Source organism: Myxine glutinosa, chromosome 7 (genome assembly GCF_964187855.1).
Source record: "Myxine glutinosa chromosome 7, kmMyxGlut1.1, whole genome shotgun sequence".
In the NCBI taxonomy this organism is placed as follows: domain Eukaryota; kingdom Metazoa; phylum Chordata; class Myxini; order Myxiniformes; family Myxinidae; genus Myxine; species Myxine glutinosa.
The window spans coordinates 113,589,193-113,653,076 of record NC_136267.1 but is presented as its reverse complement, the minus strand read 5'-3'; the positions used below and the strand labels follow the sequence as shown (position 1 = coordinate 113,653,076).

The following is a 63,884-nucleotide window of genomic DNA, read 5'->3' as shown; positions in this document are numbered from 1 at the left end:
TGAAAAACCGCGTTTGGGTTTTGCCCCGTCTACAAGGACGCGTACGGGTCGCACGTCGAACCTCGCACGCGGTGAAAAACCGCATTTGGGTTTTGCCCCGTCTACAAGGACGCGTACGGGTCGCACTTCGGGGCCTCGCGCGCGTTGGAAGCCGCGCTGGGTTTTGCCCCGTTGCTTGGCAAGGAGGTGCGCTGCAACAGCTGTCCCCGGTACGAGACGGCACGTTTGGAGCACGTCCGCCCGGGGTTCGTTCAACCGCCCGTGTGCGGAGACGAGAGACATTGTGGGAGACATTGACCACGGAGGGAGTCAGGAGTGGGGCTCACGTGAGGAATATATAAGATGGCCATCTTAGAGTTTGTATAGATGAGTTTACATCTTTGTAATATTGATTGTGCATTGTTGATTGCTCAGAGAATATATTATTGATTATTCCGGATCCTTGGTGTGGGGTTTCTTCTTGACCGGGATTCATCTTGATTGCGTTACGAAAGCGTATAAACCATATATCTTTCTGGCGGGGTCCTTCCCACGGTCCGGGGGTCACCAAGACCAGGTAGTTACCGGGAGGACCACGTAACAATATATATATATATATATGTATATATATGTATGTATATATATGTATGTATATATATATATATATATATATGTATATATGTATATATATGTATGTATATGTATATATGTATATATATGTATGTATATATATGTATGTATATATATATATATATATATGTATGTATATATATATATATGTATATATGTATATATATGTATGTATATATATGTATATATGTATATATATGTATGTATATATATGTATGTATATATATATATATGTATGTATATATATGTATGTATATATATATATATATATATATATATATATATATATATATATATATATATATATATATATATATATGTATATATATGTATGTATATATATGTATATATATGTGTCGGATTGGGACTTAGGACTTGGGACTCAGAAGACTCAGAAGAAAGGAGCAACGGATATATTTATTAGAACTCGAGTACACAAGCTTGAGGACAGCAAAAGTTGTATTGAAACTCACAAGGAGTGACCAACAGCACAACAAGATGCTCTGAAATAATTCAATTAACATTGCTTTATATAAGGAAAATCAGGGGTGGAGTTAGCTCACAAGACACAGAGACAGAATGGGCTCATTGGTTCCCCCACCATAGTCCCATCCTGTTGTTCAGTTAATTAAAGGAAGTTCATCCAAGGCCAGTCATGGGTTAGCTCAGATAAGGAGATGGTCAGCATTATGTGGCAACATGTTTACAACTTTCTGTATAGAAAGCTTGCTTGGGAAAGTACAAAGGGAGTGTACACTCATAAAACTGTCAACTTGCAAGATATTGGCAAAGTCAGGAGAAAGGCAAAGAGAGATAACAGTTGCCTCCAAGGCCTGGGAAGGGGAACTAGAGATTGTGCCCACGCAGGCCAGAGCTCATAGGCAGAGAACTCCTTATTAGGATATTACACATCCTCAATGCACAAGAAAGAACTCAGTATCATAAAAGAGTACAGTAGTAAGTCAAAACAAAACATATATTGGTTATACTTGGTAATTGGTAAAGCAGCAAGGATATACAAAGGGGGAGGGGCATTACAGCTCCCTACATATGTATGTATATATATGTATATATATGTATGTATATATATATATATATATATATATGTATGTATATATATGTATGTATATATATGTATGTATATATATGTATGTATGTATATATATGTATGTATATATATGTATGTATATATATATATATATATATATATATATATATATATATATATATATATATATATATATATATATATATGTATGTATATGTATGTATATGTATGTATATATATGTATATATATATGTATGTATGTATATATATATATATATATATATATATATATATATATATATATATATATATAGATATATGTATGTAGATATATGTATGTATATATATGTATGTATATATATGTATGTATATATATGTATGTATATATATGTATGTATATATATATATATATATATATATATATATATATATACTGTATATATACATTATGTGTAACACATATATACACAAATAATTAAGTTAAGCACCCCCTAATCCTGTCCTGAACCCCCTCGAGCACGTTTGGGACATGTTGGGACGACAAATTGCGAAGATGGTCCCTCCAATAGCCAATCTGGATGAATTGGAACGTGCATTACATCGGGAATGGAACAACCTGCCACAGCAACGCATACGACGGCTTACAGGGTCTATGAGACGTAGGGTTGAGTCAGTGATCCGATCACGTGGGTCCTACACACGTTATTGACGCAAAGATCGCTAGAGGTCTTCTCAGAACAATGACTGTACGTTAGAAAACATAAACGTCATCCACACTGTCTGTGATGGACCTATAGCTCCATACTTAAATTGAGGTGAAAATATGCCTAAAATTCCCAAAAAATTTCACCTTAAATTATTCAGAATAAAATATTGAAAACGGCATGATTGTTATGTTTTTATGTGACCATAATATCACTTCTCCAGAAAATATAGCAATATCATGGGTATATTACACTGTTTTGACGACAACAAACTTGTAATGTGCGAGGTTGTAAAAAAACGGGGGGGGTGCTTAACTTAATTCTTTGTTTATATGTGTATAATCATATCAATATGTGTGTATATAATATTTATAATATGTCACATATAATATGACAAATGAGGAAGCAAGAGCAGTGAGAAAGTATTGGGTTGTAACTGCTGCATGCATGTATTCGTTGTAAATGGTGTTCCTATTGTATTGACCCTGAGCTCAGCAATGCAATCACAAGCATTGTGTGCTGGATCTAGGCTCATGATGCTAAAAGGAACACTGCAAGTACATGACCATGCAAAGGTCAATACTCCTTTCACTAGCTACTGAGGGAGACTGAGTGAAGGATGATTATAAAGAAAGGACTGAGGGCACGATAGAGCAAAGCAGAGGGAGAAAAGGAGAAATAAGGTGTTAGAATGAAGAAAGAAAATTTTTTTTGGGTGATTTGGTTACAAAAAATAGCTCCGACGCATATCTCATGAGATTCTCATGAACTATCTTCATATCCCATGATAAATGCTTCACATATTTTTCTAAGGGTTATAATTAGTTGTTTAGAGGTTTAAGTTTTAGAAGACTCTACAACTAACAAGTCCTACTCATAATAATGTGCATATGATATTGCTTCCTCGTCATGTGCCCTTTGCTCTTCATGCAGGCCCCAGGTACAGCAGAAGTTGTCTGGTGATGAGGTTGAGGCATTGCTTCGAATGCTTACCATCAAGCAGGAGAACCTCGACTCTGAGTGGAAAGCCCATCATATCCCTGGCCTTCATCTTCAACACTTTAACCTTATGCTTCCTACTCGCCCTACCAGGTCTCGGGATGGCAGGTGAGGACCTCGCTCCATTTTATACTGTGACAGTCCCGTTCTATTTTGACCTTGTCGACCATGGATTACAGCTCGAGTGATTGGCTATGAGTTGGTCTACTTTACAGTGTTCTAAGACAGGAGGAACTTGTACAAGGACATGATGAGATATCATTGTACTTTTACATTAATTACAATGCCATTGGTAGTTAATGGACAAATCATTACAGGATATGGGATTTGAACCTGGGATCCAAGCTTTGCTGGAAATGTCATACAGGCCAACCCAAAATTATACAGTGTGAACACGGCATTTATTCAAGTAGGTTTTGTCGTGAAATATAAGAGTCGGTGAAGGATAAAGTTTATTCCAGACTCAGTTTTCATGGTAGTTAAAACGGCTAATGATCGTTCACTCTTGTTTAGGTATCCACTATATACTGTTGTGAACAATAAACAGAAATCGTGAAATCATTATTTATAAATGTTGATACGTGGAAAGTAAACACGTGGAAAAGATTGTTTCGTTGATAATCATCTGTGAAGTATTCACCTTCTTTTTTATTTAACTTGGCCGTCTTGTTTTAATATTTAATTGAATGTGACAAACCAGACTTGACAGCGTAATGGTTAGTGTCTGCTTTGAGTTTGGGTGGTCAGCAGTTCGAACCCGACCCCAGCAGAGTCATACCAAAGACTTTAAAATGGGACGTGCTGCTTCCTTGCTTGATGTTCAGCATTTAAAAATCATAGTGCACAGACAACCATAGGTTGACAACCATTGCACAGGCCTAGGCCTAGTGGCCTCATCCTGCATTTAAATTCCTTGGAAGGGAACTCATAAAGGTGTTTTCACTAGGGTACCTCACCTAAGGTCAACTGTTTTGAAAAATATGCAATCTGTGTTCACATTAGTACAGAAAATACCTTTGCTTCATGATTAAGGAAACAGGCTCCATGATGCAGCATTTACTACTTGCACCATGCTTACCATCTTGGGTTAAATTCCAGTTGAATTACACTCCATGAAAAAGTGAATGAAACCAGTCAATTTGAAGTGAACACATTGCTGTCTGAAATATCCTCCCACCAAATTGGCATTATGAGGTGCGGGCGAGGCAGGATAGCTCAGTTATTAGTGTGCTCACCATTGAACTGCCTAGTTTTGGTTTGATCCAGTGAGACTGGTAGGGCACTAATAAATTGACACTATAAAATGTATTGCTGCTTTTCCCACTACCTTACAGGAGTCCATTAAAGAGTCGATTTCGAAACCTTCTGAACAGCCGGCGGCAAGTGGACAAAAAGGTTGTGAAGGGATCATTAAGATCTCGTTCTGCACTGAAAGGCTTCATTGACTCGACCATGTTGTCCACAAATTCACTTTTGGAACCAAGCAAACATGGGCAAACTCGACGCTGGTCCCACGGTGTAGTTACATCCAGCCAAGGTACATCTTGAGCTTTGAAGTTGGTTCCTATAAAGAATGCCAAAAACGTTCTTCTGAAGATCCTTATTCTTCTCTTGCAGCTCTTGTGGAGTCCCAAGTTGTTCCAGAGGCAACCAAACCTCTTGATACAGTACAACCAACCGGGATATCTCGTAAGAGAAGCATACGGATCAGCCGCGAGGCGTCAGCATCTGCACAGTGGGAACATTCTACAGGAAAGCGCACAGTCTCTTCTAGTGACCTGCATCATCTCAATGACTTTTTGCTGCAAAAGGTGTGTTCCTCTCATTATTTTGTCTTTGGAACGAAAAAGTTACAACTAAAACCAATGTAGTCATTGGATGGATTTTCTTGCGAAGTCACTGTAATGACTCTATATGGTGTATATCTTCTGAACTGTACTCTTTACTTAGTCTTTTTTTTTTCATTTTAATCTAATCATTTGTTTAATCTAAGGAATATTGTCGTGTGGACTGCTCTCAGTTAAGACCGAGAGTAAGCCACGGATGGAAATGAGCGTTGATGAAGGCGTTCGGTTCAATTGATGGCGGATGATACGCGAGGAGGAGGAAGAATACCAACTCACCTGGACGGCCGGCGCAGGCGTCTTCACCCTGCAAATTAACTCAACCCGAGGCGGAATTAAAGTGTACAAAAATAAGATTTATTAAACGGAACCCGAGAACAATGAAAGGTGCGAGTAACTAAAACCCCCTTATGAGCGCTCCTACACACAGACGTATCAAACGAACAAAGGAATATATATGAAAAGAAACGCGCCAGGTGTGTTTGTGCTGGCTTAGCTCTATTCGCTGGAGTGTTCTCGTAAAAGTCGCCAAACTCGAGCAGGCAGTCCAGACGCGGCTCTGGTGTTGGTGGGAAGAAGGCCTCGACGCACCCTTGTTCGCATGCTGTTAGCCCAGCGTACGCTGCTGCGGCAGGCCTCGCATCCCCGCGCGATCGCTCGCGAGGTCCAGTGCATGAACGCAGGGAAGGAGGATCGTCAGTGCTCCAACCTCTCTCCACCGTCCGTCGTCGCCCAACAAGCAAGGGTCCCATGTCAGAGAGCAATGGCGGAGGGCAAGAAGAGAAGAGAGTCCAGGGCAAGCCGAAGGTCCAAGCGCAAGAGGACAGTCCAAATGAGAGCACAAAGGGAGAGAGAGAGAATATGTCCTTCCATGACCATCGCCATGGCATCCAAAACGAGAAAAAGAAAATTCCGGCTCGCGAGCCGTTTTGTCGCTCGTCGTCTGACGTCACTGGCCCTCCCTACCAATCAGTCCGTCACCTCTCGACCACTCGAATGTTCTTCCTTAGTCTGCCAATCGGGCAGCCTTCATCCCGCCTCGTCTCTTCCTTCAGTGACCAGCTTCTTGCCCCTACCTTGACCAATCACGAGTCCTTCTGGGTGTGGCTCTCGGCCTGCCTGACCGATGAGTGTTGCTATGCCAGTTCGTGATGTAGCTGGCTGCAGTTCTATAGGCAGTGCCTCGAACTGGCTTCCCGTGAGTTTTGTTGTGAGAGGGGAATTTAAGTAGTGTGTGTGGTGTAACTAATGGGCCTAACTAATGTCTATGGTGCGTTGCCATACGAGACAAAGGAATGATCACAGAGGGAACGACGTACAAGGGAATTAACATAATCCCTGAACTAAATAACATGCCCCGCCCCTTTGTGGCGGGGACAAATATCCAACTTATCCGACATCCGGAATACACAGGTCCCTGACTTACTGTACATCGAAGTAGTTCTTGCTACCCACGATCATCGGAGCACCTACCTATGCAGATCTACCTAAATCTATATATATATATATATATATCACTACCCCAAAATTCATAACAATATCTTTTAGTTATTTTAATCTAAGGAACATCTTTTTTATATACATATAGGATCGCAGGCTCATGAAAGAGCTGTCACACATAAATTCCCCACGTACATGCAAACGGAGACACCAGACAATGCAGAACTTGATTTTTCACATGAGACAAACACATCCGTTGACCCTAGGGGAAGTAACTGCCTGGAATACTCTGGGTGCTGTCAACGCCATCCAGTGGCATCACTTTTCTCTCTATAGTTGGAAGGTTAAAAAAGGACACTCAGGCATTGGTCAAAGGCATCGCCATAGGCCTCCTTGCAGGGTGAAAGGTGGGGACCAAGGGCGTAGTTGAGTATTTAAATAGGCTAAGAGGTTTTAATTGTGTATTTAAAGGTGTCCAAGATGGCTTCTAGAGCATGTCAAAGTCGCACTGTCTGAACAAGCCAAGCACATCATGGTAAATTGCATCATGACTGAAATAAGCCAAAATACTGAGATTACGGGACAAATATCATCACAGGAAGGTATGAAAAGTTACTAGGGACACTTTGGTATAAAATTGGACAATCTCGTAAAATACAGGATAGGTGGTAGAGAGTTAGCAAGGCATTTTAATGTGAAATCCTTCCACACATGGGATACGAACCCACTGGTTTAGTCTTTTGTCTATCCTCTAAATACGAGTGTTAAGCGAGGAAGGAGCACGTACCATTTTAAAAGTCGTTTATATGACTCGACTAGGGTCAGAATCGAACCACTGACGTACCAGACACGCAATGAATGCTTTAGCCACAACAAAAGTGAGTTATCAGAGGAGACTTCGTATTTCAATGAGTGTTTTATTAACATTTTGATGGAAAGCTACGAACTTGCACAGCCAACAGTTGAATGGTTGAGTGAAGGTTCAAAGCCATTCCTGAGGCTTATTTTCAAAGTGATGTTGCATAATGTGTTTGAGCTGCTCTTGTATTTCTTTCTCGGCTTGTTTCTAACATCCCACCTTCTTGCTGCTCCCTCCATTTGTCCATATTGCAGATAAACGGCTTGCTTTCATCAAAAATACAATCTTCAAATATTGTGGATCAACTCTTCAAGAAAGCACTGCAGAGGTTTCAAGAGAACATTCATACAATGTGTTTGCCTCTGCCGGTAGGTTGATTTGGGCTGTGTACGCTATTTTTCTGCTTCCACAGGAAGAGGGTTTCTGTGATTGATACACGAGTTATGATTTGGTGCAATATGGTAACTAAGCTGTAAGCACATTCCAAAACAAGTTAGGTCATGCGATGAAGAATGGGTTATTTTGACCTCAATAAAGCATGAAGAAGATTCTTGTTAGCTAAAATCAAGTCATAGATAAGCAGTCATAAAAACATGAACACAGCGGAAAGGAGGGAAACAAAAGAGGGACACTTGGAAGAAGAATGGTTAAGGTAAACACTCGGTGAAAACCATCTAAGCCCAGAAATGGACATTTTACACCGAAGGAATAATGAGTGCAACACGGCAATAATGGGCCAAATGCCCTCCTTATTTCCTTGTTTATAGTTGCATAGAATAATGTGATTAGTTAGACTCGGTGTAGTCCTACATAGACTGTTGAAGCCTTTGTATATTCGTTTTCATTCTGCGTAATGAAAATAAATATTTAAATGCAATACGTTTCATTCCTGACAACACATCGATCTTCAAAGGCACAGATGTGATAAGCATACAATGCCTCAAGAATGTCGGGTTTCCTCCCTTTCAGTTTAGTGTTAAACAGCAGTAGCGACTGTTTAAAAAGGTAATAATACATGTTTGTGGTTTATTTTATTTTTTTACCTCTGGTAGGGGTGCCCCACAAGAAAACCACACAATAATTGTGCTATTATCATTTATGCACGTAAACACAACATTTGTCCAAGGAGTAAACCCGCTTGGGGAGGAGGGCTCATATATTATTAGTATTAATATTGTTTTGTAATAACATTGAAATTGTGCTATTATTATTATTGATATAATTACCCTCACCAGAGGAGAGGGTATTGCATTTGGGTCCGTTTGTTTGTTTGTCCGCAAACCCTAACTGAGCAACCCAGCAAGAAGGACCTTGGTTAGGGAGGTGACCAAGAACCTAATGACCACTGACAGAACCACAGGGTTCCTTGACTGAGGTGGGAGAACCTGCTGGAAGGACAACAGTCTCTGCAGCACTTAACAAATCTATGCTTTATTGGAGAGTGGCCAGATGAAAGCTACTCCTGAATAAAAGGCACATGACAGCATGACTGGAGTTTGCCAAAAGGCACGGAAAGACTCGAGGACCATGAGGCAAAAGATTCTGTGGTCTGATGAGACGAAAATTGAACTCTTTGACCTGAATGCAAATCGCTATGTCTGGCGGAAACCAAGCACAGCTCATCACCCATCTACCACCATCCCTACCGTGAAGCATGGTGGTGACAGCATCATGCTATAGGGATGCTTTTCAGCGGCATGGACTGGGAGACTTGTAAGGATAGAGGGAACAATGAATGGAGCCAAATACAGGCAAATTCTTGAATATAACCTGCTTCAGAGAGCAAAGGACCTGAGATAGTGGCAAAGATTTACGTTCCAATAGCACAATGACCCCAAGCATACAGCCAAAGCAACACTGAACTGACTTCAGAACAAGAACGTGAAAGTCCTTGAGTGGCCTAGCCAAAGCCCAGACTTTAATCCCATTGAGAATCTGTGGAAAGAGTTGAAGATTGTTGTTCATCGACACTCCCCATCCAACTTGACTGTGCTTTAGCAAATTTGCAAGGAAGAATGGAAGAACCCTGGTGTTGGGCTGGCGGCTGGGGTGCCGGCTTAGGATCCTAGGATCCTGGGTTCGAATCCCAGTCGATCGCTGAATTAACGCCAGGGGGGTTGACTCGGCCTGCTCATCCTTCCGAGGTCGCCGGTCGGCTAATTGAGTACCAGTTCACTGGTAATTCCCTGTTTGTCGTAAAAGGCAACAAAAAGGGTTGGCGGCAGGAAGGGCATCCGGCCGTAAAACATTGCTTCAAAAAGGGGACCGAAAAACAACAACAACCACGGTCCCCGAAAAAGGCCAACCCCCGCTTTGCGGGGAAAAATGGCCTCTAAAGGTGTTTTTTTTTTTTTTTTTTTAAATGGGAGAAACTTCCCAAATCCAAATGTGAAAAGTCGATACAGACATACCCAAGAAGCCTGAAAGCTGTAATCCCTGCCAAATGCATTTTTATAATAGGGAAAGGCCTGCCCTTAGCAGTGGCTTTGTGATCGCAGATATCTAGTTGTGTTTTCTCCTCTCTCCCTACATCTCTCACTTCCGGGTTCGGTTGCGAGAGTACGCTGGCGTTGCATATTCGCCGCTTCTCCGACTGGATGGATGTACAGGGTCTGCTTCTACTTTTCTGACCTGACATCTCACACCTGTCCTGCCTTTTCACACCCGCACGTGCTGCGTGTTCTCCGGCTGGATAACGGAATCTGCTTTTGATGGTACGGAATACGGAATCGAAAGGCCCGCTCCCGTTGTTTGTGGCCGTGGCCGTGGTCTTGTTTGCCGGTGGCCTTGTGGTCTTGGTGGCCTTGTGGCCTTGTTTGCCGCTGTGGTCTTGATTAGCGGCTGCAGTCGTTTGCCGCTGCGTTTGCCGCTTTGCCTCCTCGACCTGGGCCTTGTACTCGTCCCTTCGCTCCTGCCTGGCATGGCTCTGAAGTACTCCGCCGCAAGGCTTCTTCTGCTCAATACCCGCTCCACCCCATCATGCATCTCTGCCATCAAATCAAATGGACTCCTCCGACGACCCAGGTACATTCACCGTGGCTCCGGTCGCAAGTTTGTTTATTTGCAATCAGGTCACTCCATCCCCGTCCTCTGGTCGGCTCAGCGCACTCTCACTCTTCGTCCCAGCGCACCTGGTCACAGCAACCCACACGATCGCACCTCCTACCTACGAACCCTGGCTAAATCACCTGAATTCATCCCTGCTGTTCAAAACAACATCAAGCTCACCCTGTTCAACACCCGGTCCCTCAACAATAAATGCCTCATCCTGAACGAATACATCCTGGATAACAAACTGGACTTTCTCTGTCTCACCGAAACCTGGCAACAACCTCTGGACTACTACACACTCAACCTCACCACACCCAATGGATATTCCTACGTCAATAAACCACGCTCGGAGGGCCGAGGTGGTGGAATTGCCGTTATCCACCGTCAAGACATCAAGACCAACCTCATCTCCATCTCATCTGCTCCATCATTTGAACACCTGGCTTTAAAACTCTCTGGTCACACGCAGTCAGTCATGGCTGTCGTCTACCGCCCTCCCAAACCACACCCATCATTCCTGTCTGACTTCTCCTACTTTCTGACCCAGCTATGTTCCCTCTCCCCCTCAATCCTCCTCCTTGGTGATTTCAATATCCACATGGACTCCACTGACTCCACAATAACCACTGACTTCACTGATTTACTCACCTGCTTTAACCTCACTCAACATGTCGACTTTCCTACCCATATCCGTGGTCACATTTTGGACCTTGTCTGCTCCACTGGATTAAATTTGCACCATCTCTATGGCTCCGACCTCACCCTCTCTGACCACTTAGCCATCACTCTGACCATCAACATCCCCGCCCCAACACCAAGGCATTATCGCACAATCAACTTCCGTAAGCTAAACGCTCTTTCACCTACCTCATTCTCATCCACCCTCTCTGAAAAAATGTCCACTTCTCCCTTCATTGACCTCCACACCCCTTCCGACCTCACTGACTACTACAACCACACTCTCTCCTCCTGCCTTGACCAGCTTGCGCCTGTAAAAACCAAAACAGTTTCTTTCACCCATTCTGCTCCCTGGTTTACCCCTGAACTCCACCTGATGAAAACTCGTGCTCGCCAACTTGAAAGACTCCGCAATAAAACGGGTCTCACAGTTCACTCCCAAGCCTACAAGGACCACATACAACACTACAAAGATGCCCTCTCCCGCGCCCGCTCTGCCTACTACTCTCAAATTATCCACTCTGGCTCCGGAAACCCAAAAGCACTCTTCTCGACAATAAACAAACTCCTCCGCCCCCTGAACACCACCACCCAGTCATTCACAGTAGACAACTGCATCTCCTTCCTCTCTTTCTTCCAACGCAAAATTGACAACATCTACAACAGCTTGACCACCGCCGCACCCGCTCCCCCTCCAACCACCTGCCCCCCCTTGTCCTGCCATCCCCTGTCTCGGTTCTCCCCAATCTCTCCTACTGACCTCTCTGAACTCCTCATAGGAATGAAAACTGCCACCTGCACTCTTGACCCCATCCCCTCCAGCTTTGTCAAAGCCTCCCTCCCTGCTCTCTCTCCACTTATCATTGCAACAATAAACTCCTCCCTGTCTACAGGCATCGTCCCACCTTCCCTCAAAATTGCTGCTGTTACCCCCATTCTAAAAAAACCTGGTCTAAACCCTGACACCCTAAACAACTTCAGACCCATCTCCAACCTACCCTTTCTGTCAAAAGTTTTGGAACGCGCTGTAGCCACTCAACTCAAACATCATCTCTCTGCCAATAACCTGTATGAAACATTCCAATCCGGATTCCGCTCCAACCACAGTACTGAAACTGCTCTCCTCAAAATCACCAACGACCTTCTCCTCTCCTCTGACGCTGGCAACCTCAACATTCTCGTCCTCCTCGACCTCAGCGCTGCCTTTGACACCATCGATCACACTATCCTCCTCACCCGACTTGAATCCACCTTTAACGTCACCGGCACTGCCCTCTCTTGGATTAAATCATACCTCTCTGACAGATGCCAGTTCATCTCCATCAATAACTGCAAATCCCCCACTGCTCCCCTCCCCCAAGGTGTCCCCCAAGGTTCAGTTCTTGGCCCCCTCCTCTTCATCCTTTACCTGTCCCCGCTCGGTCACTTAATCCGCCGTCATGGTCTCCAATTCCACTGCTTCGCCGATGACATCCAGCTTTTCATCTCCACCAAGTCCGTCTCCACCGACACCCACTCTATCCTGACAAACTGCATCACTGAAATAAAATCCTGGCTTCAAATCAACTTCCTCAAGCTTAACTGTGATAAATCTGAAATAATCATCATTGGCCCAAAAACGCTCACAAAATCCACCCATAACTTTGCCCTCAACATCGACGGTATCCCAGTATCCACCTCCCCTCACATCCGGAATCTTGGCGTCATCTTTGACCAAACCCTTTCCTTCGACAAATACACTAAACAGATCACAAAGTCAGCCTTCTTTCACCTGAAAAACATTGCCCGTCTCCGCTCATCCCTCTCCTCCACGGCTGCAGAAACCCTCATCCACGCCTTCATCACCTCCCGTCTGGACTACTGCAATAGCCTCCTCTATGGTTCACCCTCAAAAATCACCAATAAACTCCAATACATTCAGAACTCCGCTGCCCGTCTACTCACTCATTCCCGGACCCGTGACCACATCACCCCCGTCCTTTACAAGCTTCACTGGCTCCCCATCCCCCAGAGAATCCAGTACAAAATCCTCCTCTTGACATACAAAGCCCTCCATAACCTGGCCCCATCCTACCTGGCTGACCTCCTCTCCAGACACACTCCCACCCGCAACCTCCGCTCTGCTGGTACCAACCTCCTGACCCCCTCCATCCGGACCAAATTCAGATCCTGGGGGGACAGGGCCTTCTCCATCGCTGCTCCCACCCTCTGGAACTCACTACCTCACACCATCAGAGACTCCTCCTCACTCACCACATTCAAAACATCACTAAAGACCCACCTGTTCAACGCTGCATTCAACATTCAACCCACAGCATTTAACCCCTGACTATCTCTTCTCCTTCTCCCTCCTTTTGCTTTAAATATTTCCCTATTGATTCTTGTCTTTTTGCAATTGTTGTTTTCATGTATTGTTATGCATTATGTTTTCCACTCTGTCAAAGCGCCTTTGGGCTTCTGGAAAAGCGCTATACAAAATAAATGAATTATTATTATTATTATTACATCCACCTTTCATTCATTTATTGAATTGCTCTTTAATCCTGATTTTACCTCTGCCACCAAAGGTGGATGGAGGTTATGTTTTCACCCCTGTCTGTTTGTTTGTTTGTGAACAAAATATCTCAATAAGTTGTGGATGGATTCGGGCGAAATTTGGCAGAGATGTAGCGTATGTCACAAGAACGAAATGATTAGATTTTGGTGAAGATCCGGATTCGGATCCGGCTACTAGAATCTTTTAAGTGATTCTTCACCATTGGGCAATGAGGCCAAAAACGATACATAGCAGGATATCTCAAAAAATTATGGATGGATTTGGACGAATCTTGTTGGACAGGTTGGGTGCGTGACAAGGAAGAATCGATTCGATTTTGGTGAAGATATGACTATGGATTCGGATATGAGATTTTTTTTTTTTTAAAGTGATTCTTCACCATTGAGTGATATGGCCAACCAGGTGGAGGTATGCTCTCTACTGAGTGCCGTTCTAGTTTTCTTCATGTTCTTTCAGCCCCTTGTGCATAAGCTTATGTGCAGCCTTTGTCATCCTTCTATTCCCTCCCCCTTCCATTGGCAATAGATGTTTTTTTTCATTGGCTTTAGATGTACACACTTGTCTTTATTTGTACCATTGCTTTTTAATGTGATCGATGACTTCATGCCATTATCATTTGGTAGAATATTTGCCTTCTTCCTCCCAGGGGGGTGCATTGCAAACCCTGCAGTATAAAGACCTGCTGGAGAACTTCGAGAGTGTGTTGACACAAGTCATTCGACAGGAGGCCAATGGAGGTTCCTTGCCTCCATTTCCTATTCCCTTTGGTCTCAATACCATCAAAGTTTTCTTGGATGAATTTGTAAGAGGAAGCCGTTCAGAAGACAGTTGCCCATCCAAGGTGCAGTTTATCAATTTATAACGACCGATGTATGTTGTATCTAAATTTCAGAACATACAGTGGCCAATTTATTTTGTGTAAAAGTAGACCAAAGGCCCGGATGGTCAGTCACCTGGGTCTGGAAATTTTTGATTCATCTTCGGTGTGGTTCAGAAAGAAAATTATCACCAAAGATGTATCAAAATCCTTTGCTTAGTGCCCAAGTAGTGGCCAAACAACTTGTTTTTGTTATTTATGACCCATTAGTGAACTCTTCAAAATTATATTTTGGTGACAGACTTATACATATTCAATATGATTCGGATTGAAGCTGATCACCATTGTTGATTGTCATCCATTATTGTTATATTGTTAAGTAATATTGTTAAGTAATATTGTTAAGTAATATTAAGTAGTTATGTAATATTGTTAAGTCATGTTGGCAGACCGTGAACACATAAACGCAGTATGCGGGAGTTGAACCTGAGATCCCAGCATCATGAGACAGTTACTCAGATCGAAATGTCAACCAAATCATCCAAGTCCTAAGATATTAAAACTAATTATAGGGAAAGATCAACAAGAGGGACAAATAATGCTCCACGAGAACGTTTTCAACAGAGGATCCACAGACCCAGGAGGGTCCCCATGGCCACGTTATTTGGAGTCCTTTTAAGCAAGTACAACACATTTTTATGCAAAGTAGAGTATCATGGAAGAGCTATAACACAGAACATAACCCAGCGGAACACGTGAACATATACTGTGAGAATGAATGAAGAAGGGAAAGGGGTGGAAATGGAAGGAAGACATAGGCTGGATACAAGCTTATGCACAAGTAAGGAGCTAAAAGAACAGGAAGGAAGAACCAGGATTAAAGAGCAATGGAATAAATAAATGCAAGGTGGATGCAGGGAGAGGAGCAAAAACACAATAGCTACCGCTCTGTAAGATGCCGATGTGTGGAGGTGAATCTGGCTCAAGTTTGCTAAATTTCCTCATTGTTACCATTATTAATTTGATTTACCTGCCAAAATGTTGGCAGGCTAAAGCTTATTGCTTCCGAAAATAATTTATTATACCACAGGCAACATCTTTCATCCAAGGCATTCAAATGATGAAAGAATATGCAGATGTAATTTGCAAGGAAAACAGGTTGGCAACACAATAAAGGCCATACAGTGGGCTAGTGCCGGTCTATTGTGCAGGCTCCCTCCAGCCCATACACGCACCCGCTGGGCTTGATCTGGGTTGATGGCGTAAAACAATACACCGTTCATGAATACCTGGACAGGACCATGTGTCCGTGGAGCAAGTTGAGGGTATATGCGCAGGCCAGGAGAAGAGAAGAGGTGAGGAGATGATCTGGTCCAGAGAAGCAGGATGGTTGCTGAGAGCGAGACAATAGACGAGTAAACAGAGAGCCCTGAGAGCAATCACACTCACGATTTTAATGGATCTGGCATGGGACATCACACTGGTTGTTCATTGGTGTTGACTGCTGTTCTGCCACAGCAGTGGTCTCCCAAGCTCAATCGGGATCCAGCTGTCGGGCTCCATGACCGCCTGCACCAGAACCTTTTTTTCTTCTTTTCTTTTTAACCATTGAGGCCTTCTTCACTAACACATGTGGCCTCGCTTAATTAAAGAGGGGCAATTAGAGGAAAAGGATATATACATAATTGGTGAAAATATGAAGGGAGAGATGAGGAACTATACCAGACAGGAAATCCTGGCAGTGACAATTGGGGTAATTATGAGACAACTGATCTGAACAAAATTTAGGATATAAGAGACCACCTTTAGAGGCCATTTTTCCCCGCAGAGTGGGGGTTGGCCTTTTTCGGGCACCGTGTTCCCCTTTTTGAAGCAATGTTTTATGGCCGGATGCCCTCCCTGCCGCCAACCCTGTTAGTCACCTCTTGCGACACACAGGGAATTACCAGTGAACTGGTACTCAATTTGCCGACCTCGGAAGCTGAGTCAACCCCCTTGGCGTTAATTCAGCGATTAACCGGGATTCTAACCCAGGATCCTAGGATCCCAAGCCGGCACCCTAACCGCTAAGTCAACACCAGGCTAATTTAGGATATAACTGCCTAATTAATTAACTCCTACCCCAAAGGCATTTTCATTACAACATCATTATTTTAAATAAATATGGTTTTACCACATTGGAAAAACTAAAATAAGATTTCAAACATTGCATTCCTGCTCTCACACTTCATGGTTTTGTAAAGCATTAGTGGCCACTTCGTGGTTACATCCTCTGGCAAATAGTTTTTGGATTTTTTTTTCCTCTTACTGTACAGAAGTGCCAAACAGGAGAGTGCAATGGTAGTGCACTTGCCTTTGAGTCTAGGTTCAATTCCCGACCCAACTATGAACAGGCAGTCAGGGTGTTGCATCACAAAATGCACCGTCCGTTGGATGTTCCCTAAGCTGGGTATCCTATCTGCTTGCCTTATCAGTGAACATGAAAGATTTCATGGCGTATTTTGCAAAGGGTCAGGAAGCTATCCCCTGCACCTTGAACAAATGACAAATTCCTGACCAAATTAGATCTATTCAAATATCAGGCCTTGCCAGTCGGCTTATGAAAGCTTGGGCCATGAACTTTCCCTGGCCAACCCCATAAAAAGATGGGTAAATAATTGGGGCAGTTAAAATAAGTCGTACTAGATACTGTGACGGTCTTTATTTTAACACATGGTGAATCAACTTCTGTGACATTAGAACACTTTGGAAGGTTTCCCAGTTGGATTTTTTTTTTTTTGGTTGAACCAAAAAATCTTGGGAAATTTGAGCATCCGTCGTTATTGAACTTTTCATGCGTCATCTTTTGATGATCGTCAGCAGAGATTTGTAATATAAATTGGTCAGTTATTCAAATAAGCATGCAGCTATTGGGTGACCGGTTGTATTTTTCGGGTTGTGGAATCGGGGGGATGATTGTGTTTTATGCTGAAAGGATAGCAGAGTGGTTTTTGTATTTCAGGTTCCCAAACTGGATCGGAAAAAGATGAGGAATAAGAAGGAAGCAGAATACGTGAGTTTAACCCTGGTTTTTTGGGGGTTTTTTTGTATATAAGATCGAGGCTCATGTAAGAGCTAACATCAATCACATGAAAAAACAATCGGACAAACAAAACATACAATAAAGGGAGCGGGAGACAAGATGGGGAGAGAGGAAAGCACACAAGTACAACACCAGAGCACAGGGACATTGGAATATCTGTGGGAAGGAGAGGGCTTGGGGGGAGGAGGCATGGGAAGGTGGGGGTGGGACAGGTATAAAACACATGGACACTGCTAGAACTTCCAGGAAAGGGGTCGGTATTTCAAAAAAAGTGGATCTGGGGTGAATTAACGGGGATCGATCGATCGATAACGGGGAAGAAAGATCAAGGTTTCAAGATCAAGATAAGAGGTGGTGGTGAACAGCAGTTTTAAAGACCTGGAGGGACGCGAGGGATTGTAGAGAGTAAGGGAGTTTGTTTCAGAGGTGGGAATAAAGAGGAATGAAGGAGTGGTTGTCACTTGCATTGCAACAAAATTGCAATGCAACACAATATCAATGCATCACATGTGTTCCTGACAATTATAGGCATCAAACAAAATCGTTTCAGCAGAAATTTCAAACAATGACAATTGCTCCTCCAGCTCACCCAAGTAGTTGAGATTTATGCCAATTACACCGAGGCTATGTTATCAATGCTAGGTGGTATTGTTACATCATTTGATGCAAATCGTGCAATATCCTTGTCTTAAAGATCTGGTGGTGGGAATCCCGATGAATCCGAGTGGGAGAAAATGCTTACTCCAAGTTGGCACCTTTGGTGATTTTCTAGTTGTGAGAAAGATCAGCATGAAGTAACGGTTCATATTTTTAAGACTTGGCACATCCATCCAACAAGTGTTTTGATGACCTTTGAACTCGGGTGGAAAGAGGTTATCTACATATTACCTAGGGGAAACAGTAAGGGGGATTGGGTGTCATTTGAAAAGATAGTAAAATTGAGGAAGCATGTGGAAAGGAAGTGGAAGGGAGTTGGGGGTGCAGCTGGAGAAGAGAATAGTTTGTAAGCTTGAAATGGCAAAGACAAACGAAAGCTGGTTAGAATAGAAGAAAAGAGAGAAAGGGGAGGCAAATCAACAGGAATGATATGTATGTCACATGTAGGGGAGGGGGTGGGGAGGAATGGGTCAAAATGTTGTTGGTGTATGTGTGTGTGTGTGTGGTGTGTGTGTGTGTGTGTGTGTGTGTGTGTGTGTGTGTGTGTGTGTGTGTGTGTGTGTGTGTGTGTGTGTGTGTGTGTGTGTCGCTAGTTGCCTCTCCACACGCAAGCCTCAGAAGGTAGTAATCAAACCAAAACAGACCCTTTGGTGTTTCATGCCTTGCTGCCTTTATCGGGTCGGAAGGACCTGTGTTGGTTTTATTAATATTACCCCTGACTGCTATCCCATCTCCTGGCTGATGTGCAGCAAGGTGGAGACGATGTGCTCATGTGGCAGATGGTCATTGTTGCTCACAGTTCGCACAGCTTCGGCAGTTATGTTATCTGTGCCTTGCTGCTCCATCAAGCTAAGGGATTTAACACATTGTATATCTATGTATTATTATATATATAATAGAAAGTTTTTGTTTGTTTGTTTGTTTGTTTGTTTGTCTGCACGCACTAATCTCCTGAACGGTGAAAGATAGGAAACCTCTGAAACACAAAATGTCAGGGCGGGCCCTGGAAAGGTTATAGGCTAGGTGGCGAGACCGGTCAAGGCCGCTTCGACCAGGCCAGGCCCATTTCGCAATTGTAAGCTGAGCTGAATTATAGTAGTCAATCTTCTACAGCCACGAGTAAAAGCTGAGTTATAGTAGTAAATTCATTCAAAAAGAACTAAAAATGTCGGGACGAGCCCCGGGAAGGTTATAGGCTATGTGGCGAGGATGGTCGGGGCCGCTTCGACCAGGCTGGGCCCATTTCGCAATTAAAAGCTGAGCTGAATTGTAGTAGTCAATCTTCTACAGCCACGAGTAAAAGCTGAGTTATAGTAGTAAATTCATTCAAAAAGAACTAAAAATGTCGGGACGAGCCCCGGGAAGGTTATAGGCTAGGTGGCGAGGCCGGTCGAGGCCGCCTCGGCCGGGCTGGGCCCATTTCGCAATTAAAAGCTGAGCTGAATTGTAGTAGTCAATCTTCTACGGCCGCGAGTAAAAGCTGAATTATAGTAGTAACTGAACGAAGGCCGCGTTTAATTCCTTTTTTTGTACAGAAGATTAAATTCATTCAAAAAGAAGCCGAGCAACGCCGGGTGCATTCAGCTAGTATGTATATATATTTTCACTTGACTAAAATGTTTATTTCTTAAGACCTTTTATTTTTGAATAAAACATATTGTGGTATACCCTACTGCACTGTAACCTCCCTGTTCTATGTTTTTTTTTTTAACTGAATGTACCAATAGGTGGTAAAGCATCGTGGACACCTTTTTCGAAGCATGCAGTTCAACATCCCTACGTCATGTGAACATTGTAAAGCCTTCATGTGGATGATGGACAGAGGTTACGTTTGCAAGTGTAAGTCACATAGTAGATTGTAATAATTGTATGATTTGTAGGGCAATTTGAAATCTTAGCTGGTTTTACAATGAGTAAATCTTTATGTTGCTGAAGTGTATGAACTCGTTAACGACCCTTCCTGTGGAGCATCTTTTGATTTATCTTGTTAAACTCAGTGCTGTGAGGCCAAAAGCATAGCGCTAAGCCACATTTGGTAGTTGTTTTTGCTAATGTGTATCAAATATGCTCACTCTTCACTACTTCCAAGGAAGGTTTTCTGTTGAAAATGGTTTTATCCTATCCTTCCATTGTTCCTCTGTCATTTTAATCGTTGGTTCCTTTTAGAGTTAAGGTATTTTGTGTGCAGGTTGTCATGTAATGGGAAGATGTCAAAGCTCACTCAAGAGCAAATGACACACAGTGGTTGAGAATTATATTAAGAACAAACAAACATGTGTTTTAAAAGTTTGCTTGTTCTTGTGAGATTCTATATCTCTGGCTATTCTGAGAGCTATCTCAGCGCAGGTGAGTCTGGCATTTCAATCAAGCAGATTGGCAAGGACTGCAAGCAGCCATCTCTCTTCAGGACTGGTCTCTCATATCTACTGGCCCTGATGTTAACTTAGCCTGGGAATTCATCCCCAGAAACCTCTCTCTCTCTCTCTCCCTGTATCATGCACATATTCATCCCATCTCATATTTACCCTCGTCAGAGGAGACGGTATTGCATTTGAGTCGGTTTGTTACTTGGCAAAAAAAAAAAAAAATTTTTTTTTGCAAGAATGTTGATCACTCCTGTTTGTGTGTTTGTCTGTCCGCTCACTTATACTTGACTACAGGTCACAATTTTAAGTCGATCTTCACGAAACTTCACCAAATTGTAGAGTTCGTGGTCCCACGAAATCCTATATATTTTGAGGTCAAAAGGTCAACATAGGCCAAAGGTCAACCACTATTTCAAATTTCTAAAATCCTCAATTTTCATCCGATTGACTTGAAATCTGAATAGGATAGGCATATCAGCTTACTGAATTCAACCATCAACTATTTTTGAGATCAGCATGGGCCAAAAGGTCAACATAGGCCAAATTTCTAAAATTGTCAATTTTCATCCAATTAACTTAAACTTTGAAGACGATTTGCATATCAGGTCACTGAATTCTACCACAAATTATTTGTGAGGTCAAAAGGATGCTCTACTAAGTCCCATTCTACTTTGTTCTGTTTTGCCAAGTGTCACTCCATGAGTGATTTTTCATTTGTCTGTCTGTTTGTTTGTCCGCACAGAATAAATATGATTTTCTTTGCAATTGTTGGTCCGATTGACAGGAAATTTTCACCAGAGGTGCACCTCCATCTGTAGAATTTTTTCATGATAATTATGACGTCATAGATCACGTGGTTCGGCCGCCATATTGGAAAAACTGAAAAACATTGCACCTCTATATCTCAAAGTGCTGAATAGAAAAACTTGACATGGCTCGTTATAAAGAACTCTCCATTGGGAATAACATATGTTAATGATGATGTCACGGGTGCCTCCATTATGACGTCATAATTCGACTAGTACAAAACTTAATCCGATCAAGATGAAATTTATTGAGCGTCATATAGGCATAAATTGGGGGAGAAAAAATTATGTCATCGGTCACGTGGTTCGGCCGCCATATTTGTTTTAATACAAAAGCCTTAAAAACCACTGAAAACACATCCTGGTGAGGGTCTGCAATCTCTAATTGCTCTTTCTTGTTAATTAATTGCTATAGATATATAATTGTCATTGATACTTGATTATTCCAAGGCTTCACATTTGCCATGGAATTAAGTTTTGTAGTTTCAGGCGAGGGAAACACTAAGTTTAATTTCAGTGTGTGCTCGGCCTCATGACCTGATGTAACGAATGGTAACAACAGATGAACACTGATTTTTACCCTGCCCTCGTGTTTCTCATCTGCAGTGTGTAAATACACCTGTCATAAAAAGTGCTGCTCATTGGTCATCGTCCATTGTCATGGAAGCTTCATATCCACCAGGAAGGTACGAGCTGGAAGTGTGCCCTGAATCATTTGATTCCTAATCTGAAACGGTGTAGATTGGTTGCTTTGTAGGCCTCACATTGTTTTATTCTGGCAGGAGATTAGTAGGAATGATCTTTTGGTAGAAATTTTGTTAGCATCAACAAGCAGGTTAAAATAATGCAAATCCTGTCCAGCATTCAGCATTGTCGATGGAAGTAAAGATAATATGGCAATCCAAGCATTGTTCATATTGTAGGTTGTCTGTTATGTGGTATGTATGTACCAAAATTGATGACATACTGATTTTACAGCTTATTACCAGATGGCCTTAATAGATTACTGTAATTGAGAATGAACCATTAATTGATGGCATGCTGTTTTTACAAGCTTCTTCGCACCTTGAGAAGGTACCAAAACCGATTATGGATTAGTTTTGTGGCTTTTAGTAGTCAGACCCTGCAGTTATGTTCTCCTTGAATTGCTTGTAGATGAAGGCATTGCAACATGTGATAAGTTTAATGACTGAGCTTGCAATTCCTTGGTCTAACTCCTTCATTCTTGTTTGGTAGGCCATTATTTGTTCCTTGTTCTGGTCGCCTGGTCTTTCTGATGAATATGTAGTCACTTGGTGTCGTATCTTAGTTTGTTTCCTCACATTGTACTTCTTTTCAGGTCATTTTTCTTGCATTGTGTGAACCTGATTTTGTCTTCCAGGGTGAGGTGGAGGTAACATCACGCCAGTTTGGTGTGCCTTTGGCAATGCTGGCGGCTGAAGACGGTACTGTGCCCCTCATGGTGGAGAAGCTTTTTAGATATGTTGAGCTGTGTGGTCTCTACACAGAGGGCCTCTACCGCAAGTGTGGCTCAGCCAACAAGGCCCGTGAGCTCCGCGAGGAACTGGATGCAGGTATGTGGTGCTGAGATAAGACAGTGCATTGTTATTGGGAAACTTAACACACAAGGAACCAATTAACTTCAAATAATACCCTCTAAAGGCTGATATGATGGCCGAGATAGAGGTATGCTCACTCACTACTAAGCCATCTAGACTGGGTTTGAATCCAGACCCAGTTAAAACTGTTATCCTGGTGTTTCACAATCAGGGTGATTCACCAATGTGTGTGTCGTCCATTAGATGGATGTTAAGCTGTTGTCCCATTTGCCGGCATTAGCTGGAAGATGTAGTGTGCTTCGCAAAGAGTATGCGAGCTATCGCCGTCACCATGAACAAATTACTAATTCCTGTTGTAACTACTCCTGGGAGAGGGAGTGTGAAAAGCCCAGCATGACCCAGGCCTAAAAACTGATTCGGCAGAACCAACGCTCTGTGACAGAGTATGATGCATCAAATCAGCATATCCTTTAATTGAAATTTCCAAACATCTCTTGCTTTGTACCTGTCCCCTTACCTATCAACACAGTATTTGCATTGTAGACCATTAAACAACACTAATCAAACGGTACATAAGGAAGTATGATCCAAATCCTTCATAGGGAGGATCTTGCATGATGGAGTACACCATTGAAAGGAGCATTTCATCTTGCTGTCCCACCTGTTTCCACTTTTTGTAGTGAAAAAAAAACCACTTTTGAGAAAAATTAAGTTCTGCTTCCATTGAATGGAATACATACAGTATAGAAGGGCATCACCTCCTTGGCCATTCCTTAAATCTCGAATTAATGTGATTCCTCTTTATTTAGACTTTTATTATCTTATAAGGGACCATCTATTTATTACATATGCAAATAAAACAGAATTTTGATCTCTCCCCTCTTCTCACCCTCTCAATATGTGCCCATCTCTTCCATCTCATTACTCCTCCTAAACCTTTCCTTCTGTGCCCACAAATCTGACACTCCAGATATGTGACTTGCGATGCTCCTGAAAGTACTCTTTGGGACGCCAAGCTAAGTGCCGGCTGAAGGGGTTTATTTTCATTTTATCTTTCCCTTGACGCCGAGGAGTTCTGGAAATCTCGCAAGATTGTGAAAGAAAACATCTGTCATTATTTACTTTTAACAATGCGTATAAAGCAAGTCGTATAAAGCATCGTGGCCTGGCGAAGCGTGCGGGTGGACGGAGGGCTTCCTCGCGCCGGAGCTTGGAGCCGCGTGTGGACGGTGGACAAGACGACGGACAGATACCACATTTCCCCACACGAGGTTTTGGACAACTGCTGGGCTCTTGGAAGCTGAAGGCCGCATTGGACTTGACGGTAGAGAATCGAAAGGAGGCCGTCTAATCTGCTCGCCTCACGCTTGTTGTGTTTTTGACGCGCGGCGTTCTACACCGCCATTTTGGACCACTTCCCGCATGAGTGGCTACCCCAGTTTCAACAGCCGCCAAGCTCCTGAAAGTACTCTTTGGGAAGCCAAGCTAAGTGCCGGCTGAAGGGGTTTATTTTCATTTTATCTTTCCCTTGACACCACCCCCCCCCCCCCCCCCACCCCCCAGAATTTCCATGTTTTAAACGTTTCCCGGTGTGTACCCTGGATAAGAATAGGTACACCGTATCCCTGCGTGTCGTAAGAGACGACTAAGAGGGTTGGCGTCAGGAAGGGCATCCGGCCATAAAAACATTGCCTCAAAAAAAAAGGGAACCATGAAAATTACAACGACATATGGGCAGGGTACAGCCCGAAGTGGAGATCGGTTTCTGAGGTTTGGGACATGGAATGTAGGGACAATGACAGGGAGATCAGGAGAAGTGGTGGAAGTATTGGTCAGAAGAAGAGTGGACATATGTTGTGTGCAAGAGACGAGATGGAAGGGAAGTGGTGTGAGAATGGTGAAGGGTAGGCAGGGACAGAAATACAAGTTTGTGTGGCAAGGGTGCCTGGAGGGCGTGAATGGTGTTGGTGTCCTGTTTTCTGAGGAGTTTGTAGACAGTGTGGTGAGTGTGACTAGAGTGAGTGATAGGTTGATGATGGTGAAAATGATGATTGGAAAGCTCTTGGTGAACGTCATCTCGGGATATGCTCCGCAGGTTGGTCGAAGCGATGAAGAAAAGGACACGTTCTGGTGTGCGATAGAGAAGCTGATGGAAAACGTGAAAGATGAGGAAGTTGTTGTGGTAGGAGGAGACCTAAATGGACATGTGGGAAGGAGTATGGATGGTTTTGACGGAGTTCATGGGGGTTACGGATATGGTGTGAGAAATGGAGAAGGTGAAAGGATTTTGGAGTTTGCTGATGGAGCTGATTTGTTGATTTGTAATACTCAGTTCCAGAAAGAGGATAATAAGCTTGTTACATACACGTCAGGTGGGTCGACGACAACCGTTGACTACCTGATGGTGCGTAGGCGAGATAGGGGGCACCTCCGGGACACAAAGGTGATCCCGGGGGAGGAGGCTGTTTCACAGCACCACTTGGTTGTCTGCGACGTAAGGGTGAAAGGTGTGAGGAGAGCTCGGCGGGTGAAGTACCAACCGAGAATGAAGGTGTGGAGGTTGAAAGAGGTGACAGTAAGGGAGGCATTAAAAGAGAGGCTGAGTAGGGTCGAGGATGATGTGGTTGAGCTTGAAAGTGGTTGGATGTCAATGAAAGCTTGTCTGTTGGGAGCCGTTGGTGAGGTATGTGGATGGACAAAAGGACCACCGAGGCACTCGGAAACATGGTGGTGGGATGATGAAGTTGGAAAGGGGATTGACGAGAAGAGGAAGAAGTTCAAGGAGTGGCAGAAGGCGAAGGGTACGGGAGCAGAAACAGCAGAGCATGAAAGTTATAAGGCAGCCAGGAAGGCTGCAAAGAAAGAGGTAGCAAAGGCGCAGGAGGCATGTAGGAAAATGTTCGGAGAACGCTTGGATTCGGAAGAGGGTCAGAAAGCAGTATTCAGGATTGCAAAGCAGATAGCGAAAGAGAGGTGTGATGTGATGGGGGTGAGTTGCTTGAAGGATGAAGTGGGACAAATCGTTGTCGACCCAGATGGAATTAAAGGAAGATGGAAAAGATATATGGAAATGCTGTTGAATACAGAGAATGAATGGGATGGCAACATAGAGAGTAACCCTGTTTTAGGACCGGCAGAGAAGATAACTGAGAAGGAAGTTGAGGAAGCGATAAAAGCAATGAAGGGTAGAAAAGCGGGAGGGCCGACGGGAGTTGTGGGAGATATGTTGAAGGCAGCAGGAAGTTGGGGTGTGAAGAGAATGACAGAGATCTGTAATCTGGTGGTGAAAGAAGGCCGCATTCCAGTGGATTGGGAACTGAGTACCCTCATCCCTCTATACAAGGGGAAAGGTGACCCTCTGGAGTGTGGCTCGTACCGAGCGATAAAGTTATTGGAGCATGGAATGAAGGTATTGGAAAGGGTGTTGGAGAGGAGGATAAGGAAGAAAGTGAAGATCGACGAAATGCAGTTTGGATTCATGCCAGGAAGAGGAACGACAGACGCGCTTTTCATTGTGAGGCAGTTGCAGGAGAAGTACATGGAGAAGAGGAAGAAGTTGTTTCTTGGGTTTGTTGATCTGGAGAAAGCATTCGATAGGGTACCACGCAAAGTATTGACATGGGCATTGAGGAAGTTAGGAGTGGAGGAATGGTTGATCAGAGTAGTGATGGCAATGTACAAAAGAGCACGCACAGCTGTAAGGACGAAGGACGGGAACAGTGGTGAGTTTGAGGTGAAGGTGGGAGTGCATCAGGGGTCGGTACTAAGTCCATTACTATTTGTAGCTGTGATGGAGGTGCTGGCTCAGAACGTAAAGGAGGGTTTACCGTGGGAGTTGTTGTATGCAGATGATCTGGTGTTGATTGCGGAAAGTATGGATGGACTGAAGGAAAAGATGACCACGTGGAAGGAATGTATGGAGACAAAAGGTCTGAAGGTGAATATCGGAAAGACGAAGGTGATGGCAAGTGGTAAAGCATGTGGTGAGGTGGAAAGAACTGGGAAGTGGCCCTGTGCTGTGTGTAGGAAGGGTGTCGGAGTGAACTCCATTCAATGTACAATGTGCGCCGAGTGGGTTCATCAAAAATGTAGTGGTCTGAGAGGGTCATTAACCAGTGTGGCAGCTACATTCAAATGTAAGGTGTGCACAGAGGGAGCTGCAGATGGAGGAAATGTTGAGTTGGATCTTGGAGATGGCGTGAAGCTGGAAGGTGTGAAAACATTTTGCTACCTCGGAGACATGCTGAATGGAGAAGGTGGATCAGACTCGGCAACGGTTGCTCGAGTGAGATGTGCACGGAAGAAGTTTCGGGAACTGGGTGGCGTGCTGATGATGAGGGGAGTGTCGTTGAAGCTGAAGGGAAAGGTGTATGCTGCATGTGTGAGAAGTGTTATGATTTATGGGAGCGAGACATGGGTAATGAACGTAGAGCAGCAACGAAGGTTGGAAAGGGTGGAAATGCGAATGGTTCGGTGGATGTGTGGAGTATCGTTGAGAGAGAGGAAGACAAATGATGAATTGCGAAAGATGATGGGAATAGAGCCTGTGATTGATGCTGTGAAGAGGAACAGGTTGAGATGGTTTGGTCATGTGTTGAGGAAGGATGAAAGTGACTGGTTGAGAAGAGTGATGGAAATGAATGTAGAAGGAAGCAGAGGACGGGGAAGACCGAAAAAGACTTGGCTAAAGATGGTGGAAGAAGAAATGCGGGCAAGGGGGTTAACAAGGAGAGATGCAGAAAATAGGGCAAAATGGAGAAGATTGTCATGGGGACCGCAAGGCTAACCCCCGCTCTAGCAGGGAAAATGGCCTTTAAAATGCAGGTTGATGCCAAAAATGTTGTACAGATCTATAATTATGCAGTGTCTGCACTGGATGGCCCAAATCCTTGGATAGCCAAATGGTGTGTGAGACCAAAAGGAGCGTCAGCATTGTAGTGGAGATGTGCCTTTCTTGAAAATAACGTACATATTCATCCTTTTAAATCTTTTAGTTAAAGACTGAGTTAAAATGAGTTAAAGACTAGTCAAGGTTTCACTTTTAGCTGTTCAAGTTGAGTTTGATCCTTGATCGCTGCTCTTCTAAAAATTGTCATTTTGGTGCAGTGTCAGGAAGTAGGGCTGTATTTTAGGTGGGGATGTAAAGCTGGTTGTCCTGTCTGTGTATAACTTATTGGATTTAAATATCTTAATGCTTATTGAAAAAAAAGTAGGCCATTTTGTTCTGGTACCGTGGCCAAATTCCCTGCTTGCCTTTAATGTGTGATTCATACTACTTGCGTACTGTGTTGTATATATGGCACAGACTTCGTGGGCTGAATACCCTTTATTTACCTTTACCTTGTGCTACCTTGAGGTCTGCCTTTTAATCGCTAATCTCTTCTATCCATGTGCTACCAGATGTTAATGGGGTGATCCTGGACACGTATCAAGTGCATGTAGTTGCCAGCGTGTTGAAGCAGTGGCTTCGAGACCTTCCTGATCCCCTAATGACATACGAACATTATTATGACTTCCTCCGTGCTGTTGGTAACGTTTCTCCTTGTGAAGACAACAAAAATCACCTACACAATGAAAATATTTAGTTGATTTCTGAGTGAAGGAAGATTAGAACGGATGAACCTAGAGATGGCAAAGAATACATGAAGGTTGAATTGTTCTCTATTTTTAAGGACCAAATATTGCATGATATAAGAACTTCAACATTATTGTAGAGGATCTAGCTATTTTTCTGGTGTTGTGTACAGAGTTGCCAGAGCGCAAGGAACAGTTACGCTGCATCTACTCGATAATCGAGAAGCTTCCGCAAGTACACGTTAACTTGCTGGAGAGACTTGTCTTCCATTTTGTGAGGTAATCTCCCCCTTAGTCTCTGCTCCCACCTTTTCTTTATTTGTGATCATTAAGTCTATTGGAGGTAGTAGATTCATGGAGTGTCTTCTTTAGGGCATTTAACCACTCGTTATATTGATACTGTTCTCCAGATTCCAGGAAATCTGAGCAAAATGTTAGACACTTGCTTGAACAATTATATTACTGTCAGAGGAGGTTGAAGGAGGATGCCCAAACTTGTCCCATTATGTTTCAAACAAAACTGCCCTCATAAATCGGCTAGTGATGAATCAGAAATGTGTTTCGACCGTCTGGTCTCAACTCGACACTTGGTAGAGTCAAAATTGACCCAAACAGGCATTTTCGTTTTTGGGACAATAGGCTTCTTGATCAATTAATCCATTCTGCAGTCATGTGGATGCAAAACAATCCATAGCATCTTGCATAAAAGTAAGCAGGTACCACAGATATTTTGCAAGACATTTAAATTGATTTAAAAAACACTACAATATATTAAAATTGATGGTACATGAACAACATGTGCTATCTCATTGCTGATACCTGTCATACCCTTTGTACCTAAAGAAAGTCTGACAGATCATTCCTTTTAATCAGTATTGTTTATGACTTGTTGAATGCTTTACAAAGCTCGCTGTGCTTGCATGCAATTAGATTGTCTTCCTCCACGATCGAGGAGTATCTTCTCCAAGCCACTACTGATTAATCATTTGCCATTGCAGGGTAGCTCAGCATGAAGAATCAAACCGCATGTCTCCAAATGCTCTCGCCATTGTGTTAGCGCCTTGCGTCCTGCGTTGTCCAGATTCTGCAGATCCTCTCAGTGGGGTCAAGGAAATCACAAAGGCGACAGCGTGAGTTTTGCACATTGATGTACAAGCTCAAAGGAGTGAAAATTGGGAGGTTTTTTTTTTCTTCCTCTTTTAATTCGAGTCAGATATCGATCTTCATGTGTTTGTTTCATCAGTTGTGTGGAGATCATTTTGACCGAACATCTGGAGAAAGTCGTCTCCAGCCTGGCCACACTGGACGAACTCAATAAGGCGGAAGAAGACGCAATTAATCGGCTCTCGTTCCTGCGCCGCAGTTTGGTATGCTCTAAACATGACAAGCATGACATTTTTAAGAGGCAGATAATTAAACAGAACCCACAAGTAATATAGGCATGATTGACCTGCAGTTTGCATCAATTTTACGTTTAAAAGGCAAGCTTTAAATCACAAACGTACTTTTAGCCAGGGATGGCAGCATGGAGGGGGGTGGCAGTAATTGTCACCCCTGCCATTTGCCAGGAGGGACGGGGGTGATGTGGGGGTCAGAAAGTGCCTTATCACATGGATGCCTGAAAAAGTCTGAAAACATTGCTGATCTAACATAGAGTGTAAGAGGTTTCTAAAATGCACCATATCCTTTGCCAATAATTTTGTCCTTGCAGGTCTTGAAGAGGCAGATCTCAAAATTTCCTCAGAAGGATGCGTTGATTCCAATTTCTCCTGAATTTAGTCGATTGTGCCTATCTTAAATAGCTAGATTGCTGCTACAGGTGGCACTGTAAATGTTTCAATCAATTATTGTAGTTGCCAAAAATTTTTTTCATCATACGTGCTAATGATAGCGTTGTCTGCCGTACTTACGTATGCGATCGTTGCCGAGAATCTATTTGTGCTAGCTTTAAGTTGTTTTCCTTCATAGTATTTTCTTTGAAGTTCTTAAAATGGTGTTTTCATGTGCATCTGCTTTTTGCACTTCATATTCTGCAAAGAAAGTGGCAAAATGTCAGTGTGATCACTATAGATGTTGGCAGTGAGATCACGATAGATTCAACACAACGTTCTTCAAAGAAATCAATTGGAAACACGTTAATTGACTCATGGTTGAAAAGGACTGAATGAAGACGGAGTAAATTTACTTTAAAAAAAAATTTCAACACTCAACAGATAGAGTATATCTAAACTTAGTACATTTAAGTTTTTCACAAGTAATACATAATAACAACAAGAAAAAGTGCAATCAGAGATTGCAAACCCTCGCCAGGATGTATTTTCGGTGTTTTTAAAGGCTTTTGTGTTAAAACAAATATGGCGGCCGAACCACGTAACCGATGACGTCATTATTTTTTTTCAAAACTAATTTATTCCTAGATTATGCTCAAGAAATTTCATCTTGATTGGATGAAGTTTTGCACTTGTCGAATTATGACGTCATAATGGAGGCACCTATGACATCATCATTAACATATTTTATGCCCCGTGGAGAGTTCTTTACAATGAGCCATGTATCAACTTTTTTCTATTCAGCACTTTCCAAGATATAGAGGTGCAAATGTTTTCAATTTTCCAAGATGGCGGCCAAACCACGTGACATATGACGTCATAATTATCATAAAAATTGTACAGGTGGAGTTGCACCTATGGTGAAAATTTTCTGTCAATCGCACCAACGGTTGCAGAGAAAATCATATTTATTCTGTGCAGACAAACAGACAAACAAACAAACAAGAAGGAAGACGTCATGCAGAGCACGATATTTGCAAAATCCACCCCCCTTCCCCACCCACCCACCCCCTCCCCCCACCCTCCCCCCACCCAGAAAAAAGGTTGCAGTTGATCCAGAAAATTGTCCATTTCATCAAGATCAAAATTGACGATCTTGATCAAATCTCAGGTCAATAGGATGAAAAGTGATGATTTTTCGATGAAAATTTATGATTTGCCCTGGAATTTGCCCCTTGCCCTGGAATAGACTGTGCCCAATTTTTAACTCACTTTTAACTTTTAACTTTTTAACTCTTTTAACTTTTAACTCTAACTTTTAACTCTCTCGGTCCAAGGCCTCCACTATGACGTCATAATTCGATAATTCGACAAGTACAAAACTTCATCCAATCAAGATGCAATTTCTTGAGTGCCATGTCGGCATAAACTGGTGGAGAAAAAAAAATAATTTTGACGTCATCGGTCACGTGATTTGGCCGCCATCTTTGAAAAACTGAAAAACTTTGCACCTCTATACATATCTCTGAAAGTGCTGAATAGAAAAAATTGAGACATGGCTCATTGTAAAGAACTCTCCATGTGGAATAAAATATGTTAATGATGATGTCATAGGTGCCTCCATTATGACGTCATAATTCGACAAGTACAAAACTTCATCCGATCAAGATGAAATTTCTTGAGCATCATCCAGGGATAAATTGGTGGAGAAAAACAATAATTATGACATCGTCGGTCACGTGGTTCGGCCGCCGTATTTGTTTTAATACAAAAGCCTTAAAAACCACTGAAACACGTCCTGGTGAGGGTCTGCAATCCATGATTGCTCTTTCTCGTTTTAAATGCGATAAGACACCAAATGTATCTTGGTAGCGAATGATGCTACATGACAAGTGTACAGCTGCCAGAGAGCTGCACACAATGCGCTAGGATAGTGACAGCGCTGTGCAGTACACGAACAATAATTATAATGAATAATTAATCGGTAACGTGTTTAATTAAAATCATCTCACCGAACGTGCACATTCTCACTTTTTGACACCTTTTGGTGTGCAACAGCTGACAAGTTTACTTCCAGTGTATAGTCAGGTTCAGTATGTCCAGATTTAAAGTTTCGTTGGATTTTTTGGGGGATTTGGAAAACTATATATTTTTGGAAACTATATTGTATAGTCAGTCAGAAAACCAATGTTGCTATTTGCACAGACTCCTGTATGGCGGCCATCTTGGATTTTCAAAATTGCCGCCGTATAACTAATTTTTCTCAATATCTCAGCTTCTAAATAACATAGAGCTTTGATTCTAACGGCTAAACATACATTTTCAAGGGCCCCGAATCCAATGGTAACAAGTTCGATAAGCTAGACATGACCATAGAGCTCCTATGTGGCGGCCATCTTGGATTTTTCAAACTGGCCGCCATAAAATTGATGTTTCTCAGGATCTCATCTTCTAAATAGAGCTTCTAAATTCATCTCTAATAATGCCAATGCTAGACAGAGATTCTTCATGGTTACACCAGAATTATCACGCCTGTCAAAAGACTTCAAGAGTCAGTTTGGCCTGGAAGGTGACAAGATCACAGAACATCATGACCTTGGTCCAAGTGCAGTCAAGAGGGAGCATGAAGCAATCAACAAGATCAAGGCTGCGATACTGAGTCACGGGAATCCATTTGACACTGAAGGTGACAAGCTGCACAATGTGATAACGAATGCTTACATCCCAGACGAGTATGTACCACAGATCTTGAACATTGATGTCACTGGTCAGAAGTTGTATGAAGACTACGTGTCGGAGCGTATCAATGGAGATGTTAGCCTCTGGGCACCAGTCAAGAAGGAGAACAACAAGATGTTCACGTCTGGGAACAAGAGAACCACAGTGAAACTCAGAGACAGGACTGTGGATCTGAAGGAGACTAAGGAACTGTACGGAAGGCTCATGGTCCTTGCCAAGTCAAACAGAGACGTCAACCAGAAATATGCCATCGGAAATTACGAGTTCATTGTGACACCAAGAGCACTGTTCGCTCCAGATGGGACAATTCTTCCATGCACTGACAAGTCGAAGTTAATTCATCTCCTCGACAAGTTAGCAAGAGCAGAAATTCACCCCGAAGATCAGCAGCAGACACCAGCTGCAAGTGTTCTACAAGAAGATCCAATGGACACAAGAACTATGGCATCCACATCTAGTAAACCTACAAATCGGAAGATTGCACTGGTGGATGGGATGGTACTTGTGCATAAGCTGACAAAGAAACCAGCCACTGTAGTGAAAGTCAACGATCTGGGTGAATGCTTCAATGACAGACTCATGTCTCTAACAAAAGATTGTGATGAGATCATACTGGTCTTTGACACGTACAAAAACGATTCTCTGAAGAGTGCTACCAGGGCTAAAAGAAGGCAAGGAAAGGATGCAGTACAGTATCAAGTCAGAGATGACACCAACATCAAACACATCCCAATGAGCAGATTCCTTTCTCATGACAAAACAAAGGCTGATCTGACTGACTATCTGGCAGCGAAAGCTCTAGAATACAACAGTCACTCATCCAAGTTGATCATCACGTCTGCTTCAGGGCGTACTAGGAGCAACAGTGACCTGCTCTTCGAGGACAACAACCATGAAGAAGCTGACACCCTGTTGATCCACCAGGCCGTGCTGGCATCCCAGCGAAACCCACAAGATGCGCAGTTGGTGTTCTTCTCTCCCGACACAGATGTCCTAGTACTAGTCATAGCAAACTATGACCTACTGCTGAGGAATACATCCATTTCCATGGCCTCTGGAATACTTCAAATAGAGCCACTGTGGACAGCTCTAGGGGTCGAAAGAGCAAAGGTGTTGCCAGCCTTTCATGCTTTCACAGGGGCAGACAACACTGGGAGGTTCTCTCGAATAGGCAAAGCAACCTGGCTGCATGTCTACCTCAAAGCAAGTGAAGATGTCATAGACACCGTGCGAATGCTTTTAGATGCAACTGAAGTGACGGAGGACATGTTGTCCACACTAGCTAACTTTGTATGCGCTGCTTACTCTCCAAATGGCATCCACATCGACAGCATCCCCGAACTACGATGGTATCTCTTTTGCAAACACATGGCAGAAAGTGACAGGCTTCCTCCTACTCTTGGAGCTCTCAAGCAGCACATCCTTGGAGTCCATATCCAAGCCAGAGTGTGGGGTCAGGCAAGCATTGCTCAACAGGATCCTCAGCTGAATCCCCTGCAAAACGGCTTTTACAAAGACACGGATGGACAAGTGAAACCAACCACAACTGAGGAGCCTCCAGCCCCCAAGGCCATCATTCAAATGGTTAGATGTCAGTGCAAAACAGACTGTTCTTCATCTAGATGTTCCTGCAGAACAAACAACTTGGCTTGTACAGACCTTTGTCAGTGTGACATCCAATGCCAAAATGATGAGGACTCTCAAGATGTGATGAACGAAAGCGATGATGATGATGAGGATGATGATGACTTTACTCAATGATGAATCAAAGCTCTGTGCTCTTTAGAAGGTGAGTTACATCAGTTTTACGGCGGCCAGTTTGAAAAATCCAAGATGGCCGCCACATAGGAGCTCTATGGTCATGTCTAGCTTATCGAACTTGTTACCATTGGATTCGGGGCCCTTGAAAATGTATGTTTAGCCGTTAGAATCAAAGCTCTATGTTATTTAGAAGCTGAGATATTGAGTTCTATTAGTTCTACGGCGGCAATTTTGAAAATCCAAGATGGCCGCCATACAGGAGTCTGTGCAAATAGCAACATTGGTTTTCTGACTGACTATACAATATAGTTTCCAAAAATATATAGTTTTCCAAATCCCCCAAAAATTCCAACGAAATTACAAAGTGAACCTGACTAGTAGGTACTTCCGTTTGGATCGTGAGCATCATGATGTATGTGTAATTCCTATGATACTCTTTATTTAGATTTGATACCTCTTTCTTCTTCAATTTGCTGCTAAATCGATAAAGGGAAGGATAAAGTGGTTTATTTTTTGCCGTGAAATTAATTCTTCCCCCCCTTGCTCTTTTACCGCTCCAGCGTTCCTACTTATACCCATTGATCATTTTTACCTCCGCCGTCGAAGGTGGATGGAGGTTATGCTTTCACCCCTGTCTGTCCGTTTGTTTGTTTGTGAACAAGATATCTCAAAAGTTATGGACAGATTCGGACGAAATTTGGCAGAGAGGTATCATATGTGACAAGGACGAAATGATTAGATTTTGATGAAGATCCAGATTCGTATCCGGCTGGTAGAATTTTAAAAGTGATTCTTCACCATTGGGAGATGGGGCCAAAAACGATACATAGTGGGATATCTCAAAAAGTTACAGATGGATTTGGACGAAACTTGGTGGACAAGTTGTGTGTGTGACAAGGAAGACTAGATTCAATTTTGGTGAAGATTCGGATCCGGATGCGGCTAGTAGAATTTTTTCAGTGATTCTTCACCATTGAGTGATGTGGCCAACCAGGCGGAGGTATGCTCTCTACTGAGTGCCGTTCTAGTTAATATTGTTTTTTGCTGAACAAGTGTACATATTACTAAAATTAACGCTGGGTTGTTAGCAGTAAACAAAATGTTTCGGGAATCAAAAAAAATTGCAAATATTAACTGTATTGTAACATATTGTTACAGATCGCGGTTAGATGTTATAGACCGAGCGGTGGTGTAAGACCGCGACCTAACAAAACTCACCCGATTCACCCAGACTTTGGCCGTATCGCACCCCAGCTGCTCAATGAGGGAAAAGACGAAAACGACGCAATGCAAAGAGGAAAACGAAGACAAAAAGGTTGGAAATACTACTAAATTTATTTACTATTTACACACATAAGCAAAAAGAAAGCAGGCACGTTTATTTACAAGCACATGAGACGCAGGTGACACAGTGAAAATGATTAGCTTATGCAGACTTGACTTAACTACCCAGGACAGAACAAACAAAGACACTGACTCACGCGGGGAATGCCAGGAATGGCAGAAGGTGGACGGCTGGAGGTGCACGCTTGGTGGAGCCAACACGGAGCTTGGTGGAGCCAACACGGAGCTTGGTGGAGCCAACACGGAGCTTGGTGGAGCCAACACGGAGCTTGGTGGAGCCTTGGTGTGACGGGTTCTCTCTTCTCTGTAAAAGCTCAACCGTCTTGTCTCTGGTAGAAGCTCAACTCTTCCAGTCTCTTGTAAAAGCGAATCTCTCTGACTCCTCTCCACGGCTTGGGCTCCCTTGTGTCTGCCGGTAAAAACTCATCTCTTTTGGCCACACCCCTGCCTTGGGTTATGTAGGCCCCCGCCCCTCAACCTTTGCGAACCTCCCCGACCGCTCTTCCTCCGCCCTCTGTAGCCAAACCCCTGGCTCATGGTTGGTCGAGCGGGGCTGGTTCACTCCTCCCCCTCTGACGAGGTGGAGACACGCCTTTCTTCCCCAACCCTGCCTCGTGGCCAATGGCGGCAATTGGATCGGAGGTAATTGGTGATGGGAATGGAAGGGAATCTATCTCTTTCACTGGTGCAATGGAGTACTTCAATTAATGGGAGACACAGCCTTACCCTAAAACACAGAATAAGAGATAACTATCAACAGGTATATTCTATTACTTGGCTGACGTGTATGCTTGTGGACTATGGGACGCCCTTTTGGTCTTTACACAGCTCCGGAGGCAGGAGGCACAGAATAAACAATAATCACAATAATAAAGCACACAATAAAAAAAAATATACAGTCCTCATATCCGCAACAATATTATCCAAGCTATGTTTTTTTAACTACCATTAGCGAAGCAACGGGTTCAATGCTAAGACCATGTATTTACTTGCATGCACAAGGATTGATCATTCACACATCATTTCTATTGTTACCAGGAAATACATTGCCTTCAGAAAGTATTCACACCCTTTTACTTTTCTCACATTTTGTTGTGTTACAGCCTGAATTTAAAATTGATTAATTTGAGACTTTTGTCACTGATCGACACATAATACCTCATAATTAAATTGATGTATGTGGGAAAATTACATGCCCAGACCAGGAATCAAACCCAGGTCCTCTGGCAAACCATACAAGTGCTCTGTCATCTGAGCTATCTGGGGGACCCTGACCAAGCATGCAATTTTGCCACATATATGATTGCCACTCTCTTTCGGTCAATGCTTCCGGGGCACTTGCTGCCAACCTTAGGAGCACCAACGGCCTGAACATGAGAGGGTCTTCCTCCAATGGGGGGGACAAATCCATGTCCTCTATTATAAACACCACCGGGGGCATAGTGATTGACTCTTATTAACTATTATAAACACCAGTAGGGGCGTAGTGATTGACCATTATAAACTATTACAAGTCAGACGACGACGGTTCACGAGCGAGCGGTATTCAATGACAAAGGACGGACTGTAACCGAAACAGGCCCGGACAGGCCAGGCCCGGAAATGTCAAAATGAAGGTTACTGACCTTGAAATGAGATAGAAAATAATGTATAATCAGTTATGAGGTTAGTTAACTACACAATACCGAAAATTCGGTGAAAAATGAAATGAAAATAATAAATAATAATAAATAAATAAATAAATAAAATGAAAAATAAAATAAAATAAAAATCGAGCTCCGTTGGTGCTAGACACATGACATTGGCCGAACCAAATATCGAAACCCCTGTCAGATTCCACCAAACCCCTCAGAGAAGATGTAGCTTGAACTCGATTACACCCTAAAAAGACATCTTTTTCAGGCGTGGCTCCGCCCACAATGGACGCAATATGCCCACTCTAGGCAGGACACAACTAGATCATGATATCAACCTCCCATCCAAGTTTCATCAAGATCGGATGATATCATCGGGTAGTTATGCTGCGGACAGACCGACACACAGAGACAGACAGATGCACACACATGACGAATAAAGTGGTCACTTGATAACTCGTGAACCAACAAACACCACTGGGGACGTAGTTTGACTATTCGAAAATATTATGAACATCACTGGGGGCCTAGTGAAACACCACTGGGCCCAAACAACCAACAAATGAAGAGATGGTGACTGAAAATAATTACATAGACCTCGTTTTTTTCATGCGGTTGACAAACTTTGGTACATCATGGGTGATGAAGGTTGTGGTCAAGTTTCATTGGAATTGCTTATGTAGTTTCTGAGGAGGAAGCAAATACCTATTTTGGGGGAGCAACGCTTCCCCTCCCTCCTCCTGTAGATCCAGTTGTGGAGGGGAGGGAAGTATTTTTTTTTGTTTGATTGTTTAAAGTCATGGTGATTACGTTAGTATGATTCTACATGCTGCTGTCTTCTAGCAACCATTGAAATTTGTTTAAAGTACCATGATACTGTTTAAAATAACTTTAGTCGGTATAGTATACTGCTTTATTCTACCAGGTGAGCACCTATGGGTATTGCCCCTATTTTTAAAATACAGTATGTACTTTATCAAGGTAGGTTAGAAAAATGAAGTATAGCTGCCCACCACCTCAAATAGCAGCCTGGCAGCCAAGGCTCTGGCTGAAGCTTTGACCAACAAGTGGTCTTTATCCAGACTGTGCAGGCATCATGTACCAGGTGCTAAATACTATTTCAAGGTGAGGGTGGGGACATCACATTACTGCAAATATCAAATGTCATGAGGTCTCACCAGCTGCATGCCAACATTTGATCTCACCATCACTTAAGGACATCCTCCCAGAATTTTTCACAAGTGTTTCAAAGCTAATTACTGATGAAGCAAAGTTGCCTTCTGATTAATTTTTCACTTTCAAAGTTTAAAAAAAATATGTTTATTTGTTTGCTTGTCCAACACCAGGGAGGAACTCACTTTGCGGATGGTGATGCTGGAGCCCCTGGTGTCTGATGATGAAGGTGGTTCTGTAGGAAACACGGATAGCTCTGAGAGCCTCCTCGACGAATGCACCTCAATTCTGAGTAGGTTATGTCTCTTACACCCACCTCCCCTTTGCTGTAGTATGTTTAGTAGGTAGGTAATGTTGTTGTACTGATTTCATTTGGTGAATGGAAATGTAGAAGTTGGATGTTAAACCTGAAAATATTACTTCCTTGGGATTGTCAGGCATGTACTACTTGTCAATGTTTGCAGCTGTAGAAGAACCCGGGTAGGGTTTGAAACAGCAACGGGCTTACCTTGTGTAGCTTTTTTTTCTTCGTTGCTTCATGTAGCTTTCTCTGGATGGAACAGCATGTGTTAATTTATGGAAATCCAAGCCACCTGGGATAATAGCCACGTGAGCTGGACCATTAGGTCCACCCAGGTGTTGCTGCAATGTGATGTTGGGCCGACTCCCCTCCCCCTACTGCAAGAAGATGGGGTGGGGTACTTCCTCTCTGCCTCTCTCTCTCTCTCTCTCTCTCTCTCTCTCTGTCTCTGTCTCTGTCTCTCAACACTGGCACCTATATCAGGCCTGGCCCAAACAACAGCCTGGGCATCGATAGGGCGAAGCCATTTGAGGAGATGGATTACCGGTGCCGCAGGATCAATATCACTGGCCCAGCACCACCGCTGCCGAAGATGGCCGAGCACCTTCGAGATTTGCTCTGCAATGGTTCCTGGCATAATGCGCCAAGACTTCGTGAGACCTACACCCATCATTAGGACGTAGTCTGTGCTCCGACACATCCTTATTTGATATCTCGGATTGTGCGGCTTGCAAAGGAAGTGAGGTACCAAACCACCATCGGGCTTGTAGTAGAGCGGATCGGGGGAAGAATCGTTCACTTTTTGATAAAAGCATCAAACTTGGTACATATCATCACTTGGCCATTACAAGAAAAAATAGATCTAGTGCCATCCCAGTTTTGGCCTATGACAAAGTAGGGCTGGGACAATATGTCTAATACTAAAATACTATATAACTCAACAACCAAGAGGCCTAGAATCTTAATTCTGGTGCCTATATATAGGTTTTTGGGGTCATAGAATTCAAAGAAGGCAATTATGAGTTTGTGTGATCACGTCTTGTACCACTTTTGGAACATAAGTGCCCTTTTCCAGTTTACAGAGACACAACATTTGGTGGTCTTTGTATTGCTTTTTGTATTGATGAAATATAAGATACATGTACCATAAATTAAACTTATAGTGCTATTAAAAAAATAACAGTCAAAACGAATACGAATACGAAGCCGAGTTACTTATTGTTGTAGATACCAATGTGCCATGAGTCAGTTAGGTTTACCATCAAATGTGAAATGCCAGATATCACATGAACTAATCATGGGAAGAACCCCCACATTCGCACAAAGCTGTACACGGCAGGGCTGCTTTTGTGCATTTGCAGTTTGTTCGACAGCCATTGGTACAACCGCATCGAATAAGTTCTCTGCAAACTCTGCTGGCTTCAGGAAGACTGCTCCAAAGAACATCCCAGTTTCCATCACTACTACGAGTCCATCCCCATCCGTCCGGTTGTGGAGGCGTAACCTTTGCTTCAAGCACCTGACTCCAGATGTGACCGGCCTGGTATACTGCTCGTCTAGTGTGCCTAAGTAGAGCACCCTTGGTCGGTGGAATGTTGCTCACGTCTTTGCCTTTCCGTGTGAATAGGTCGATCCTGAGCTCATCAACATGGTGTTTAGAACTTGTTCGGTCATAAAAAAAGTACGACGAATCTCTCCAGAACATCAATAATAGCATCAACATCTGACATTTTGTGGTTGTTCCATCAGCTTCATTAACTCCATTGTAACCTCAGGGCACATGCTCCATGTATCCCAAGCAGTCTTCTTTCCTCTGCCAGCAAAGCAAGAGGTCGTATCGCACCCAGTAATGGCATGAAACATTGGAAGAGCAATGGACTTCTCAGGACCAATTGCAGCTGAGATATCATGAGCTGGTACCATGCACATATGCTTGCCTGTGCCGAACGCCACCCATAGAGCATCCAGTGTCACTTGTAGCTTTTTATATACATACACTGCCAGAACAACTACATCACTGTCCACAGTACGGATGAGAAGAGTGTTGTGTTGTTTGGCTACATCAGCAACATGAAGCATCGCACGGCTGTCTGCTTCCTCGTGTGCACAAGGGGCTAAACCTCCCGTGTTTCTTGGCTGGCGACAAACAACATCCTCATTCAGCGTACTGATTACTAGTAAGCATATTATGAAATATTTAGTCTGTCAGTGCAGTGTTTTTTTTGTATATTATGGTTCTATACATTTCTTGGTAATTAATCGATACATTCGTGCTATAAGGCTAACCCCCGCTCTAGCGGGGAAAATGGCCTTCTTTTTTTTTTTCTTTTTTTTTTTTTGTATACTGAATCGAGGCTCGTGAAAGAGCTAACATTTATTTCACAAACAAATCAACCAGACAAACAAAATATACAAAAAGAGGGCACGGAAGACAAGATGGGGAGAGAAGGGGAAGCACACAACCACAACATTTGAGAGCAGGGAGAAGTGTGGGAGGGAGAGGGCTTGGGGGGGAGGAGGCAGGGGGAGGGGGGGGGGAGGTATAAAACACAAGGGGACCGAAATTAGCGGGGGTAGAAAAGATCAAGGTTTTGGATGGGGGAGGATAAGAGATGGTGGTGAACAGCTGTTTTAAAGACCTGGAGGATGGAGTGGGATTGAAGAGAGTGAGGGAGTTTGTTCCAGAGGCGGGAGAAAAGAGGAATGAAGGAGTGAAGGTGAGCAGAAAGTCTTGATTTTGGCAGTTTAACCACAAGAGGGTTGCAGGCAGATCTTGTGCGACCTGTAGGAATATTTGGGGGACAGAGCCCAGAGAGAGCTGGGGGGGGCAAGGCCAGAGAGGAGTCGGTAGAAGACGGAAAGACCACCAACCTGCCTGCGGTGAGTGAGTGAAAGGCCCTTGGAGTTAGCTTCATCGCGGGAGATTCCAATGATTCTGAACGCTTTGGTTTCAACAGCGTGATGACGAGCTAGGTGTGAGGCAGGAGCACCAGACCAGAGGGGAGAGCAGTATTCCATAGAGCTGCGGATGAAAGCCTTGTATGTGGTGAGGAGCTCAGGTGTGCCAAGGAAGGACTTCGCACGACGGAGGATGCCCAGTCGGCGACTGGCTTTGGAGGCCAGATTTGAAATGTGGTTTTCCCAGGAAAGATCATGGCAAATAGTGAGACCCAAAAGCTTGAGTGACAGAACTTCTTGGAGAGGATTATTCAGAAAGTGGATGGGAGGGTTGTCCAGTCGGTCTTTTCGGAGAGACATCGTAAGAGTGTGAGATTTATCAGGATTGAAAGACATGTTCCATTTGTTTGCCCTGTCTGTGATTTTGTCCAGGTCTGCAGAGAGTGAGGAGGCTGCAGACTGCCGATCTGAGGGATGAGGAATGGAGCGACAGAGAGTAGAGTCGTCAGCAAAGAGATAGAGAGGATTTTCAAGAGAGTCAGAGAGATCATTGATGAAGACCAGAAAAAGCACAGGGCCCAGAACACGACCTTGGGGAACTCCAGCCTGAACAGGAAGAGGAGATGAGAGAAACCCATTCAGGGCCACACGTTGACTACGACCAGAGAGGAAGTCCGCCAGCCATGCATGGAGTCCGCCAGCCATGCCTTAAAACGATCATTCATATTCATTCATTCATTCGTGCTATAAGACCATGAATGTGTCTTCATAAACTTTAAAATGGTACGTACGTTTAAAAGGTGGTAAAAGGTTAAAAGGTGACCACACATACTCGATATTGCCATCTTTGATTTACAGTGCATTCAGAAAGTATTCCGACCCCTTCACTTTTTTCACATTTTGTTATGTTGCAGCCTTATGCTGAAATCGTTTAAATTCATTTTTTCCCTCATCAATCTACACTCAATACCCCATCTATCCATAATTCCAGTAATCTCTGTGTGTTTGTTTGTCTGTGACCGCTGTTTCTCGACAACCACGGGTCCGATATACTTTAAACTTGCCATGTATATTGCTGGGGACCCGAGGATGTGCCTTTTCAAGGTTTCATATTAATCGGACAATTACTTACCGAGCTATGTCCAAAAAACGATTCAACCAATCAGAGAGCAGCGAGCTATCGCGTGTGCCGAACGTGGCGAACACACTCTGCCTCGGACGGCACATTTGAGAGCGTATTCATTTATTTCACGTTTGCAAACTATGTTGGCGCTATGTTGGCGTTAAACTATGTTTTAAAACTAATATAAAACTAATAAAAACGAATTTGCGATTCATCGTAACTGCGATATACGACCTTCCGGAGCTCCCGTGAGAGCGTGCGCCATTACGGATAGTAATTCAATTAAAAACATAAAAACATTGTCCCAATTCAGTCAGAGCGAAGGGCGTTGTTTTAAGCGAAGAGCGTTTTATTTTTCCCCTTAAATTCAGTCGCCGGACGGTGAAAGCTTTTTTTTGGGGGCAGCTACTGGCAGCCACGTACGGCCAATCACAGGACACGTTGTTGTGTCGACGTGCCGTGTTATTTTCCCTCGCGGTTTGGAATGTTTGTCCTTTTCATTTTTTTTCTCTTCCTTACGGAAGTACGGGCATTTCCTTAAATTTGCGATTCTTTCGCTTTCCTGCGCGTTTGGGCACGCTATGGCGATTTCTTTTCTTTACCAAACTCCGCAAGCCGTTCGCTTTGGACCAAACCATTTCATGTAAATAGAGGGGGGGGATTGTCACCGTACTCGCAAGCCGTTCGCTTTGGACCAAACCATTTCATGTAAATAGAGGGGGGGGATATAATTTTAGATATAGATATAGTACGGGCATGCCCTAGTAATGACAAAGAGAAAACAGGATTTTAGAAAGTTTTGCAAATTTATTTAAAAAAAAAAACTGAAATATCACATTGACATAAGTATTCATACCCTTTGCTATGACACTTGAAATTTAGCTCGGGTGCCTCCCATTTCTCTTGATCATCTTTGCGACGTTTCTCCAGCCTTGATTGGAGTCCACCTGTGGTAAATTCAATTGATTGGACATGATTGGGAAAGGCACACACCTGTCTATATAAGGTCTCACAGCTGACAATGCATATCAGAGCAAAAACCAAGCAATGAGGTCGAAGGAACTGCCTGCAGAGCTCAGAGACAGGATTGTGTCGAGGCACAGATCTGGGGAAGCCTACAAAAAAAACCTCTGCTGCATTGAAGGTTCACAAGAGCACAGTGGCCTCCATAATTCTTAAATGGAAAAAGTTTGGAACAAGCAGGACTCTGCCTGGAGTTGCCTCCCCACCTGGCCAAACTGAGCAATCGGGGGAGAAGGGCCTTGGTAAGAGAGGTGACCAAGAACCCGATGGTCACTCTGGCTGAGCTCCAGAGATCCTGTGTGGAGATGGGAGAAAGTTCCAGAAGGACAACCATCACTGCAACACTCCACCGATCTGGGCTTTATGGCAGAGTGACCAGACGGAAGCCTCTCCTCAGTGAAAGACACGTGAAAGACCACAGAATCTTGTTTCTCACAGTCTGAGAGTCCTTTTGGTGCTTTTTTGCAAACTCCAAGCGGGCTTTCAAAAATATACAACAGAATTTTGGATGTTTTTGGAGAGTAACCCTTGGTTCTACCTGGTGAGTGTGGGGGCATTGTCGCTATTTTTTATGCCTCCGCCGATGAAGATGATTGAGAGTTTGTGGCTGGATCAATCTTGTTCACCCACTGTGACCTTCCATTGCTCTCATTTTTCCCCACATCCCTTATTTTTCGAAGTCTCCCTCTGTTGTGTTCCTCAACCATCATGTTGGTGTATCCCTTGATCTCTCTCTCTCTCTTTCTCTTTCTCTCTTTCTCTCTTTCTCTTTCTCTCTTTCTCTCTTTCTCTCTCTCTCTCTCTTTCTCTCTTTCTCGCTTTCTCGCTTTCTCTCTTTCTCTCTTTCTCTCTCTCTTTCTTGAGCGATGAAGAGAAGGACAAGTTCTGGTGTGCGATAGAGAAGCTGATGGAAAACGTGAAAGATGAGGAAGTTGTTGTGGTAGGAGGAGACCTAAATGGACATGTTGGAAGGAGTATGGACGGTTTTGAGGGAGTTCATGGGGGTTACGGATATGGTGTGAGAAATGGAGAAGGTGAAAGGATTTTGGAGTTTGCTGATGGAGCTGATTTGTTGAATTGTAATACTCAGTTCCAGAAAGAGGATAATAAGCTTGTTACATACACGTCAGGTGGGTCGACGACAACCGTTGACTACCTGATGGTGCGTAGGCGAGATGGGGGCACCTCCGGGACACAAAGGTGATCCTGGGGGAGGAGGCTGTTTCACAGCACCACTTGGTTGTCTGTGACATAAGGGTGAAAGGTGCGAGGAGAGCTCGGCGGGTGAAGTACCAACCGAGAATGAAGGTGTGGAGGTTGAAAGAGGTGACCATGAGGGAGGCATTTAAAGAGAGGCTGAGTAGGGTAGAGGATGATGTGGTTGAGCTTGAACGTGGTTGGATGTCAATGAAAGATAGTCTGTTAGGAGCCGTTGGTGAGGTATGTGTGTGGTAGGACGAGAAGAGGAAGAAGTTCAAGGAGTGGCAGAAGGCGAAGGTTACGGGAGCAGAAAAAGCAGAGCATGAAAGTTATAAGGCAGCCAAGAAGGCTGCAAGGAAAGAGGTACCAAAGGCGCAGGAGGGATGGAGGAAAATGTTCGGAGAACGCTTGGATTCGGAAGAGGGTCATAGAGCAGTATTCAGGATTGCAAAGCAGATAGCGAAAGAGAGGTGTGATGTGATGGGGGTGACTTGTTTGAAGGATGAAGTGGGACAAATCGTTGTGGACCCAGATGGCATTAAAGGAAGATGGAAAAGATATATGGAAATGCTGTTGAATACAGAGAATGAATGGGATGGCAACATCGAGAGTAACCCAGTTTTAGGACCGGCAGAGAAGATAACTGAGAAGGAAGTTGAGGAAGCGATAAAAGCAATGAAGAGTAGAAAAGCGGGAGGGCCGACGGGAGTTGTGGGAGATATGTTGAAGGCAGCAGGAAGTTGGGGTGTGAAGAGAATGACAGATCTGTAATCTGGTGGTGAAAGAAGGCCGCATTCCAGTGGATTGAGAACTGAGTACCCTCGTCCCTCTATACAAGGGGAAAGGTGACCCTCTGGAGTGTGGCTCGTACCGAGCGATAAAGTTATTGGAGCATGGAATGAAGGTATTGGAAAGGGTGTTGGAGAGGAGGATAAGGAAGAAGGTGAAGATCGACGAAATGCAGTTTGGATTTATGCCAGGAAGAGGAACGATAGACGCGCTCTTTATTGTGAGGCAGTTTCAGGATAAGTACATGGAGAAGAGGAAGAAGTTGTTTCTTGGGTTTGTTGATCTGGAGAAAGCATTCGATAGGGTTCCACACGAAGTATTGACATGGGCATTGAGGAAGTTAGGAGTGGAGGAATGGTTGATCAGAGTAGTGATGGCAATGTACAAAAGAGCGCGCACAGATGTAAGGACGAAGGACGGGAACAGTGGTGAGTTTGAGGTGAAGGTGGGAGTGCATCAGGGGTAGGTACTAAGTCCACTACTATTTGTAGCTGTGATGGAGGTGCTGGCTCAGAACGTAAAGGAGGGTTTACCGTGGGAGTTGTTGTATGCAGATGATCTGGTGTTGATTGCGGAAGGTATGGATGGACTGAAGGAAAAGATGAACAAGTGGAAGGAATGTATGGAGACAAAAGGTCTGAAGGTGAATATAGGAAAGACGAAGGTGATGACAAGTGGTAAAGCATGTGGTGAGGTGGAAAGAACTGGGAAGTGGCCATGTGCTGTGTGCAGGAAGGGTGTCGGAGTGAACTCCATTCAATGTACAATGTGCGCTGAGTGGGTTCATCAAAAATGTAGTGGTCTGAGAGGGTCATTAACCAGTGCGGCAACTACATTCAAATGTAAGGTGTGCACAGAGGGAGCTGCAGATGGAGGAAATGTTGAGTTGGATCTTGGAGACGGCGTGAAACTGGAAGGTGTGAAAACATTTTGCTACCTCGGAGACATGCTGAATGGAGAAGGTGGATCAGACTCGGCAACGGTTGCTAGATGCATGTTGTGAGGTTGTGAGATGTGCATGGAAGAAGTTTCGGGAACTGAGTGGCGTGCTGATGAGGAGGGGAGTGTCGTTGAAGCTGAAGGGAAAGGTGTATGGTTCGGTGGATGTGCGGAGTATCGTTGAGAGAGAGGAAGACAAATGATGAATTGCGAAAGATGATGGGAATATTGCCTGTGATTGATGCTGTGAAGAGGAACAGGTTGAGATGGTTTGGTCATGTGTTGAGGAAGGATGAAAGTGACTGGTTGAGAAGAGTGATGAAAATGAATGTAGAAGGAAGTAGAGGACGGGGAAGACCGAGAAAGACTTGGCTAAATATGGTGGAAGACGAAATGCGGGCAAGGGGGTTAACAAGGAGAGATGCAGAAAATAGGGCAAAATGGAGAAGATTGTCATGGGGACCGCAAGGCTAACCCCCGCTCTAGCAGGGAAAATGGCCTTAAAATGCATGTTGTTGTTTGTTGTTGTTTCTCTCTCTCGCTTTCTCTCTCTCTTTCTCCTATTCTTTTCATTCTGTCATGCCATGATCTGTTGTGTATTCTCGTTCCTCCGCAATCCTTGACACTTTATACAAACAAACAAAAGCATTTACATGCACTGTAACCCATTTTATTCCTCCAGGTCCAGCACTGTCCTCTTGGGTCATTGGTGCGTCTGTCCCCGTGATGCTTCGGGTCAGCAGCTCAGTGCGGCAAAGCAGGGCAGGGCGTCACTCTCTTGCCAGCGTAGCTGCCCTCATGGAAAGAGAGAAGGAGCGAAGAGAAGAGGAGAAAACCTCTTGGAGGCACTCTCAGCCCATCTTGGATGACAATTCAGAAATCCCATACATCGATGAAGGGTCGAGCTTTGAGCATTAGCTCTCACCTTTGCACCGTGGAGCCGTGGTGTGCCTTCGAGATGAGTATCTGAGTCACAGTTGAATCTGCGGATTTGCAGTCACGGTGACGACTACCTCGATACTCTATTTACCTCCATTTCTCCACAGTGGGGTTCCACTGCATTAGTGGCATAGCTCAGGGATGATACACAAACGCCTTTTGTCGCAGGATTACACAAGCGCCTCTGCAACGCAGACTAATTAACTTAATTGAAGTGTGAGCTGACATGGTGTGTGGTATGAACTTTCCTCACGTACTAAAGCATGAAATTGTACAACCTATGTGCAGCATTCCCAGATGTAGTCTTACGATGCAAAATGTGGGAGCACACTTGGAACCGTTTGGTCTTGGACAAAGAAGTTTCCTGGAAGGAATGCTTTGGTTCTGGATCTGGGACTTTGGAGCAAACTTTATCCTGGTCCTTTTTTGAAGGGTGATCTCAGACCTTGGACCTGAAAAGGTTCGTCAACTTGGACCTTAAAGGAATGACGAGCAAAGCGTATTCTTTGCTCAGACCGAAAAGAGGAAGCCATTTAATTCCATGCTTTTCCCATAACCGACAGAACTGTGGGGTCGAAGCTTTCCACATGGCTTTTGCTACCAAAGAAGCTCGAGCCAGACATTTACACGACCTTTAGCCTATTACGTTAATGGTACACAGCACCCGCAGACCTTGGTGTTGAATCGTTGGGCCTCCGTCATCGGGTTCAAGAAAGGGATGCAATTAGGTATTTCATTCAATATCTATTGGTGCCAATTAATGTAATATTTAATTTGCAGAATGCAAAAGGAGAGAGATTAACCGTTTGCCTCTTGTGCAGGTATTTGAATGTGGTAAATCTGTTTTGTAAGCATTCTTCGTATGTGACCTTTGTCCCTTTTAATAACTAATTTAATTTCTCACTTTATTTAACACACAATGAATTGCCTTGTATTATAATCGTCAGTTTGTGCAATGTCAGGGTTAGTTTTTGTTTTTGTTTGGCTGAATTGTCCTCATATTTTTGTTTCGCAATTCTCGCGCTTTAAAAGTATTTTTCATCATTGACCATGTGGCAGGTTATATACATATTAAGTATGCAAAACAATTCTGGAATTGGCCTCTGCCACCTTTTTTTTTTTATTATTATTATTTTTTTCATATACAGTATTCCCATTCTCACTTCTTGCTCCAAAGAACTTTTGACTTTCCTTTCCCTCTTCCTCTATCCGTTTGTGTATTTATTCCTTGGATGGTCCCTTGCTAAAGCATGACTGATTGTTTCAAAGTCACAGATTTTGAGATCGGAGGTTGGGACCAAACGTTGAGTTTAGTGCCAAGGTTTCATGGCCACAGCTGTTTTCTAACTTCTACGAGCAATTCTGTCCACTGATCACAATCCCAGCCATAATTTAAAGCTCCAATGTTCTTTGATTGGGATTTCATTTCTCAAAAAACGTTTTCAGTACTTATTTTCAGTTTGGTTTTCTTTGATCAAAAAGGTACAAAAGAAAAGAAATTTCAAAAAGAATTCTGCGAATCACTCGTGCGATATTTTGTTCTTCCGTGAGCCTTGATATCAATATTAAAATACCCAATGTAAGCAGTATGTTTAGCATGATGCTTGCATATGTTTACCAATGTACAAGAGTAAACACAGTGATTTTCAAAAATTGATTTGCAAAATGCATCAACTGCCAATAAACCTGCTCAATTATTTATTTATTTTTTAACGAACAGTTTGACTATTTTAGGTTGAGAGTTGTGTACTCAACCATAGAAATAGTACTTCAGGGTTGGTCTGAGCATCTGCATGCAATAATGGGTTTTCAACGGTGCCTCGGTGCCACACTCCGAAGGAGCCCATTATAACTAAGATTGAGGGGTTTTTTCGCATACAATGTCGAGGCCTGTGGAGGAACATAGAACAGATCAGAATGTAACAGAACAAAAGGAACAGCAGGGTTGAGGGAGAAACTAGAGAGAGATGGAGGAGAATGAAGGCAAGGGGTGAACAAGATGGACACCGCCAAAAACTCTGAGGAGGGAAAACCTGGAAACTTGGAAAGAGACGGTCTTGGGGGGAGGAAACGTCAGTTGTGAATGGGGAATGATCTGTGATTGTGGTAAACAGCTGTCTTCAAGACTTGGAGGGAAGAATGAGATTGAGGAGACTGAGGAAGTTGGTTTTACAGGAAATAAAAAAAAGGTTTCTCCAAGAGGGGGTTACTGGCAGATCACGTGTACCCTGCAAAAACCTGGGGTGGGTCAGGGGGAGGGGACAGATCTTGGAAAGGGTAGAGGGTGCAAGACGACAAAGGGAGGTAGAAGACAGAGACCACGAACCTGTCTGTGATGGTAAAGTGATAGACTTAGCTTAATATTGGGAAATTCCAATGATATTGAAGGCCTTGGTTTTCATGTCAAACTGAGCAACATGTGAGGCAGGGGCTCCAGCCTAGAGGGAAGAGTGGTACTCCAAGCGGTGGATGAAGGCCGTGGACTTCAAATGATCAGCACCACGCTTGCAAACGCATAATGAAAGTGTACCTTGAAAAACTCAGAAGTGACGAAGGCTCAAATGATATGGGGAAGTAAATTACAGAATTCTGTAAAGACCATGACATTGCAGTGCCAGACAAGAACAAACGTCACTCACAAAAAAAAGAGCAGTGAATCTTTCGGCGATTGTTATTGTTTCGGCTCTGTTGTACCAACAACTTTGGGTCAAAGAGAGCATGTAGAAGAGGAAACAAATGCACAGGAAACACCAATGACTGCAACCAAAAGTAAAAACAAAAAACAGGTGGCATCAGCAATTGTACATCCGTGTTTTGGATGCCATAGCTGGTAATACTGACGTTAGAGGCGATTCTCAAAATAATCAATGGAGATTGCTGAAGCGTGTGACTCAGTGTTAAGATGTGGCATAAATTTCATTCCTCTGCATCCACTCTTGCAGAAATATGCAGAACCACTCCAAAAAACATCCTCAACTTGCAGCTGCAGAAATTTACCTTTTTACCAGTATCCTTGGTGTTGCCAGTATCTGGTGTTACCTTTCAGAGACTTCAAAAGGAAATGTCTCGGAGAAGGCACCCAAACTATTACAAACTCAGCTCTCACATTTCCAGTCGAGACGGCCACTTTGGACCAAAACTTTTCTGCAACGAGACGGATTAGAAACTGTTTGCCCTCATTCATGGGGGAGGACAGATTTTCTTCACTCGCTCTTCTTCACATAGAAGGGGATTTAACTGCGAAGCGGATTCCAGAGGACATTGTGGACATTTATGCTAACTAAAGAGAAAGACGATTGCACCTTCATCAAGGTAAGAACAGTATTTCGATAAAGACAGTGTTTATGTATGTGCAACACTTGGAAGACTTGATTGATAAAGTTCTCGATTTTGTTTATTCATTAATTTGCTGTTATGCCATTGTTGGTAAACATGTCAAATAATTTGGCTTTTTAAAAAACCCACAAAAAATAAAGATTAAATAATGAACGTAAACTGTATTTTTGATTTCAAGTACACTGTAAAACTGAACACGAACTATACTTTACTAACGAGCAGTAAATTCGTAAATCAGACCGAGCTACCCATTACTAACATTTAGTCATCTGCCTTCCCCCTTCCCCTCATCAATAGAGAAGTCAAACTCCACCTACGATTCAGTGATTTGAGCACACAGAATGATTGAGTCTCAATGCCCGTTTGTGATTATTGTGCTCTGATTGAAAGGTATGAGCTGACTATGTTTGAGGCATAGCTTCTGTTCAGTTGTCCTGAGTACGATCTGCAGCTCTTCTTGCTTCAGCTCTTGTAAGAGCAGCAACACAGCCTCCAACACACAGCTCTTCTGCTGCCCCAACAGTGCACAACACAGAAGAATGTTAAACGATGCAGAAGAGGACGCCAAAACTCCATTTGTACATTTAAAAAAAGAAAAATTCTCAAAGTCAACTTATATCTGAATGAAAGGCAAAGAGCACGAGTTGCGTGAAATCACGAAAAGTGGAGACATCCGGGAGCCTTAAAATCAATCACATTTGCAACATTTTTTTTTTTTTTTTTTTTTTGTATACAAGATCGAGGCTCGTGAAAGAGCGAACATTAATCACACAGAAAGACAAACCGACACTTAAAACATATAACATCGGGAGCGGTAGACAAGATGGGGAGAGAGGGGGAAGGACACGAACACAACATTTGAGAGCAGGGACCGAGAGACATCGAGAGATCTGAGAGGGCAAGGGCTTTGGGGAGGGGGCATGCAAAGGGGGTGGGGGGTGGGAGAGGTATAAAACACATGGACACTGCCAGGACTTCCAGGAAAGAAGTTGGAATTTCAAACAAGGTGGATCTGGGGTGAATTAGCGGGGGTAGAAAAGATCAAGGTTTTGGATGGGGGAAGATAAGAGATGGTGGTGAACAGCTGTTTTAAAGACCTGGAGGGAGGAGTGGGATTGAAGGGAGTGAGGGAGTTTGTTCCAGAGGCGGGAGAAAAGAGGAATGAAAGAGTGAAGGTGAGCAGAGAGCCGAGATTTCGGCAGTTTAACCATCAGAGGGTTGCTGGCAGATCTTGTGCGACCTGTAGGAATATTTGGGGGACAGAGCACAGAGAGAGCTGGGGGTGCAAGGCCGGAGAGGAGTCGGTAGAAGACAGAAAGACCACCTACCTGCCTGCGGTGAGTGAGTGAAAGGCCCTCAGAGATAGCTTCATCGCGGGAGATTCCAATAATTCTGAAAGCTTTGGTTTCAACAGCGTGAAGCCGAGCTAGGTGTGAGTAGAGTCCCTGTATAAAGAGTTGTGTCAACTCAAATTTGGACGCCATTTTGTGTCTAAGTGTGTCGGATTAGATATACATGTACATTCGCGATATGGGGTGATATATTCTAAACCTGCTAAAAAAAATTTTACTACACATATTTAGTCTTATTATTACATACAGGTGATATTTGTTTTGTCAAAAACTCAGCTATTGCCATGAAAAAGAGCTGTGTGGTGATATTAAAAGTGGTATGGCAATGCATATTACAAGCCAACACTGCATATAAGAGCTAACATTATAAGTAAGACAAACCAATGCTGTCGTTCTACTAATTTTAATAACTTTTAGAAAGGAGTGTGGGCATATCCAATATTTTTTAAAGGGTGCCGAGAGTAATTCCGGTGTAGGACTTCCAGCCGACATATAGTCTAACACACTTAAAACAAATTCTGTACGTGGTATTGCCATATTTCTATAGTGTACAACTTTAGTTTTATCGACATTTATATTCAATTTCCATTGTAATGATTTAACAAGCTGCAAGTCAGCTTCTGTCTCTGACATAAGGAAAACGTCATCGGCATCTAGTAAGATTGAAACGTTCATTTATTACTACACCCTTGCCCAGAACTCTGATGGATATTGCCTGATCGATTAATATGTTTCATAGCTGGCGACTTAATTAACACTTAATTTTCGACTGCGCCAAGCCGTAATTAAACAGAGAAAAAACTTTTAAAAATACCTGCAGTGTGCACGGTTCGTCTAGTCGAACAGATATGGAAAAGCACAGATACGACGTCGTATTCACCATAACTTGTTTAATTTCACCAGGAACACGATGAGGCCGACACAGTAAACATTCAGTACAAAACTTGGTTCATACATTCAGTACAGAACATGATTCATACATTCAGACCGTAAGAAAACTCTGCCCGTAATACAACACTCTGACCAGACCAACACTTCATCCCACTACGTTCACTCCTCACAACGACACTCCAAAACTATCGTTTTGGGAACGATAGCTGTCACCAGGTTAAATATATAGGGATTGTCCAATGTGCAAAATCTTCCATCACTACAATTTGGCCATAAATCCCGGGGTGGGAAATATTTGAGCAAATATGCCACAAGACGCATGAGCACTGTACAAAGCAAACAATAACTCGTCAAATTTTGGACGTATGGATGGCTGCACAACCCGCAAAAAAATTGAGCAGGTCTCCCCCTAAAATTGCTTTTATGATTGCCGATTAGGCTAAAGATTTTAAACCAAAAAAATAACTTGCCTCGGAATAAGTTTTGAATGGACGGACAGACAACTGAAAACAAAACGGACCATGGGTTTCCCACCCCTATAAAATCAAAATTAATTCCCTCTGAAAAAGTACAGTGACATTGCCCGCAGACTACCCAACCGCAGACCAGGCAATGTCACTGTACCGGGACATTTCATCAATCAATGACAATATGCGGTCCGCTAGGACTACCCGAAAAAAATTGAGCAGGGTTCTTCCCACGGAAATGCATTTTTGGTCAGCTCCTTGAAGATTATAAACAAACACAAATCACTTCCCTTTAAAAGGGTTTTCAACGGACAGACAACCAAAAAAAAACCGAGCAGATACAATTGCTTTTTAGTGTAGCAGCATACAAACCTGTTGTGCATTTTGTGATACAAGCACCAAATTTGGCACAAATGTACACTAATATGTTGCGAACATTTTCAGATATTGGGCCACTTGAAATTCTCTCTTTATGTCCGCCATATTGGATTTCAAAATGGCCGCCACTTGAAATCTACATTTGCTATTATCTCTGGACGTAATGCAGCTATTGACTTGATTCTGGTATCTAAATGTATGTTTTTGGGGGCAAGGAATCCAATGGTACCAATTTCAACTTAATATTATCTATCACAGTCTGTTATATAATTTTATTTGGAAATTATCTAGGCAAATATTGGATTCAACACAATACTTTGAAAAGAATGTCTTAGTTCTGTAAATGTCTTAGGTATAATACTGACATGCTACATGGTCTAGTATTTGAGGCTAGGTGTACTGGTATCTGAGGCTAGGTATATACCGGTACTGAAGATACGTGTACATAAACAGTGTCATGTTAACAAGTTCAGCATTGCCACAAGTACATGTATGTTGTTGACTCATCGTCATGTGCAGTCCCCTTCACACACACAGAGGGCTGTGCACTGAAGGGCAGCCTTTTTGCACTTGCAGCGCCTCACACACCCTTTCTTGCACTTGCAAGAAACCAGCTCAATGCAGCTGTGAGCTGCCTCAGTTAGCCTGGTCCAGTAAGGTGTGTACTGTCCTTCTCCAGTCCTTGACCAACCCCAGTTGGTTGGTGGAGGGAGCTCTGGTGCTGGCAGCAGTATCTGACCCCACACATGTCCACCTTGATACACTGCCCTCTTGACATGTTCCTCCAGAGCTGCCTTCGTTGGAGGGATGAGCTGCACATTGTTCTTCCTTGCGAAGAGTTTCCTCCTGGCCTTGTCAATGTCTGTGCATTTGCTGGTTCGATCATACAACAGGATCACGAACCTCTCGATGATGCGCATTGCATCGTCTGGTATGTCACGAGGTGCAGAGGACAGCAGCCGCAGCGCCTCAGTGAGTTCTGGCAGTACCGTCCAGACTGCCCACGCAGTGTTCTTGCCATGTCTATGAAAACTAGACACAGTGTCGCATCCAGTTAGAGCGTGGAACATTGGCAGTGCACGAGCCTTCTCTCGTCCCAATCCAGCTGCTATTTCGTGTGCTGCTAGGTATCGGAAACTCTGGCCTGTTCCGAATGCCAGCCACAGTTTGTCTTCTGGTTGCAACTCCTGTGCCAGGGACACTGCCAGCACCACAACATCGGTGTCTACAGTCCGGATGAGTATTGCATGGTGTCCATGCTGGACTGCGTGAGATGCATGCAGCAACATCCGACTGTCAGCCTCTTCATGGTTACATGGGGCGAGTGAGGTCAGATCTGGCAGTAGTGGCTTGCTGAGCACTGCCTCTCCATCAGTAATGACGAGTTGCTTGTCCTCCTGGTCAAACCATTCCATGAGAGCTGCTGAGAGGAACCTGCACAGCTCGGTCTTGTTGCTGTCCACTCGTAGGAAGTTCTGCCAGTTTCCTGGTATGGCTGCGGCAGCCACCACACGTCTCCGCACACCTTGTCCCCGCTTTGCACGTGTACTACCTTTCAGTGAATCAGCAAGGTAAGTATCCCAGACCAGATCCAGGCGTGACACTGTTTGCAGCTTCGTGGACATATATGGGATGAAGATCTGTTGTGCATACTCTTCAAAGGTCTTTGATGCAGCCGGCTTCAGCATCTGGACGATGGCTGCTCCATCAAGCACAATACAGGTCGTGACAGGAGTCTCTGTCTTTGCGTCGGAGACTTCTTCCAAGCATGTGAGGAGATCACTCTTGGTACCAGTGCAGAGGCTTCCACCATCAGACAATGCAGGAGGACATGCCTGATTCTCGTGACAAAAGAACTCCTCAAGGTTTCCATCCCTCGTCTGGCAGCCAATGTACAGGCGTGCGAAGAGTTCACGGTCATTCTTGATGGAGGCGAGCTGTTGCTGACCTTTGCTCTGGCTTCTTGGAGTGGAAGTGCTGAACACCTTCAGCTTGTTACGAGGAATGGGTGCGTCCACTGCCTTTGTTCTGTCCAACAGACACTCTCTGGTGAAAGCCTCGAACTGCTCTTGGCCAATCCTCTTGGCATTCATCACGGTCTCCACAGCAGCAGGATCTGCGATCTCCTTTGTGTCCAGTTTGACTACATCCTGACTCTCCTCCTCGAATGGGTTGCCCATCTCCTCTATGACACCGACGAGAGAGCGAACATCTTTCACAAATGAGGCCTGTACACTTGGCGTCTGATCATGATGACGTGTGTCTGCTGTTTGCCGTCTCCAGTGTTGGTTCCCATCCTGGAATTCTTCGATCACCGTGGCAACTTCTGGTCCCGCAACCATCCAGCGACGTAGGGCACTAGGGTTGTCAGTGAGCCCAACTGCTCCACCGTCTCCTTTGATGCAGGCATTATTCTGCTCATGTGCCTGGTCAATCGGGATTGAAGAGAACACCCTCTGTGTTTTCTGAACGGTGAAGTGGCTTTCCCTGAATTTCCTGGCTACATCTGGGTGTTTGATGGTGAGTTCGGCCATGTCCTTCAGGTGCACTGGTATCCACCTAGCATAGTGGGTGTGATCCAGTGCATGGAACCAGGGGACCAGCTCTGTCAGAGCTGTGATAGATAATATTAAGTTGAAATTGGTACCATTGGATTCCTTGCCCCCAAAAACATACATTTAGATACCAGAATCAAGTCAATAGCTGCATTACGTCCAGAGATAATAGCAAATGTAGATTTCAAGTGGCGGCCATTTTGAAATCCAATATGGCGGACATAAAGAGAGAATTTCAAGTGGCCCAATATCTGAAAATGTTCGCAACATATTAATGTACATTTGTGCCAAATTTGGTGCTTGTATCACAAAATGCACAATTCTTTTGAATATTTGGGCTAAGCCGCCCCACTATTTGAACATCGATCATCAAGCGGCGTGGGCCTACCTGGCAGAGTCTCGAGGAGTCGATCGCTTTCCAGCTCTTTCGTCTGACTTTCGCTTCCCAAATATGTCTTCTGACTTTATCACTTGGAAATCTATACATCTTATATTTCCCAGATTGGTTTGAACAACCAAAAGCAGAACAACCAGTCATTTTGTTTGGCAATAAACAACATTCCCGTACCAAGCTGACGTTCACGCATGGTGAAGTTAGACACAAAATGGCGCCACGAAATCACGTGACCAGAAATCTCGGGTCAGCGCATGGCGCAACTCTCTTTATACAGGGACTCTAGGTGTGAGGCATGAGCACCGGCCCATAGGGGAGAACAGTATTCCATTGAGCTGCGGATGAAAGCCTTGTATGTGGTGAGGAGCTCAGGTGTGCCGAGGAAGGACTTCGCATGACGGAGGATGCCCAGTCGGCGACTGGCTTTGGAGGCCAGCTTGGAAATGTGGTTTTCCCAAGAAAGATCATGGCAGATAGTGAGACCCAAAAGCTTGAGCGACAGAACTTCTTGGAGAGGATTGTTGAGAAAGTAGATGGGAGGGTTGTCCAGTCGATCTTTTCGGAGAGACATAGTAAGAGTGTGAGATTTGTCAGGATTGAAAGACATGTTCCACTTGTTTGACCAGTCTGTGATTTTGTCCAAGTCTTCAAAGAGTGAGGAGGCTGCAGACTGCCGATCTGAGGGAAGAGGAATGGAGCGGCAGAGAGTGGAGTCATCAGCAAAGAGATAGAGAGGATTTTCAAGAGAGTCAGAGACTTTTCAAGAGAGTCAGAGGAGATGTCGTAGAAAGAAAGATTAGAATGGAGGCAGTAGAAATACAAGACAGGCCCCCAATTTGTTTGTGATGTCAGAGAAAAATGCCCAACTTCAACAACGCTTAGAGCAGATTCCATTGATTTTTAGGGCCTTGAACTCCATGGTGTAAATAAGTAAAGGGTATGCAGGTGCACCAGACCAAAGGGGGGAACAGTGCTCCAAGCTGGAGATTAAAGGCCTTGTAAGTTGTTAGAAGTCCTGATTTGCCAAGGAAACACTTGGCATGATGCACGCTGGCTTTTTAGGCCAACTCTGATACGTGGATTGTCCAAGAGAGATCACAGCTAATGGTGAGGCCAGAAGTTTGAAGGACTAAACTTCTTTGAGATGTTTTCAAGACAGTTGATTGGAAGATTCACCATACAATCCTTTCAGAAAGACAGTGCGAGAGTGAGAATTCTCAGGGTTGAAAGACATGCTCCAAGTGTTGGACCAGTTCCTGATTATATCAAGGTCTGGAGAGAGAGAGAGAGAGAGAGAGAGAGAGAAGAGGCTGCTGCCTGCCTCTATGAAGGGTGAGAGGTGTAATTGCAGAGGGTGGAGTCATCAATGAAAAGATGAGGTTTTTCCAGAAATCAGAAAGATTGTTGATAAATATTAGGAACAAGACTGGGCCCAATACATTACCTTTGGGCACTCTGGCCTCGACAGGGGAGGAGATGAGAAGATCCCATTGAGAGCCACATACGTGCTGACTATGGGAGTAGAGGGAGTCAGCAAGCTATGAGATGAGTTGGCCTTGGAAGCCAGAGGCTGAGAGATTAGAAAGCAATGTGGAGCATGTCAAATGCTCAAGATATGTCCAAAAACTGACCCTGATCTCACATCTGAGATGTTTTTTTTTTTTTTTTTTTTTTTGTATACAAGATCGAGGCTCGTGAAAGAGCTAACATTAATCACACAAAAAGACAAACCGACACACAAAACACAAAAAACAAGGGGAGCGGCAGACAAGATGGGGAGAGAGGGGGAAGGACACAAAAGAGAGGGGGAAGAGGGGGAAGGACACAAACACAACATTTGAGAGCAGGGACATCGGGAGGACTTGGGGGGAGGTGGGAGAGGAATAAAACATATGAACACTGCAAGGACTCTGGGGTGAATTACCGGGGGTAGAAAAGATCAAGGTTTTCGATGGGGGAAGATAAGAGATGGTGGTGAACAGCTGTTTTAAAGACCTGGAGGGAGGAGTGGGATTGAAGGGAGTGGGGGAGTTTGTTCCAGAGGCGGGAGAAAAGGGGAATGAAAGAGTGAAGGTGAGCAGAGAGCCTAGACTTTGGCAGTTTAACCATAAGAGGGTTGCAGGCAGATCTTGTGCGACCTGAAGGAATATTGGGGGGACTGAGCACAGAGAGAGCTGGGGGAGCAAGGCCGGAGAGGAGTCGGTAGAAGACAGAAAGACCACCAACCTGCCTGCGGTGAGTGAGTGAAAGGCCCTCGGAGTTGACTACATCGCAGGAGATTCCAATGATTCTGAAAGCTTTGGCCTCAACAGCGTGAAGCCGAGCAAGGTGTGAGGCAGGAGCACCAGCCCAGAGGGGGGAACAGTATTCCATTGAGCTGCGGATGAAAGCCTTGTATGCGGTGAGGAGCTCAGGTGTGCCAAGGAAGGACTTCGCACGACGGAGGATGCCCAGTCGGCGACTGGCTTTGGAGGCCAGCTTGGAAATGTGGTTTTCCCAAGAAAGATCATGGCAGATAGTGAGACCCAAAAGCTTGAGCGACAGAACTTCTTGGAGAGGATTGTTGAGAAAGTAGATGGGAGGGTTGTCCAGTCGGTCCTTTTGGAGAGACATTGTAAGAGTGTGAGATTTGTCAGGATTGAAAGACATGTTCCACTTGTTTGACCAGTCTGTGATTTTGTCCAGGTCTGCAGAGAGTGAGGAGGCTGCAGACTGCCGATCTGAGGGATGAGGAATGGAGCGACAGAGAGTAGAGTCGTCAGCAAAGAGATAGAGAGGATTTTCAAGAGAGTCAGAGAGATCATTGATGAAGACCAGAAAAAGCACAGGGCCCAGAACACTACCTTGGGGAACTCCAGCCTGAACAGGAAGAGGAGATGAGAGAAACCCATTCAGGGCCACACGTTGACTACGACCAGAGAGGAAGTCCGCCAGCCATGCGTGGAGATTTCCATGGATACCAAAAGAGGAGAGTTTGGTGAGCAGAGCAGGGTGCCAGACCGTATCGAAGGCACGTGAAATGTCAAGGGAGACAGCTCTAATTTCCTGTTTGGCGTTGAGGACCTCCATCCATTGTTGAGAAAGCAGAAGCAGCATGTCCAGAGTAGAGTGACCAGGTCTGAAACCAAATTGATGATCAGAGATCAAGCCATTGGAGAAGAGGAAAGATTTAATATCTGAAGCAATGATGGATTCCATGACTTTGCTGATAATTGGGAGAAGGCTGATTGGTCTGTAGTTGCTGGGATCTGTTTTTGCACCTTTTTTCTGCAAAGCGGTGATGTTGGCTGATTTCCAAGCAGATGGCAGATGACCTTGAGCAAAAGAGAGGGTGAAGAGAACAGAAAGAGGGAGTGAAAGAGCAGAAGAACATGATTTTAGGACCCGTGGGCTGATGCCGTCAGGACCAGTTGCAGAATCAGAGTCGAGGGTTGACAGAAACTTTTCCACCTTGTCAGGAGGAAAGGACACAGAGTCCAGGAGCAGCTGGATACGACTGGGTACGGTGGGTACAGAGAGGGATGGGTTTGGGACACAAGATTTAGAGGCAAACACAGAGTTGAGGCATTCAGCTTTTTCACGTGCGGAGTCAGCCGTTAAGCCGTTTGAGGTGAGGGAGGGGATGGAGGGGGAACAAACACCAGAAACAGATTTGACCAGACGCCACCAGGATTTGGAAGAGGGAGACAGATAAGAGAGTTCGGTCTTGAGAACGGTGAGATATTGTTTCCTGGCTCTCCTGAGGGTGGACACACACTTGTTTCGGGCTTTGTGAAAGGAAATGAGATTTCCTTCTGTTGGATTTGCTTTCCAGGAGACGAAAGCAAGTTGTTTCAGGGCAACAGCCTCACCACAAGATTCCGTGTACCATGGACGGGAGGAAGGGTATGACAACTGAAGACGAGATGGGATAAATCTGTGCATGAGAGAGAGCAATTTACTTTGAAAGAATTCCCAGGATGAGTTGATGTCAGAGGCGGTAGAGATGGGAGACCAGTCCAGATGATTGATGGCTGCTTGAAGACCGTGCCAGTTGGCCTGAGTGAAATGCCAGACTCGTCGACGCTGAGGAGGCTCTCTGAGAATGGTCAGAGAGATGTCCACTTTGACAAGCACATGATCAGATGAGCCGATTGGAGCAGAAGAAGAGCAGCAGACATTTTCAGGGAAGTTTGTCATAACCAAATCCAGAAGAGAAGATGCTCCGTTGACTGAGATCCGGGTCGGGAAATTGACAGATTGTGTCAGTCCCAGTGAGTCGCAGAAGTCCTTTGCTGAAGAGCCATGGCTGGTGAGAGAGGTACCCACACCCAGCCAACTGGCATGGTGACAATTGAAATCACCACATATGAGGAAGAGAGAGTTGGGATGGGTAGATAGAAGTTGGTCCATATTATCAGACAGTGAGATGTAGATGGAGTCATCGCTGTTTGGTGGACGGTACAACACACATATGAACAAAAGGTGGGAGCGATGGGGAAGCCGTAGCCAAAGGTATTCCTGGGGGTGAGGTGGAGAGAGGGCAGTGGAGGGCGAGTGAGGAAGAGAGTTTTTTATAAAGATAGCAACCCCACCTCCAGGACGAGGCTCAGGTCTATCATACCGGAGGAGGGAGTAACCTGGGAGAGATACCAAGGCATCAGAGACATCATGAAGGAGGAAAGTTTCTGTTAAGCAGATCACATCTGGTTTGTCAGAAGCAACCTGTATGGAGAGGTCAGTCAAGTTTGAGCGAAGGCCCTGGATGTTTGAGGTCCATACCGTTAATGAAGAGGAAGGGGGAGCATCGGGTCCAGAACAGGGGGGGGGGGGGGGAGGGGTAGGGTAAGATGTGGAAGAGGAGGAAGAGGAGGAAGAGGTAGGGAGAGCTGTTGAAGGTGTGTCAGAGATTTCAGAATAGCTTGGAGAAAGGGAAGAATGGGGCGGACAAAAGGTTTGATGGAGATTGGGTGAGGCACAGTGAGGTGTTATTTGAGGAGGGGGAAGAGTGAGGCAGAAGGTTTGGGAAGATGAAGGTGAAAGTTGGAAGGGGGAAGAAGCAGGGAGGATGCTTTGAGGAGGAGGGGTGAGAGGGGAGTCTCGGAGGGGAGGAGCGAGGGAGAGTCTCGGAGGGGAGGGGTGTGGGGCGAGTTTAGGAGGGAGGGGAGGGAAGGGGCAAGGGGGGAGATTTGAAAGGGATGGGTGATGGGGAGGATTTGGAGGGGAGGGGTGAGATTGGATTTTGAGAAGTGTACAATTCATGGGAAACGAACATTTTTTGCAAAATGAGTTTGAGACCTTCGAGTCAAAAATACGTTTGAGGACACTGGAGGAGGGGTGGAGTTCTGGATAGTTTAGGGAATGTAGAAAGGAGGAACTGTAAGAGATGGTATTATATATATTTTTTGGAATGAATAGATTTGGTGAGCAAGACGAAAGCATCCTTTTGTAGGAAAAGAAGAAAAGGGTGTTATAATATATGAGAGAAAATAGTTGTTCAGGGGAGAGATTATACATTTCTAACCGCGTGATCGCGAACGAAGAACGAACGAACAAAAAGAACAACAAATAAACGAATAAGACCTGGGAAGGAAATATTTTTTGGGGGGTTTTTTTTGTTTTTTTTTTGAGTAGAGATATTAAACAAGGAGGTATGGGGTGAACGACTGGGACGAAACAGAGAACGAAAATAATTTCAGCGCATTCGACGAATCGCTGAGAGAAAAACAAAACCACAAGGTCGGAGACGGTACGGTAGTCTAAGCCTACGAGTACTAGGCCGCAGAATACTCGATACCATTAACCGACGATTGTGTATACATGTACGAAAAATTAGCACCGAAAATTTTCCAAAAGATACGCTATGGGTACACACACCGAAAGATAGATACAGTCTCGACAAAAACACGATTGTGAAAGATCACTTAGCTTCGAAAGCGTGAGCGCATGGAACAGCTTCGAAAAGACGTGACCTCGCCGTGATCAAGTTTGTACAGATTCCACTGCGTTAAAGAAAAACAGATTGAGGGCCCCAGACATTGTTTGGACAGCAGCATGTCCAGCGTGGAATGACGGGTTGGAAATCAAACTTCGGTGAAGAGAGGAGAAAGAGGATATTCAAGAGAGGCAAGGCAAGTTTTCAGAAAATGGATGGTGACTCCGTTTTGGGCCTCTTGTCGAAATTTAGAGTCGTCAGAAATTCTCACCTCGGGTGAGAAAGAGTATCTATGAGTAGGCCAGCGTGAGTGAA

General features: G+C 44.0%; 2 protein-coding genes across 2 annotated transcripts; both read left to right on the top strand.

The window, feature by feature from the left end:
- Nucleotides 1-3,283: 3,283 nt before the first annotated feature.
- On the top strand, nt 3,284-30,448 carry LOC144892867 (unconventional myosin-IXa-like). The gene is made up of 14 exons (XM_078781201.1): nt 3,284-3,468; nt 4,695-4,897; nt 4,978-5,171; nt 7,758-7,871; nt 14,436-14,630; nt 17,608-17,658; nt 20,073-20,184; nt 22,124-22,203; nt 22,899-23,091; nt 28,477-28,605; nt 28,824-28,929; nt 29,649-29,780; nt 29,894-30,017; nt 30,362-30,448. The coding sequence occupies exons 1-14, from the start codon at nt 3,347-3,349 to the stop codon at nt 30,446-30,448; spliced, it is 1,842 nt and encodes a 613-aa protein (XP_078637327.1). The 5' UTR covers nt 3,284-3,346.
- An 8,798-nt stretch (nt 30,449-39,246) lies between these two features.
- On the top strand, nt 39,247-49,865 carry LOC144892991 (uncharacterized). The gene is made up of 2 exons (XM_078782159.1): nt 39,247-39,362; nt 48,026-49,865. The coding sequence occupies exons 1-2, from the start codon at nt 39,263-39,265 to the stop codon at nt 48,259-48,261; spliced, it is 336 nt and encodes a 111-aa protein (XP_078638285.1). The 5' UTR covers nt 39,247-39,262; the 3' UTR covers nt 48,262-49,865.
- The last annotated feature ends 14,019 nt before the right edge of the window (nt 49,866-63,884 follow it).

Coding starts and splice junctions, on each gene's coding strand:
- LOC144892867 (XM_078781201.1), top strand. CDS start 3,347: ATGCTTACCATCAAGCAGGAGAACCTCGACTCTGAGTGGAAAGCCCAT. Junction 4,898..4,977: donor TGTAGTTACATCCAGCCAAG/GTACATCTTGAG, acceptor CTTCTCTTGCAG/CTCTTGTGGAGTCCCAAGTT. Junction 17,659..20,072: donor ATAAGAAGGAAGCAGAATAC/GTGAGTTTAACC, acceptor ATGTACCAATAG/GTGGTAAAGCATCGTGGACA.
- LOC144892991 (XM_078782159.1), top strand. CDS start 39,263: ATGGTGATGCTGGAGCCCCTGGTGTCTGATGATGAAGGTGGTTCTGTA. Junction 39,363..48,025: donor CGAATGCACCTCAATTCTGA/GTAGGTTATGTC, acceptor TTATTCCTCCAG/GTCCAGCACTGTCCTCTTGG.